Source organism: Saimiri boliviensis, chromosome 1 (genome assembly GCF_048565385.1).
Source record: "Saimiri boliviensis isolate mSaiBol1 chromosome 1, mSaiBol1.pri, whole genome shotgun sequence".
NCBI lineage: Eukaryota > Metazoa > Chordata > Mammalia > Primates > Cebidae > Saimiri > Saimiri boliviensis.
In genome coordinates, this window is record NC_133449.1 from 54,378,863 (window position 1) to 54,450,951 (window position 72,089).

Genomic DNA, 72,089 nt, shown 5'->3' on the forward strand with positions numbered 1-72,089 from the left:
AATTAATGACCCTGCAAACCAAAGCTGATATAGAGTCCATCTCTCTTTATTTTAGAACATTCTCCTCAATATCCCGGTGTTAACTCCAAGCTTTGGCAAACTGCTGGCTTGCCTAAGTTAGGCTCTCAGGGATTGAATGCTTATCTCTTTGATTTAGCTGTAGCCAGTGTTCTAATTCTGATTATAGACTGGCTTCCCTTTTCTTTCCACTATGCCTCTTTTCCACTATCAGCTGTACAATTCCATGAGCAATCAATTGTTCCTCCTATTAGATTTCAACTTACAACTAGTTATGGCTTCCTGTCTGTTCTTTCCCTATATCCAAGGTTACTTTTCAATCTTGACTAAGCTGCTATTCTCAGTTTCCACTGTCCCAGTTCCCTCTACTGGGGCAACCAATACTTGCAAATCATCACATACCCTTAACTCCTGTAGGGTTCAGCAGATCCCAGGCAGAAAGCACATGGAGTGACTAAGCCAGAGGAGTGTCTCCTTCTGAGCACATATTCAGAATAAATGTTGCCTCCAAGCTGAGGTTTGCAAGCCTTTTCTGCAGAAAGATAAGCACTTGTTTCCAAAAAAAAAAAAGCTTATATTTTTGTGCTTATTGAGTCCACCTGTGAATCTATGATGAGAACACCATTACTCAACCCCCAGAGAAAAATTAAGCTGCGTTTGAATTATTCCCAACTGTTCTCTAATCTTAAAACTTAGCTGTTCACTTAGAAGTTAAGAAAGATTGCAATAAGCAGCTGGCAAAACAGTCCTAACGGCAGAGATGGGACATGAAGCACAACTTTGGCTGGCATTTTCAGGATTTTTAAATGCTTGGTTGCAATTGTCACTTCCATAAGGATTTCATGAAGATTAATAATGTAAGAAAAAGGCCATCTTTCAAGTAACTGAACACAGTAACTGTTAGTACATTTTTTCTGGCAAAATTGGAAAGAAGAAATGTTTCTCCTTGTAGGTCCATCCCTAATTTAGTTTCTTTTCTTTAAAAATATGCATTCCTCTACCATTATACCATAGTGTTTATATATACATATAAATACACACACAGACATACACATACACACATGTATACATTCAGATATATATGCATGTATGTATGTATGAATGTTTACTATTTGCTAAGGTTACTTTGATCATAACAAATAACATAGATTAACTGGACTAGCAAATGTACCATAGTAGGCACTCAATAAATATTGCCATTATTACTCCTATGTCCTCAAGTTTCTATAAATAATAATTTAAAAAGGAAAAGGGAGATCAACTTCCAGTGTGAGTGTGAAGACCTTCCTGACCTGCTCTGCAGTGAAACTAGTAAAAACTGTTTTTTACCAAAACTGTTTAAATCCTCTGGAAAATGGTCCCAAGGCCAAAATGCAAATGAATAAACATTTATCCAAAACTATGGACAATGATTCAACAAGAAAGGTGAGAAATCTGTGATATTTTTAGAGGCACTGCTTCCCCCCAACTCAGTAAGGCATATCCTCCACTGCAGACTCTTGTAGCTAAGGACACAAGGTCCTACTCACCCCAGCACCCACATAGAGGGCTCACATCTTGGGGTGAGCATGATGTCAGCATTTCTCATCCTACCACTAGTTACTGGTTGCTGAAGATAAATCGCAGGTTGAGGTCAGGGGCTCCCTTCTTCTGCTCAGCCTTTTCTCATGAAACAGAGGCTCCAACTTGGGGGCAGTACCTGAGACCACTGGTGACCTGACCACTCTTTTCTGGATCATGAGTAGGTGGTTTCATGCCAAGAGATGAAAGACAACAGGGCCCCAGACAGCTGTCCCCCATGAAGAACTGAGCTTCTAAACCAGGAGAATCGCCCAGAGAGAAGCTTGGCAGGTCCTCACTCCCAGCCTTGGAGCCCTGGATCAGAGAATTTGCTGGGAGAGAAATAGGCCATAATATAGATAGCTTCAACTTTTTTCAAAAGAACTGACTTCATTTGGAAGAGAATGAAGAAGTTCAGCCCCCAAATCTTGAAAATATTCTTAAAACCTGTGGAGATGAGGGTGAAAGGCAATTGGAATATGATTCAGGATACCAGCTGTTATAGTTAACTTTATGTGGCAATGTGGCTGGTATCCAAGTATTTGGTCAAATATGTTTGCATATTGCTGTAGAAGTACATTTTAGATGAGGTTAACATTTAATTCAGTAAATTTTGAGAAAAACCTATTCACTTCTATATTGTGGGTGGACCTCATTCAATCTGTTGAAGGCCTTAAGAGAATGCCTGCCTAACCTCTTCTGAGAAAGAGGAGTTCTGCTTGCAGACTGCCTTCAGATTCCAACCACAACATCTATTGTTTTCTAAGTTCCCAGCCTACTGACTGACCCTGCAGATTTTGGACTTGCCATGCTTCACAATTTCATGAACTGATTTCTTGACATAAAATGTCTTAAAATAAATCTCTTTCTTTGTACACTTACGACTGGTTCTATTTCTCCAGAAACCCCTGAATAATACACAGGCTAACCTGTAGCCAGTTAGTTTGCAGGAGAAGACTACGGAATATGTCATCTGGCAGGAGTTCTATTGGGGTAACAACAAAAATAAACAATGATCTCAGAAACTACCACTTCAAAGGAACCAAAATTTGATTAGATTAGTTTATAGAGTAATTTATGCCTCATGGTATTGTTGAAAAAATAGAATAATCAGCAGGCAATTCAGGGAGTTTAACAATTTGTTGTGATCAGAGAAAGAGAAGAACCCAACTAGCGCCAATGTCATCCCTGGGTAATTGTGAGCAAACCAAATGTGTACCTCCTGAAGAACATCAGAACCTGAACACTAGGGGGAGAAGAAAGTCAGAGCACTTCACCAAAGTAATCTAATCAGTCACTAAACAAGTAAACAAGCAAACAATATTGACAAGAAGGAGGTTGACTAGTACCCAGAGCTGCTACAATATATTATCTAAAATGCATACTTCAAAAAAAATCTAAGATATGCATAAAAAGAATAAAAAGAAACTAGAATGTATGACCAAGAGAACAGGGAGAGAGAGAGAGAGAGATTGTCAGATTTATGAGAAAAATAACAATAACAACAACTTTAAAGAAAAACATGATTAAGGAAGTAAAGTATAAGGACAATAATGCATCAACTAGAGAATATCCATAAACATAAATTAATTAAAAATGGAAATATTTGGGATATAACAGTATAATAACTGAAATTTAAAAATCACCAGAGGTTCAAAAGTACAACAATAAATTTGAACTAGCTAAAGAAAGATAGAGTGGACTTAAAAGTGGGTTGATAAGGACTATAAAGTCAAAGAACTGAGAGAGTAAAAAGAATAACGTACATGAAGAAAGTCTTAGAGAAATGTGGGAAACCCAATAAGATATCCCAACATACTTTAAAGGATACTTGAGAAGAAAAGAAATAGGATAAAGGAGCAGAAAAATATTCAAAAAAACCCAAAAATTTTCCAAATGGATTGAAAAACAATAGCCTACATATCCAGGAAGCTAAACAAACATCAAGTAGGATAAATGTACAAAGATCCATAAAAATGACATAGCTCAGCAAAGATGGTGAAAGTGAAAGAAAAGCAGAAAACCTTTAATGCGGCAAGAAAAAAGTGACTCATTACTGGAAAGGCAATCTTAATAGGATTAATAGACTACTTCCAAGTAGAAATAATGGAGGCCAAAAGTGGTGAGATAACATTTAAAGTACTCAAAGAAAAAAAAATCCTGTCAGCCAAGAATTCAATATCTAGGAAAACTATCTTTTAAAAACAAAAGCAAAATAAATATCTCTGATGTTTAATTTTATGTGTCAACTTCACTAGGCTACAAAGTGCCTAAGCATTAAGTTGAACATTATTTCTATGTTTGTCTGTGAGGGATTTTTCTGGATGGATTAACATTTGTATGTGTACACTGAGTAAAGCAGATTGCCTTTTCCATTGTGGCTGGGTCTCATGCAACTTGTTGCAAACTTGAATAAAGGATACGCAAGAAAGAATTCTTTCTTTCTACCTATTTTTGAGTGAAAACATTGGACTTTTCCTGCCTACATACAGAGACTTGCACTGGAAATTATACCATCAGCTTTCCTGGTTCTCAAGCCTTCAAACTTGGACTAGAACTTACCATCAGCACCCCTGCCAACTCCTTGCCATCTGCAAACCTTGGACTTCTTATCTTCTATATTTATGTTAGTCAGTTTTATGTAGCAAATTATGTATGAGTACATTTTATATAATATCGCATAGCATTGTCATCAACTAGTTAATACATAAGCATGTTTTCTGTGTGTTTTTGTTTAAAGGCATCTTATTTAGTATGTCTTGTTGATTAATTGACATTTAATTCATGGTCAGCAGCACTATAACTGTAGCTAAATCAAGCTTATCTAACATATATATTTTCTCATATAAGCATATAGCCTCATGTGTTTAGAAACATTAGATGGCTCTTTCTCAGAAAGCTTGGGACCATTATAAGCAGAGAAATTACAAGTAAAAACACAAAACTGCAAAAAAAATTGACATGAAATAAGCCATGAAAAGGTTGTTTATTTGCAGTATGAAAACCAAAACAAGAAGAAAGAATTTTACCTTGTTTGACTATAGCTTAAATTGTGCATATCAAGTGACTCAAAGTTTCCATTGTTTTATACAGGTGACCACAAAAATCACTGCAAGCATTGACTCAGGGGTGACAAATAGATTTTGGTGAGTAGGTGAATCCACAAATATGTCGTATGTGAATAATGATTATCAACTCTATGTCAATAACATTACATATTAATGGATTAAATAATCTAATTAAAATGTAGAGATTGTCAAACTGAATTTTAAAATTATGATTCAATTATATGTATAATTTAGGTTTAAATATATAAATACATTGAAAGTAAGTGACTGAAAAAATACATTGTGCAAAAAGCAACCACAAAAAAAAAAAACCAGAAATAATTATAATAATATGAGACAAAAAACCAAAAAAATACTGGAAATTTAGTAGAAAATTTTGTAATAGTAAAGAGTCAATTGATCAAGAAAATATAATGATTATAAACATATGTGCTCTAAACAACAGAACATCAAACTGTATAAAGCAAAAACTCAGGTAAATTAAGAGAAAAATAGACTGTTCAACAGTAGTTAGAGAATTGTATCACATATTTTATTAAGGAAAAAAATTATTAAGCAGATGATCAATAAGGAAATAGAAGAGTTGAACAACCACATCACCCAACTAGGTCTAAATATTAATACTTTTATAGTGCACTACACCCAAAACAGCAGAATACACATTCTTCTCCAATGCACCTGGGACGTTTTCAAGATAGATCATAAACAAACATTAATAAATTTGAAAGGAATAAAATTATGCAAAGTATGTTCTCTGACTATAATGAAATAAAATTAAAAATCAATAGCAGGATAAATTTGGAAAACCCACAAATATGTGGAAATTAAACATATTCCTAAATAACCCAAAAGTCAAAGACGACATAAAAAGAAGAATCTCAAAATACTTTGAGATAAGTGTAAGTGAAAATGAAGATACATTATGCTTAAACTTATGGTATGCAACTAAAGCATTGCTTACGGGGAACCTTATAGCTATAAATGCCTTAACTAAGAAAAAAAACTCTCAAATCAAAAATGTATCCTTTCATCTGAAGAAAATAAAGAAAGAAGATAAAAACCTAAAGTGGAAGAAAGAAAATAATAAAAATTAGAGCAGAAATTAATAAAATACAGACTAGACAAATAATCGAAAAACTCAATGAAACTAAAAGCTCGTTTTTAGAAAATATCAAAAGATCGACAAAACTTTAGCCAGATTTATCCATTAAAAAAGACTCAAATTATGACACTCTGAAATGAAAGAGAAGACATTACTACTCACCTTACACAAACAAAAAGTATAAGTGAATATTATGAATAATTTTATGCCAACGAGTTAGATAACTGAGATGAAATGGACTAAATCCTAAAAACACATAAACAACCAAACTGATTTAAGAATAAATGCACAATCTGAATACACCTATATAGAAAATGAAGAGATAGGTGCTGTAATCAAGAATATATCAAAAAAAAAAAAAAAAAAAAAAAGGCCAAGCATGGTGGCTCAAGCCTGTAATCCTAGCACTTTGGGAGGCCGAGGTGGGTGGATCACCTGAGGTCAAGACTTCAAGACCAGCCTGGCCATAATGGTGAAACCCTATCTTAAAAAAAAAAAAAAAAAAAAAAAAAAGAAAGAAAAAGACTATATCTACAAAGAAAAGCACAGGCCCAGATGGTTTCACTTAAATTCTACTATACATTCAAAGAAGAAGTAGTACCAACCCTTTACAAGTTATTTTAAAGGTGTGCAACATATACATAATAAGAATACCAAAGGAAAAGAAGGAAGAGAAGCAATATTTAAAGATATAATGATAAAAATTTTCCAATGTAATGTCAAACAACAAACCACAGATACAGGACATGTAAAGAACACGAAATAGAAAAAATGTCAAAACCAACCAAATAAAACTATAACTAGGCATATCATTTTCAAACCATAGAAACTCAAAGATAAATTGAAAAATTCCTAAAGAAGTCAGAGGGCAAAATAAAATACCTTACCTATTGAGGAGCAAAGATAAGAAATACATGTGACTTCCCAGAAACTTTGCAAACAAGAAGAGTGCAGTGAAATATTTAAAATTTTGAGAGAGAAAAGCTCACCAACCTGTGGAATTATCTTTCAAAAATGAAAGAGAAATAAAAACTTTCTCTGAAAAACAAAAATTGGTAGAATTTGTTGCCAGCCTGTGTGGCAGTGACCTCAGGTAGGAGCCATGGGAAAGACTTAAATGCTAATTATAAGAACTTTGAATGATTTCCTAGCCAGAGTGTGAGGTCCAAGGAGGATTGCTTCTCAGATTCGAAGCTGTGAGAAGAAAAGCCAACTATGTCAATAGAGTATTTGGTAAACTTTTAGGTGAGCAACTTTCTATCTTTGGGACACAGTTTCCCTTACTGTAAAACAGGAGTGAGGAGAAATGGAGTCCAGTCTCCTAGAGCTGGTTCCAGCTGAGCATTCATGGCTCTCAGAGAATTTGTCTCTATTTCTCAGCCATCCTTTGTGGGGTTGAGGAAAATGGTTCCCAGATAGTTCCATAGTGGTTTGTCTTACATCATTTCATCTCTGTCTGTTACCCCCACCCCAGATATCTTGACAGACAGCACCCCAGAGGACATAGATCCAGGAAGAAGTGAGGAAGACTATATTCTGCTTCTTCCCCTAGTCTAGGAGCAGAGGAGACCTGGCCATGTTTGGCCAAACTGTGGAGGGAAAGTGTTGAGGTGAAAGTGGTAAAAACATAGTTAGCACTCAAATATTAGCCCATAACTACTGTAATTGTTAATATATGTATGAATGAATAGATAACACCTTAAAATCGAATAGGAAGAAAAAGAAAACAATATTTTTCTGTGCATCATGGCACAAAAACACAATTATATGACTGTAAGTATTCACCAACTCTCAAAAGAAAACCTGCTGTCGTATGTGATTGAAGTATCCAAGGGAAAAAGAATGTGGGAAACCTGGATAGACTACATCCTTGCTATTACAGGTGCGGTCCATAGACCAGCATCATCAGCATCAGTTGGGAGTAGGTTAGAAATGCAGAATCCCAGGTCCCATTTCAGAATAATAGAATCAGAATTTGCCTGTTAGCAAGATCCCCAGGTAATTCCTATGCAGACTGAAGTTCAGGAAGTCCTGGGGTGATGCACAGCTAAGGCAGTTTATGCCACAGATGCCCAGGAGTGCTGGAAAGGAGGACAATTCCATGATCCTCTAAGAAGGAATACACGTACAACTTTATCAAAGGTTTCAGTCCCCAGCTGGGCATTTGTTTGGGATTCACATTCCATGTTGTTCTAGTATTTTAGGGAAATGATAAACTAACACAACAATCTGCATATTAATAAGATCCCCAGTGAGCTGCATGTTGCTTCAAGTTCAAGAACCATTCAGGGCATAAGGCAAAGGTTGCCAAAAACTGATGGTCTAGGAAAATTATTGGGAAACAAAATGACAAAATTACTGTAATTGTCTATATTTTGGTGGGAAGGTCATATGATTAATAACAGGTAAGCATATTGTTATTTCTGTGAAATAAGAATACAAAAAGTGGGAATATTAATTTAACTGTGCCAATCTGGTTAATACATAAATATTCTGTAATGCCATCTTGGTATTTGCCATCACAAAAAGCAGTGTTATTTTTTTTTTCTTTTTTGTCCCCAATCCCTCAGTTTTATGGAAATAAAGAACCATGTGTTTTACATCCTAAGACTAAGTTCTGTGTCTCAACTCTCCTATCTTGTGATTCTGTTTCCTAATTTAAAAGCAATACTAATGTTCTTTCTTTCTAACATATGTAACTGTGCTAAGTACCAATGTGATAATGTTTGTGAAAATGCTTTGAAGCTGTAAATGCTGGCGATTATTTTTATAACTGCAGACCTAGTCCATTTCCTTTTCCATTGTCCTCATGAAGGAGATCAACTGACATAACTTTCCCTTCCTAAAGAACTCTCTCCATATATACCTGTGTGTGTGTGTTATGTGTATGTGTGTCCACTTGTGTGTGATACATATAAAAGGTAAGATTCTGAAGCTCAAAGTGTTGTTACAGGGTTAGTACTAGTAGCATGCTGCTATTTTTCCTCAGTTCTGAAATCTTCACATTAAGCGTTTTCATTCTACCACATGGTTGGTAATATCTCCCAAACACTGCTGTTTGCAGTTATAATCCCTCCCATTTTACTTTTGCTTCCAGGTCTCCTGCATCTCTGCTCCAACCTGGAATGCACAGTGGGGACTATTTCATTTATGGCACCTTCCTGTTCAAGCCTTTGGATAGTTTCTTTTTCACACCACTTAAAGCTAATTTTGTCATTAGCTTTTCAGAAATACACAGTGGCATTTTAAGTGAAATACAAATTAGAAAACTCTGCTTCCTTTAGTTACTCTTTTCTTCCAAATTTCAAAAATCACTATCAAATTAGCCAAGTCACATTTATCCTTTTAAACTCACAAAGCTGTTGTCATTATTCATCCAAACTCTCCTTTTCCGGCCCCTTCAATGGAAATTACACTTCTTGAGCAACAGTGGCAAAAAATGTATTTAGAGAAAAAAAATTCCATGAAGCACAATAAAAATTATTTTCCTTAATATCGGATAGCTTGCTCTCCTTTGTTGGCTCTTGTAGTTATATGTACAAATCCATGTTGCATCTGCACAGATTCTGGCCTTTAGTCAGCAAGCAAGAGAAGTTGGTTGGTCAACAGATTGATGAAGAAACTCTTCATTTAACTAAAAGTATAATGAGTATCCTCTTTCTTTTTTCCTATTTCTTTTTAAAATCTATCATCTTATTGATTTTTTTACTCCCTGCCAAGCATTCTGCCAAGCACATTAGATGCATTATCTCATTCACCCCCACCTCAATAATCCTAGGAGGTAGTGACCATTACTACAGCTAATTTACCAGAAAGGGAACATATTGGACTACGTTAAGAAGTAGTTAGGTTTCCACACTATGAATTCTATTAAGTCTTAATTAATTTAGTCTTAATTAATTAATGGAATAGATGAGAACATATGCTTTATTTCATCAGGCAAATCTTCCCAGCATAAAATTAACTAGCAATTATTGAGCATTTACAGTGTGCCAGACACTGTGATGTAATTTAAATAATAATTTTATTTAATTCTAATAACTGGATTATGCAGGAACATATTATTAATATTTCTCCTTTGTGGATGAAACAACTGAAGCTAAAAATGTTAAAGGAACAAACCTAAGATTAGAGAGCCTGGAGCAGAACTGGGCTTTGCAATCAGGACTCAGTGCTTAGCCCAGGTGTTTTTTTGTTTTGTTCTGTTTTGTTTTGTTTTGTTTTGTTTTTTGAGACGGAGTTTTGCTCTTGTTACCCAGGCTGGGGTGCAATGGTGCGATCTCGTCTCACCGCAACCTCCGCCTCCTGGGTTCAGGCAATTCTCCCGCCTCAGCCTCCCGAGTAGCTGGGATTACAGGCACGTGCCACTATGCCCAGCTAATTTTTTTGTATTTTTAGTAGAGACGGGGTTTCACCATGTTGACCAGGATGGTCTCGATCTCTTGACCTCGTGATCCACCCTCCTCAACCTCCCAAAGTGCTGGGATTACAGGCTTGAGCCACCGCGCCTGGCTAGCCCAGGTGTTTTAATGCTTCAAACCTACATGAATAACTTGCCACTGAATCAACAACACTGGCAGAAAGTCACCCTCTACTTGCCAGCCTCTCCTGAAACATTCCCTTTGAATGCATCTTTCATCTCTTATGAGAAAAGATCCATGAAGTTGTCACCAGGTCTGTGGCCTGTGTGGCCTATAGGAAAACAGAGCAAATATCTTCTCGGAAAAATTATATTAAATATAGCTTTGTTCATATCTTGTTTTCTTTCTCATTTAGCATTATAGTTTAAGTGCTTTATTATGTTACTACAAACTCTTAATAAGCATAATTTTAATGGTTGCTTAATTTTTTAATTAACCAAATGTATTATCATTTAATTATTATGTATTTCTCTTTTTTGTTGTTGTCATTTTACAAAATGGTGTAATAAGCACCTCTTGACATAGAACTCCCTCCACACTCTGATTGATGACTAATGCATGAGAGAGGTACCTAACAATGGATTTGGAAGGTTAGATACCTCAAATCTCTTGATGCAGATTGCCAATTTACTTTCTAAATGTTCTGTACCGATTTCTACCACCCCATTAGGCTCACCATGCCTTCCTATCAGGTACAGAATTAAGAGAAGTCTTTGCTAATTATATGGATGAAAAACTCCTTCATGTTATAAAACTTTGTATTTGTTTGATTAATCATGAGGTGAAATAATTTTCCCAGTATTTGGCTTATTTTACAACTTCTAGTTGCTGGTTTTTGCGTTGGTGGAATTTTATTGCTTTGACTGTATGTCTTCCTTATTGAGGAATTCAAACGTTTGCCATACTTATTGTACGTATTTTTTCCAGTTGTTTTCTTTGCCTGAAGCAGAAACAAGGAAAGATATTGCTGAAATTAAGGAAGCAGAAGACACCTTCGACAAAGGAGTGAAAGCAGTTTCCAGTGCTGCAAAGAACCCAGCAAGGTAAGGGCTGAGAAAACATTTTTCCCCATATTTTATAATGAATGGTAGCAAAGCTTATATTTTGCTTTAGATGAGGTGGACAATAATTCCTATTGTTCATTCACAAGCAAAGTAAGTGGTTGAGCACTAAATAAAATAATCCATCAAGGATTTATTAAACATTAAATAAATTGTGTTACATATTCAATACCATATGGCTATGAAACTTCAGTCCCTGACCCGTTCTTCTCCCACACACCCCACCCATTATCTTATAGAGAGGTAACTGAGGTTCCAGACACAGGTACAGTGACTCTGGTTCATGTAATAGATACTGTAACCAGGATGGCAAAGTTCGAGTCTCAGCAAAGATACTGTGATCATTTCTCTGACCAAGGCAGTTTGAATGAAAATAGTTTTTGAATTGAAACAACAACAATAATAAATAATGTTAAACCTGGTCTATTAGTCACAGTCCTCTAAAGAAGTAGAACAGACAGATTTTATATGTATATACATAGAGAAATTTGTTTTTCTTTTCTTTTCTTTTTTTTTTTTTTTTTTGAGATGGTGTCTCACTCTATCATCCAGGCTAGAGTGTAATAGTGAGATCTTGGCTCACTACAACCTCCACCACCTGGGTTCAAGCAATTCTCCTGTTTCAGCCTCCTGAGTAGCTGAGACTACAGATGCCTGCCACCATGCTCAGCAACTTTTGTATTTTTAGTAGAGATAGGGTTTCACCATATTGGTCAGGCTGGTCTCAAACTCCTGACCTAAGGTGATCCTCCCACCTCGGCCTCCCAAAGAGCCAGGATTATAGACATGAGCAACTGTGCCCAGCCTGAGAGATTTTCTTTTTTTAAAGAATTGGCTCACAGTACTGTGGAGGTTTGATAGGTCTTGACAGGGTAGGCCTGGCAGGCAGGACACGCAGGGAAGAACTGAAGTTTGAGTCCAAATGTCATCTGCTGACAAAATTCCTTTAGTCAGTCCGTTCTCTTAAGTCCTCAACTAACTGCATGAGGCCCTCTTCCATTATGGAGGATAATGTACTTTATTCAAAGACTGCTTAATCTCATTCAAAAAACACCTACATAGAAACATTCACAGTAATGTTTTACCAAATATCTGGGCATCTCAGTCCAGGCAATTTGACATATAAAATGAGCCAGCACATCTGAAGATTAATCACAATTTAAGTAAGTCTAAAAATTGTGTTAGTTGCAGTTTGTTTTGAATAGGATCTATCTCATTCAGGCATCTCACAACAGCTTTCTCTCTACTTGCCATCCTGCTCCACCTTTTTTTTTGTTACAGTCAATGTCATTCTCCCCTACTCTATGAACTTGACTGTCACCAAGCTTGATGTGTAGACTGTGTAGAAGGAGGGTATGCTGTTTGCCCTGAGCTCTTAGGAACTTATTTTCTGTGAAGATGTAATGATGTTACTATTCCACCTTCCCCTGGGGTTTCTGTGCCTTTTCATTTTGAGTTCAGCAGACACAATGAAATTAAGATGATGGATATGAAATGGAAATTTTCTGGTTCAGATACAATTATACCCTTTTCAGTGGCTTATTTTTTTTTTTTTTTTGTAAATATTCATCTAGCAGCCTCAGGTAGTAGAACTAATGATTACAATTTTGCCTTGGACAAAGGAGGAGACAAATACTGTAATTATATAAAGTACAAATCAAATCACCTAATTAAATGGAGAAAGAAAATCTGCAATAATTATTGAGGTATAGCTCAGTTAACAATGCACAGTAAAAGGACCCATAATTTTAAGAAATACACCACTGCCTGATTTATCAAGAAGTAGGTGTAATAAATAGTACATTTTTTACTTAAAAAATGCAAGCTTCATCTAAAGAAACCTCATATGACTCCTCAGGTGTTGGATTGAAGACGTCCTGTATTTCTTCAGAGACTTCAAAAAAGTTTAAATAAAATTATTTGTTCTTGGTGAAAAGAACATTAATACTTAATTGTAGAAACCTGAATACTTCTTTGTTCATATTCAAACTCCAGGAAGCCTATGTGATCACTGCCAGCCCATGATATCTACATTATGTGCAAATGCTAGGCTCTCAGACCTTTTGTCCATAACATTTTCTTTGGCATCATGGTTGATATATGATCCACCCTAAATGATCCAGTTATTTTCCATTAGGGCTGACTTTGCCTGCCCAAGAAGACTCTAAGTCTATCAGAAGCAGAAAGTTTGCCTTCCTTCTTTCTTTTCTTTTTACATTTCTGTGCCAATTACTTAAAGCAGTAATTATTCTCTCTCTCTCTCTCTCTCTCTCTCTCTCTCTCTCTCTCTCTCTGTGTGTGTGTGTGTGTGTGTGTGTGTGTGTATTCATATAAGTATACTCTGTCCTGTGCCGGGAAAGATTAAAGAGCTCATTCCAGATATTTCTGGGTGCATTTTTGAGCTTCCTTTATGACAGGCATAATTTAATGCATCAGTGAGACTGGATTCCTGCTACATCCAATTATTTGTCACAGAATCTTGATAAAAGACACGACACTTATCCAAAAATCTTATTCAAATACAATTCTGTACTGATAGATCGGATTACATTTTAAATTTCCGATGCCTTTTCATCTTCATTTCAAATCCAGGCAATTTACTTGATTTTATTTATTCTCTATCCCAAAGTCTTCCTGTATGTACTCTGATTTGGCTTGATCTCATTCTCTTTGAATCTATCCCACCTCTTACTCTTCAATGATGCCATCTGACAGCAATCTACCCCTCTTCACTCATAAACTTACTTAGGTCATTCCCATCCCAAAACTAAAGTTACCTTTCCTTCTTTCATTTTTTGATAGCTGACAGTCTCCTACTGCTTATGTTTCCCACACCCTTTCAATTCCCTTCACTTTGGTGTATGTCCCACCGTTTTTAAAAAATTGCTCACTCAGTAGTTTCCAATGGCTTCTTAGTAACTAAATGAAGTGATTATTTTTTGGTTGCTAGCTTCTTTGAATTCTCTGCAACATTATGGGCTGTTTAGAATATTCTCTATTTGAATTTTATCCTCCTATTTGGTGTTCCTTAAACACAGTAATCTCCTGAAACTTTTCCTACACTTTCTTTCACTCCCTTCTCTGTCTTCTTCACCAAATCTTCATTCCATTTTGTAATCCAGTTTTTGTCCTGGTTTCGCAGGACAACTAAACCCCAATCCTTTCTTAACTCATTTCTGCAAATGAAGGTTGCTTTAATCTCTGCAGTTATCAGCTTTTACAGCTTTAAGGTATAATTGAACCACATTATTAGATTTTAATTATGCTCTGCAAAGTCTTAAGAATTTCTTTCAGATTTCTCAGTCACCAACATGTTTTCCTTCTTGATTCCAGCCACAACAACTATACTGTAATCTAGGTTATGTATTGGACACCCACACTAGACTTCCATAACCAGAAAAAGAAGAATCTGAAGGTATAAGCATTTTGGGCAAGTAAGCCCTATGACTGTTAGAATAAAGTAGCTGATGAAGACCATTTCCCAAGATCAAGTTTGATGAGGGAAAATACATTATGAAATGTGATGAAAGAAATGTGCATACCATTTATCAGAATGGTATTGAATATGGAAGTCTATGTTCTCAGTGCCAAGTGAAGGTGGTGCAGGGGCAGGAGGTGGGGGCAGCATCTGGACAAGTGAAAGAGCTTTCCTGTTGAATTCTTCACATGCATCCTTAAGTTCACCTCTAATTCTAAAGGGAAAATTCAGGATGTATTTTCTGGAGTTTGTGTAACTTAGCATTCATGCTTAATTTCATCTCCGGTTCTAAAGGCAAAATTCAGAATGTGTTTTCTGGAGCTGGTGTAAGGATTATATAAGATTATATTTTTAAAGTATTTAACACGATACATGGCACACACAGAACCATTATACATTTATTTGTTTTCAATGCTTTCTTTGTGACATTAAGTGAGGTAGTGTTAACATGTGTTTTCCCTCTGATGGTGGCCTGGCCCCATAGTCACTCTGATATATTAACTCTCTTATTCTTGTTGACTCAATTTGCAAAAGCAAGACATGGCAAATGGGTTCAATAAGCAGGAAGTCCACTGGGAGAGGCATTAGAAAGTTAACTAGCTATTAGGGCTACTCTCTTATATTTCAAAAAGAGGGAGAAAAGTATCACTGTGCTATTCTAATTACAGCTCCTTTGGAAAGTTAGAGAGGTCAAAAGTTGTTCTCTGAAAGCAGCAGATCTGTAGTTTGAGAGCCAATCCTCAAAGTTTCTATCTGGAAAGCAACAAAGATTATACTTCCCCCATTCTAGAGGGACACTTCCTCCCTGCAGTGAAATTCTTTGTTTTATATCACATCATGCTAGCTGGGAAGATAATACTTGTGATTGCTCCTGTATTTATTTCCCCTGCAAATTGCTGCTAGGACACCCTGGTTCCATGCAGTGAATCACTATTTTGTCACACCACAAACATCAGCAGCACCTAGCTGATTCCACTTAAAATAAAAAGAAGGAAAAAAAAAAGGAACAAACCCCAAATCTCAAACCAAGCATTAAATGTCCCTGAAATCCCTGCAGCAAACATGATGTTCTTTCTACATAGGGAAACAGAGCCATGCCTGCAATGCAGCATTGGCTGCTTTCCTGATTTGCTCAGGTTGGTTTTAAAGGAATTTTTGCTGTATTTAAGTGTGAATGACAAAGCATAAGTCCACAGTCACACTTAAGTTCACACCCAGAGCGGCTGTGCCCTTTAGCACCTTCCTTGGGCACTGGCTCTTCAAGGTGTTGGGCACTAAGCTTAAAACCAGTGCCCTAGTCACAAAGGATGCTGTCTGTATTATACTTTCCTTTGCTAAATCATACGATTATTAGTGTAAGATATGGTACAATGTGAAAATTTTTTACCATTTAGTAAGCACTTTCACAGATATTAAGTAGTATGCTACTTAATCCATCCTGTAAAGTAGACAAGGCAAGATCATGGTTTTATTTTCAGATGAAAATATACAGTGACTCAGAGAAGGGAAGCAACCTGTCCACAGACACAATGCTCTGAAAAAATAAAGCTGGAACTCAAAATCAGGGTTCAGGGTTTTTTCTGAAGCTGGAGGTTTTCTCACTAAACCTCTCATTTCTTCTGCAAGAACCTCTGTGCACAAACTGGCTTCTGTAAACAGACTTCTGCCAAATCATGATTCAATGGTTAAACCACTGTAGACATTTCTTTCTTTTGTCTTGAGCATCCAGTATTCTCCTACCACCACACAGACTTGCAGTAACTTACTTCACCTAACGCCGTCTCCTCTGTGCCCTATTTCCTGGAGTGATGAATGAGTCTGTTCAGTACTGTGCTGCTTCTTTTATTTCATTTTATTTTATGGAGATGGAGTCTCACTATGTCACCCAGGCTGAAGTGCAATGGCACAATCTTGGCTCACTGCAACCTCCGTCTCCTGGGTTCAAGCCATTCTCCTGCCTCAGTCTCCCAAGTAGCTGGGATTATAGGCACCTGCCACCATACTCAGCTAATATTTTTTTTTTATTTTTAGTAGAGACAGAGTTTCACAATATTGATCAGGCTGATCTTGAACTCCTGACCTCAGGTGATCCACCTGCCTTGGCTTCCCAAAGAGCTGGGCTTATAGGTGTGAGCCACCATGCTCACCTGGCGCTGTGCTTCTAGGTGAGAGGCTGGACACATGACTGCTAGTGACTTAGTGCATTCACCTCCTGGTGTGTGTATTTCTTTTGGAATAAGAATTAACTCCTAGATGCACATGATTTAACCTTGAGTAGTGGGTATTGGAGGCACCACAGTAGTGCACACAATCTACTTAAGTATGAGGCTGATGTTGGCTCATTTAATAACTTAACACTCCTAGATGAGCATGCTCCCAGATGCTTCCTGTCCCCTGTTTCTTGCTCCTTTGCTCCTCCTCATCACATCAACCTCTCCCAGAACATTGAAGAATGGTCGAAAGGGCACTGAAAACTGATCAAAGACTTAGTCCTGACTCAGCCATTTGTTTGCCTTTTGAATGCAGGGAGTTATTTTCTCTTGAGGCTTCTATTCTTTTTAGTGGCAAAATTAGAAGATTCAACTAAATTAGTGATTTTATAAGCCTTTTTGGACAGAAAACCCCTGTTTTTAAAGGTAATATAATTTAGGTCCTGGATACATAAAACAGATACAGTGTTCTGCTGATGGAAAAGAGAGACACAGAACCCATTTATCGTCCCTTTCAGTATACCCAGAGTCCTTTGAAGCTGCAGTGTTGACCCTTGTGAATCTCCAAAATACAGAAAAAGACCTTGCATATAACCTAGGAGACTCAGAACATCTCGGTCTTTTACAGTTGTTCAAAGTTCCTAAGTGTCCCCCTTCCTTATCTTATTTACCTCTCCATGACATTGCATAGTCCTGGGTATCTTTTCTTATGTTATGGAAACTCTGTCTCTCTCTTTCTCTTTCCCCCTTTTAAAAGAGTGACATGCTGAGAGGGAGGGAGCTGGCTATAACACGGTAGATATGGGAATAAAAGATATTTTCAACTCCTTTTTGTGAATTTGTTTGGCAAATATTTATTAGGTTCATTTTATTATCAGATGGTTTGGTCAAGGACTGAAGAAAGTGCAAGACCCTGTTCATAAGCTCTGGGTCTATGGGAGATAAGACATATGGATCAGTAACAGCAAACCAAGGTATAAATGACAAGGGTCTGTCATTTATACAGACCTAATTATAGATCTGACAGACCATTATCTCATGTCAATTATATCATGTCAATTATAGATATTATATCATGTTATAATATAATGTGATATTATTATATCATATATAATGTGATGTAATATATATTGTGATATAATATGTAATGTGATATATCATATAATATATAATATATATTGTGATATAATATATAATGTGATATAATATATAATGTGATATAATATATATCATATATAATGTGATATATATATCATATATAATGTGATATAATATGTGATATCAGTATATCAAATATAGATATTATATCAATTATAGATATATCTGTCATACATAGATATTATATCATGTCAATTATAGATACTGACAGACCATTATCTCAGCTACAGATAATGTGCTGAGACAGTCTGGTGATGAGAGATGAGAGAGACAGCTGAGAGCAAGGCAGAAATAGAGAGGTTCTCCCTCATTCAGAAGTAGCAAAGTCTGTCTGAACCCTAAATACTTAGAAGACATACAATTTCATGCTAACGACCATTTCTGAATAAGTTATTTCTTAAAGGAGGTGAGCGAAAGGGGGCCATACGTGTTTAGCTTCAATGAGACCGTTTCTCTATTCAAAAATCTTCCCAGCTTATCTGAAATATCTTTCCTTATCTTTAGTCAGAGTCTCATAAAGACTTTCTCCTATTATTTGGATTGGCCATCTCTGTTGATGAAATTTGTCAAGTGGCAGCTAATCTCTCACACAGAGACCTCCTTCATTGCATTACATTCTGAGACAATTACCCCTTCATAGATCCAGACCCATAAGTGGAATTTTACAGTACAAGAATCTGATAGTATTTTAATTAATTCAGCTAAGTCTTTCTATTACAATCAGGAGCAGGAGTTTGTAGGTTGAGTTAGTTTCCTTAATTACAATAATAAGGCTAGATAAAAAATGTGATACAGTAACAAGTTAGTATCCACATGCTTAATTACCTGGGGTTCTGGCAGCATGTAGTGCTCTCTGCTTACTGACTACGGACTCATTAAGGACACTCCTAGATGAAATGCTTATTTCTCAATAGAGGATAAGTTGCTATTTCTAGACACGAGTGAACATAAACTCATGAGACTGGAATAGTTAGTTCTTGTTTTAGAAGAGACTCTAGACCTGTGCTGTGGCCACAAGATATTCTTATCTTCAAGAAATTTTGGAATTTCCCCATTAAAAGGGAGAAAAAAATGCAATAATTTAAATAGCTATCATTTGCAGATTAAATTGCCTGTCCTTGGGACCTCTCCTTTACTTCTATTTGGACAGAGTTTCTCAGCCTCAGCACTATGGACACATTGGGCTAGATAATTCTCTGCATTTGAAAGCTGTCTTGGGCATTGTTGGAAGTTTTTCATGCTGTCATCTTCATATTAGATGCCAGTGTCACCTTCCACAATATGAAATGACTGAAAGTATTTCCAGATATTGCCGGATATCCCCTGGAGGACAAAACTGCTCTTGGCTGAGAACTACTAGAGTAAGGATTAAGTGTGTGACTCTGGGATTAGACTGTCTAGGTTTAAACCCAGACTTCTCCACTTAGGGGAAGTGACCTCGGATACAACACTTAAACTCTCAATTTCCATATATGTAAAATCAGATTATTGTATCTACCACATAGCATTATTGTGAGAGTCAAATGATGCCAGATGCTTAGTAACGATAAGTATAAGCCATCATTCGTATTTTTGGTTTCTTTCAGGTGATTTACATTTTACAGATTTATTTATACAAAGACAAGAATAACTAGCCATACGAAACTGGTCCAGGCAGCTGTCATTTGAGTCTGCAGTGGTTCAGTATCCTTCTAGTGCCATAAAGGAATGGCTCCATCTTGGGGTCATAAATATAATTGCACATTCTGTTTTGGTTGCCTGCTAATTTCTCTATAAATAACCTTCTGTTTGTCCCTTGTCATCTCCACAAAAGGACAATGTCATCTACCACTCAGCCTGTGTTCAAACAACCAACCTAGTACAAGACTGCAAATAAGCAAACAAACAAACAAAAATGCCCAAAAACTCTTGCCTGACTGCCTGTTTTACCACCTTCTGATCTTATATTTACTCCTTTTTTCCTTCCTTCCTTTCTTTCTTCTTTCTTCCCCTCCTCCTTTTTTTCTTTCTGTGCCCATCAAAAACTTCATTTTCCTTGGTTCTGATTCGTAAAGTACAGTGATTCTGAACTGCCTAGAGGGTTTGTTGAATCACATATCAGTTGGCTCACCTCCAGAGTTTCTGATTCAATAGGTATGGGGTGGAAATCAAGAATTTAGAATCTGAATAAGTTTCCAGATAATGCTGGTGCTGCTGATCTGGGCACCACACTTTGAGAATTATTGTCATAGTGTTTACTCCTACACTCTAAAACAGTGGTCTTATTCTTGAGCAAATATCAAAAACCCCTAGAAGGCTTTTAAAGACAGATTGCTGGGTATGTCTCCAGAGTTCCTGATTTACTAGGCTTATGCAATGACAACCACTGCTCTAGAATGGCTCTCAATGTTAACTGCACATTAGCATCACTTGGGGAGCTTAAATTTTTTAAAACTGATCTGCAATTAAACATATTTATTATACTCTGTTTTTATAGGCCTCAGTTCAGAGCAATTAAATAAAAATCTGTTTGTAAGTATTCTCAGGTGATTCCAGTATGTAGCCGTGATCTAGATGCCTTTCAAAAGCAGGTTTCTGAGATTTACAAAATCTCAGAAAGCAATGAGTAAAGCTGAAGGTTTTGTGTGCAGTATATTCACATTATCTTTTGTGTGTAATATCTTGATGTTTTTATGTTGACTCCAAGCATAAAAGGAAATTCAGAGTTTTGGTTATTGATGTGATGAGCAGATACTTGCTCATACCTACCTTGAACTAATAGTATAAAGATTCATAGGCCCGAGGAATGAGGGGACTTTTAGAAGCAGTTTTCATGAAGAAAATTGGGAGACTTTATGATTGCCTGAGGCTAAAGTCAGCAATAGATTTTTAAGAAATCAGATAAATGCATGACAATGAAGGCACTAAAAAAGGTAATACATACATTTTTCCAAGTTATTCCTAGATTTTGGTGGTTAAGGCAGTCTTGGCATTATAATCCCTTTTCCTAGTTTCCTGGCAAGAAGTCTGGAAGGGTACAACTCTAAATAACAGTCCTGATGGTATAATGATTGGGTTTATTGTCCTCAAATAAAAAAGTTATATCTTTTGTTTTCTAACAGATTTTAAATATTTTGCTCCCCTCTCTGCCAGGATTACTTGCCTAGCTGATTAAGAGTAGAAGCCAGTTACGCTGAGTGTTTGCGAGTTGTGGAGCAATGGGTACTCGGGATGTGGTTGAGAGGACGACCAAGAAAATGATGGTGATACTGGGACGAATGGCAAGAAGCCCAGCCAATGCCATCTGATCATGCCACTTGAGCTTTCAGATCAGAAATGAGTTTTGAGCCTTAAGGAGACTAGGAGAGACTTGAAGACAGAGAACGCTGGTGGTTGGGAACCGTGTGTGGCCCTCATGGACTTATCTCAGGGTGGCCACGGTCAGCGGATCCACTCCCAGGTGATGACCTCATGTTTTCTTGGGAACAAAAGCACATTGCTTCAATGGGGATGACAGATCATTCTCCTTTCACTTATAGGGAATGCAGAGAAAGACTCCTTAAAGTGTAAAGCTATCAAAGTTGCACCATTCAGTGTCATATTCAGAATTCTTCCCCCAAGCCCTATCGGATGGGGCCTTGATGTTCTTCCAGATACATTATGCCTCTTCCATGCCATTTCAGGTTCCTCGGAATTGAGTATTACTGGAATTATCCTTAACTTCTTTTCCCCTCCTTTCCTTGGCATTAGTTTTATTACATCTGTATCTTACTCCTCAGATTTTCGTAGAAGATTCTTCTGCAAATTAGTGTGTTGGCAGATACAGTATTCCATTCCCTTCTCTCCTGTTCCTGGCTCCACTCTGGTCAATCTCTGTGCCTGGTGGTTAAGAAGAGAAGTCTTGATTTTTGTGAATCTAATTCAACTTGACTTTTTTTTTTCTTGCCTAGATACAGGCTTTTAACTTCTTGCACAGAAAAATACTGAGGAATCAAATAATAAACATATCAATGAGAATTTTTCTCATGTTCTAAAGACAGTTATATTTTTTCTCTCCTTGTATTGCTCCAAGTGAAGCAATGGTGCTTGGTAATGATGGATTTTGAAAGTGCAATGATTTTCTTATTTGAAATTAGAAGATCAAGAATCAACCCAGCTGCTAATCCTACTTTTCCACATGCAAAAGATAAAGAGAGAATGTACAAATCAAAAGTTCCCAGATCATATTCTCAACAAGTATAAAGTGACCTCAAATTCTTCCTCCATTTAAAGTGAAGATATCTATGAATGTCTTCCAAAATGACTAATTTTCAATTCCACAGTTATTACAGTAAAAAGGAAATGGACATTATGTAAAAGTAAAATAACAAGTACACACACACACACACACACACACACACACATATTTTTAAATAATTTAAAGGGGTGTGATTATACAGTAGTTTTCAAACAGGGTTCCTGAGAACCCTGCTGTTACCAGAGGTGTCTCAGGGTGGAGAGACTTAATGGTGGGTGGGGGGCAGCATTCTAGCTGCTTGGCCACATCATTTCAACAGAATTACCCTGCTTTCTTTGTCTTCATATGTGGGATAATTTAAATAGACTCGCATACTTTCTATAGCTGTATGCTGCAGATTTATACACTTGCTCATAATGGGAGCATGTGTGTTCGTTTCTATGAAAGGTTCTGCATTAGCTGTAACCCTGAGCAATAGGCTGGGATTTCTTAGGGTTTGATAAACTGGCTGAGTTAGGAAGGGTCTGACTGAGATGCCAGCTCCAAAAGAGATGAATGTGGGCAGTGAGAGAGAAAGGGAGCTCTCAGTTGGCAGAAACGACGCATATAACTCCCAGTGACGGGATGCAGGATGAGGAGCTCTTTATGCACCGTAGAATGACCAGCTCCAGCTGGCATTTAAAGTATTTAGTTTCCTGATACTTTATCCTCCTATTTTTCCCCCAACTTTCTATTTCTAAAAAATCTTAATTTACAATTAAACATATTTAATATGACCTCCATGTTCTTATCGATACAAAAATCCATGCGCTAGGGAGAGCAAAAGACTTGCCTAAGGTCACAAATCTAGAGAGGAGATAATGACTCCTTAATTTCTTACCTAGAGTTCTTTCCCTTACTACAGTGATTCAAAACATCTTGAGAGGCTGAAGAGTTTGTATTTCTTGTGTACCTTTGCCTAGAAACCATGTACGTAAATTAGCAGAGCCGCTTTAGATGAAACCAAGTTGGGGAGGGGGCTTTTAACCCTACCACTTTTCTCTCTCCTGCCTCCAGCAGTTGGTCTTGGGTTTCCTGTTGATCACAAATGGAAACTGACAATTCTGGGAATGCTATTAACAGTTGGAGTCCAAAGGCCTCCAGATCTTCCTTTTTATAGTAAATAATATTGGAAGGACTAAATATGCTACACTTTCTACCCTAAGACCCTGCAAGGAAAAATATTAAAAATACATTTTGGCTTTCAAATGTCTTATTGAGTGCAATTAAAATAGTCTGACATTTACTAGTAGCTTAATGGCCTATTAGATAAGTGTTTTATTGCTTAAGCAATTTGAAATTAATTATATGCTGGGTACCTTAAATCCACATGGTCTCTTTTTTTATGATGTTGGTAAGCTTGTCTAAACATTCTTCTATAGAAAAAAGAAACCAAAAAATCTAATTAAATGTTATGTGAATTAAAAGCATGACTAAATGTCTATTTCCATAAAAATAGAAGTGATATTGTATAAGATATTTCAGTTAATTTCATATAACTAACAATTATTAGTTAATTTTATATAATTAATGGAAATATACAATATCACTTTGATTTTTATGGAAATAGTTAAACCACAATTACTCCCTCAAGTTAACTTAAGAGATATACATTCTTCCTGTTCCCAAATGAATATCTTTCCATTGCATAACACACTTAAATTTTTAATGCACTTTTATATAATTATCTAATTTAATATAATGTCAATTACAGCAAAACTATTATTAGGCCTTTTTAACAAAAAAGAAAAACTGAAGTTTACAAAAGTTAAAAACTTGCAAAGATCACAAAAAAATCATAAATTAAAAAGTCAAAGCTAGAATGATGGTTTTAATTTCCAGTCTTTTAGCTCTCCCTACTATCTCATAGGCACAAGACACATTAGGTATTGCAAGAACTAACCTCCTTTACAGGGTAGAAGGAAACTGTTGGAAACTGCCTTCTACAGGACTGCTCTGCACTTGCTATTTCCCACGTTACTGGGGAGAGGGCCTTAATTCTGTGTCTTTAAGACACAAGTTTTAAAAATAATTTCAATGCTGAATACACACACACACACACACACACACACACACACACACACACACACTGGCATAATTCTGAGTCTTGAAAAAGGATGGAAAATTTCTATTTCAGCAGGTACTCAGAGCTGTTTGTCCTCTTAAGTCTAGGTCAATCAACCCAGTGAAAACTCACTTTTCACAAGTATTGAGAAACTGCAGTGTGCTCAGACAAGTGTTTGAAAAAAATAACAGAAAAAATGTAAAAGCAAATATTTTTATGACTATAGAATCCATGCACCAACACTTTATTTTAGAGCACACATATCGTAGTGAATGTTATCCTGGGACCTAGAATCATCAGGCCACATTCCTTTTCTCCTACTCCCACTGATACCTAAATGCAAGCAAAACAGAGGTTTTGAAGGGTTGGGTAGTGGATTCAGTGGGAAAGGAATTTAATGATTAGTTAGAATATGAATTTTAGCACTTATTTAAAAACATGCTTTTCATATAAGATATAATTCTTTCTCTCGAAGTAAATAAAATTCTGTTAGAGAAATTGATCATGAACGTACAAACCTTGAAATACAGGCTACAATCAGCATAATCCGTGTTTCAGCGGACTGGGAACAACTAACTGCAGGAACTTAGTGATGTAGGAAACAGTGAGGGTTAGGAACTATCTGGGGGATCTTTAGAGAAGCCTTGCTGTGTTTTGAATGCATTCTTAATTTCAAGCCTAGTATCTTTGCCGGTCCTCTGATCCAGGCTCTTACTGAGATACTATTTTTGAAGATTCTCTAGCATTAGGCTTTAAGGTAAATCAGACTCATTGTTTTTTCTCACCTTAGGCTTATTATCATTTACAGCAAAATCATTTGCTTGTTTGTGATGTGAATTATTCATTGATATAACTACACCACACGCTGATACTGGGGAGAAAGCATTGAAATAATCCAAGATAAAATGAGGAGTGGTGAGAGACTGTGGGGAACAGGAAGATTTACTTGCACTGCATTAAGGACATTTTCAGAAAAGTTTGACAATTCACTAGTTCACTTATTCCACAGGGGGGAAAAATCCACGCATCGATTATTCTTTCTCCTTATTCTCCAACTTATGAAGGCCATTATGAGAAGAAATAAGAGAAATCAAGTTATCACAGACAGGCTTATCAACCTAAGGCAGTTTGGGTTCTACAGAGTTAAAACATTGCTCTTGTTTATACAGGAAATATTTATTCGAACAGTCTTTGAGAAAATGGGTAACTCCAGAGTCTCACTAGAATTATCACAGCTTGTTTTGTTGTTTTCTTTGGCTTTAGTTCTTTAAAGTAGGCTGTCCTGATTTAATTCACCTGGTGATTAAAGTGTCCTCTCTCAATATTTTTCTCTTCTGTTTACTTCATTGTACAACACTGTCTTGGGAAAACAAGTGTTGGTGTTGGTGTTGGTAGTTTAAGATAACTCAAGAACAATTACTGTATGCTTCAAAGAAGGAAAATTCTCTCCAGTCCACCTACCTTTCTAACTGGAAATTTGCTAAGCATTCATGGCATTCTCTTGACTGGTTTAGAAAACATACTGGAAATACTCAAAATGCAGACGTGAGATTGTAGCTGTGAAGTGAAGAGGATATTGTGCAATACTTGGGAAGGAGCAGTAGACCCAGTGATTCAAGAATCAAATCCATGCCTGTGAAGGATTTGATACATCCAGCCTTACTGTGGCCCCCATTCTGAGCTTTGTACAAGGGCCTGTTGAGTCTACTAAGATTATGCTTATATGCCAGACCTGTTGTTGTTGTGATAGTCTTCAATAGCCGCATTCCATGGCATAGGACTATGAGTAGAGAAATGGAAAGTTTGAATTTGGAATCAATAGAGCAAATCACAGGACGGATAGAATGAAAGTAACCAACTTGGGGTCCAAGAGTAGAAAAGTAGCTGGCAACAGGCAAGTGGTTTGAGGATGGTGGTAAAGATTCCAGAACTTTTGAGCAAATAATGATTGAAAGCCTATAGTTGACAAGCAATAGATGACCAATTCTGATGTGGTTTCAAAGCTGAATAAGTGGAAGTAACAGTCAGAACAGATAAAAAGACACTCGAAGGGAAGGAGGACACCCTTGCAGGATGTTGAAGGCCTGATGGAGATTCTGTTAGTGAGTAGGTGAGATACCAAAGTGATAGGAATTTTCTAATATGTGATTTTTTAATCTGGCAAAGTGCTTCTCCTTATAATTCTTTATTCAGTCTTTGGGCACAACTTGGACAGTTCTCAACCAGTGAGGTTCCCCTTCTCTCCAAGGCATAGCAAACCGCCTTTTCACAGTATCTTATGGGTTTCATTGTACCATTCTTATCTCGTCCATTTCTCTCATGGACAGTTTGCTTATGATGAAATTACTAATTTCACATGAAATATTTTTTAAAATGGCTATGACATTTCTGCAGTGGTGTTTCACTACAGAGAATCCTCTATAATGATGAAACTCAGGACCATGTGTGTGCTAATATGAAGAAGTTGAAATGTTCGTAGTAAACATTTTCCTGGATTGTGTAATCTGAAAACTCTAGTAGCCCACTACATCCAGCAGAGCCTGGTTATATTTTTATTATTCTGCTGGAGTCATGCAATACAGCTGTTCATGGAGAATCTAAGCAAACACCCTTCAATCCCCCAATCTTTGAACCAAGACTATTTATTCTTAATTCCTCAGCTTCAGACAATAGAGTTTGATATGTTTCCTCACAATTTTATGAAGCAATAAATGCCATCACCTGCATCTATCAGAAGGCAGCATCCACTAGAAGGTGAGGCTGGGAACCAAATCGTTTTTTTTTTTGGAAAATGATAGGAAATATATTATCGGTACATACAGCTCAGTTGCAGATTCTATCACATCTGAAGTTCTAAAACATGAAGCTGTCTGTTCTTTACAGAACTGCAGGAGAAGGAATGGAGGCATGCCAAAGGGCAGTGTCTTAATTTTTAAGTGTGTTTGGTTGAAAAGCTTTTCCTTTGCCTGGGGCTTTGCTAGGGAACAGCTAAGACTCTCTGAGGATATGAACAAAAGCTCTGCCAAACAGAGCCAGTGAAAATAAGGGTAGGGAGGGACTCCAAGGCTTACCTTAGTCAAGCCTTAGGAGGACTCACAGGATCAAGAGGTCTAAAATAGGAGGCAGAAAATGGAACAAAAACAAAAGTTTGGGGCAAATTAGAGAAACTTCTTTAGTTGTCTATGTGATGGAATTTTGTCTGATTTAAGCCTCTGCATAATCGTGGTTATTGGTACATTTGATAATCAATCCCATCTTTAGCCTACTGGTAAGTATAATTAATGTAGTCTATGTCTACTTAAGAATGAAGCTCAGAATTCTCTTTAAATATTGAAATACTGGAGGTTTGGGTAAAAAGGGGGAATTTGGTTTTGTTTCATAGCAATGCTATAAACTTAAATTGAGTATGAAATTATCAATTAGTTAATTAAAGTGCATTGGTGTAAGTGAATGATTTGGCAGTTAAGAGCTTGGGATTTGGATTCGTAATGTAATGCCTCAGTTCAAACCCTGTATTTTCAACTTCCTAGCTATGTGACTTTGGGCAATTTACTTATCTCTCTAATAGTTTGTTTCCCCATATTTAAAATGAAAACAATAGTACCTGAGTTACAATTTTGCTTTTAAAATTAAATGATGTAAGGTAGTTAAAGCACTTAGCACATTATCTGACATGTCATTAATGCTTTATAAATATATTATTATTAGTAACTGGTTAAATAATTTCTCAGTCAATCGATTTAATAGTGAATTATAGAAAGCACTCCAAATATCTAAGCATTAAACTAGGCAACTGCCAGGGCTATGTGTCTGTGAAGACAGTCTACAAAGCAATTATGAATTAACTACAGAAGTATGTAACACTCATAATCAACAAGACTGTTGCTTCTTATTTCCAGCTACCTAGCTCTGTGTTTTCAAAAACAGTGCTCTTTGTAATTGATTAAACTCTAAATATCTAGAAGAAAAGGACAGTGTTTTGCAACTCCAGTGCTCAAATTCAGTGTGTGACTTAAAAAGTGCTTGAAAATCTGTCAGGAAGTGAGTAGAGAAGGTGATGAAAATACCCATTATAGTGTCCTGCTCCACCTATATCACTGGAAAAGCATACAGCAAATCTATTAACCTATCTATGCCTAGTGTTCCATTATTGGAACGGCAAGTTTATGGGAGTTATGTATATCCTACTGCTCAAGGTCATCACCAAAGTCTGATTTTTCACACAAAAAAATTTTCAACCTCTGGAATAAATGGGTGAATACTTCCTTAACTACATCTTCTACAACTAGATGGTGGAAGACAAATAAATGGCTTACATCTACCCTGAAAACTCAGAAAAATTGGGGAAATCTTTCTGTACATTGTGGTGACTCCAAGTACCTTTTCAATAAATATATGAACAAACAAAGAGGATTACATGAGTTTTCTAATTCCCAGTGTGAGCCTTGAAAGTCACGTAACCAAATCAACCCAGGTCACATCAGGAACTCTACTTATCTCTTTCCCACTTTTTCTTCTGGTGGCCTTTGCAGTTTTCCACAGCTTTGTCTACTGCTGGATACAACATATGCAGAAAGATTTCTTCCATCTTCTGAGCTACAAATAGGTCACGGTATATGCTGTTTACTTGTCTTCCACCATTTATTTAAAGAATATATAATTAAAGAATATTGAATTTGCTCTTTGGTGGTCCAGAGGTGTAGGCTGGGAAAGACACTATAAATTTGGAGTTGCATTGGTTTCTTTACCTCTGACATCATGGTCCATTGCACACGATGCATCTTTCCTGGATTCCCTGTCTAGCTCATAGTCTCCTTCGTAGATTAGAAATTCCACCATAAATCCTATTTGACTAGAACGATGGCTAGAACTTGGCCATTGCTTCCAAGAGTTCGGGTTCTCTCTAACTTGTTTCCTCTACATCCCCTGAAACATTGCTGTGAATAGACCGCTTTACAGAGTTACATTGCTGATATCCCCTGAACTGTAAGGAATCTTGTGGGCCAAAGCTTCTTGCCATTGCCTTTACCTGTTTGTCAATTTTGGAGTTTAAATATCATCCTATATTAGATGGTCTATTCAGGATAGTTTCCTTCCCCTGTGTGTGGATGTGTTGTAATTGAATAGTATCAGTTATATATTAGGGGCTTATGCATGCATGCTTCCTGCTCCCTATGTATGCATGCTTCCTGCTCCCTAGTGTTATACAGATTAGTGCCTGGCATGTCCTCGAAGTTTAACACATTCCTGTTTCCTTACCTCTTGTGCGAGTAAAGTTGTAGTAGACCAGTTCCTGGGATATACTAGGTGCTTCCTAAATACTGTTTTCTCTTCTTGTATGTCAATAAGTCTGTACCAAAATAGAACCTAGTATACACTGAATGTTCAATACATACTTCTATCCTTTCACATACGTATCAATAATGACATACTAGAATATTGCCTGGCGTATCACTGCTCCATTCAGGCTTGTATTTTTACTGTATGTATTCTAGAATCGCATCTTACATACAGGCTTCCAATGGATGTTTGCTTCTTTCCCTAGGTGTGAGTAGGTTATGGTAGAGTAATACCTGAAATACACTAAATGCTTAATACACGCTCAATTCCTTTCCTAATGTGAGAATAAAGTTGTACTAAAATAGACCCTGCAATAAATACATTTGTTATTTAAGTCCAGTTTCCTCCTTTACATGAAGTGTGAGTAGTGTTGTACTCTAAGAGTGCCTGGCAATAATATTGTGTGCTGCAAGCATGCTCATTTTCTTTATTTACATATGAGCAAAAATGCTTAAGAAAATTTCCATGCATATATTTTGTACTCCATATGTGTCCTTTCTATTCTCACACAGGTGAGTAAGGTTGTACAAAATTATTATCTTGTACATGCACTGTTCTTAATGAATGCTTGCTTCCTGTTGGCAATGTGTAATGTTGTACCTGTCATGTTCTAAGCATATAATGCAATAATCTCTTCTTCTTGTGTGAGCAAAGTCCTACTAGAATAGTGCCCAGCATAAGCTAGTTGTGAAATGTATGCACGAATTTTTCATTCTATGTAAGAGTAAAGTTGTACCAGAAAACTGGCTGGCATTTAATAAGTGATTGTTTCCTTTTCTTCTAATACTGCACTAAAACAGTGCTAGACAACACCAGATGCTCCATGCATGCCTGTTTTCTTCACCTATGAGTGAGTAAATTGTGCTAGAAGATTGCCTGACAAACATTAGGCACTTAACACACATTTTTATTATTCCACGGGTTTATGAATGATGTACTAGAAAGTACCTGGAATATACCCCACACTTAATACATATTCATTCCCTTTTCCTAGATGACAGCAAACATTAACTAGACTAATACTTGGCATATAGGAGTACTCATTGCAGTCCTGTTCCTTTCCGCTATGTGTAGATAAAGTTATACTAGAAGAGACCCTGGGACATACTGGTAGTTCAATATATAACTGCTTCGTTCTCATTATATGTGAGTAATGTTGCAAGGATAATATCTGGTCTATACAAAGGATTATATATATATATATATTATATATATATATATAATATATATATATATATATATTTTTAATTGCACTTTAGGTTCTGGGGTACATGTGCAGAGCATGCAGGATTGTTGCATAGGGTCATACATGGCAATGTGGTTTGCTGCCTCCATCCCTCCATCACCTATATCTGGCATTTCTCCTCATGTTATCCCTTCCCAACCTCTCTACCCCCAGCTGTCCCTCCCCTATTCCCCCCTAACAGACTCCTCCCTGTGTCCATGTGTTCTCATTGTTCAACACCCACCTATGAGTGAAAACATGCGGTTTTTTTTCTGTTCTTGTGTTAAATTTGCTGAGAATGATGGTTTCCAGATTCATCCATGTCCCTACAAAGAACACAAACTCATCATTTTTTATGGCTGCATAGTATTGCATGGTGTATATGTGCCACATTTTCCCTTGTCCAGTCTATCAGTGATGGGCATTTGGGTTGGTTCTAGGTGTTTGCTATTGTAAACAGTATTGCAATGAACATGCCTGTGCATGTGTCTTTGTAATAGAATGATTTATGGTCCTTTGGGTTTATACCCAGTAATGAGGTTGCTGTGTCAAATGGAATTTCTATTTCTAGGTCCTTGAGGAATTGCCACACTGTCTTCCACAATGGTTGAACTAATTTACACTCCCACCAACAGTGTGAAAGTGTTTTAAACATGCTTATTGCTCTTTTTCTGTAGGAATTGTACTAGAATGTGCATTGTACTGCTTGCTTCATCATGCTCGTTTCCTTTCCACATGTGTGAGTAACGCTGTGAGGTATGTTTGTTTCCCCCACACTATGTGTTATGAGTAAGGGCACACTAAACTAGAATGGACTTCATAGAAGTTCAATCTATACTTGTTTCCTTTTCCATATATATGTATAAGTTTGTATTAGAATAGTATGCGGCATATCCTAGGTGATCAAAGTATTTATGCTTTCTCCCTCTCCATGTGAGTAAGTTGGTATTGGTATAGCACCTGGCATAGGGACTTAATGTATGCTGGTTCCCTTTCTCAGTCACATTGTCCTAAAATTGTTCTTGGCCAAATACTTGGTGTTCAATTCAATCTCATTTCCTTCCCGTATGGGTGAGTAACATTGTTCTAGAATAGAATCTGTCAGACACCAGAGACTCAATGAAAGTTTGTTTCTTTTCCCTATGTGTGAGTGTTATTGTCCCAAAGCAGTACTTAGCATTCTCATTTTCTTACTGTTATTGATTCTAGTTTTATTTCACTGTGGTGATACTTGAAATGATTTTAATCTTCTTAAATTTATTGACTTGTTTTGTGACATATTATGTAATATATCCTGGAGAATGTTCTCTGTGCACTTGAGAACAGTGTGTAGTTTTCAGCTGTTGGGTGGAAAGTTCTGTGTAGTTCTGTTAGGTCCTTTTAATTTATAGTGTTGTTCAATTCAGGGGTGTGTGTGTGTGTGTGTGTGTGTGTGTGTGTGTGTGTATGTGTGTGTTTTAGTTGGTTTCAGTTTAATGGTTTATCCATTATTGAAAGTGAATTATTTTAGTCTCTTACGATTACAGAATTGCTGTCAATGTCTCCTTTGAGATCTGTGAATATTTGCTTTAAATATTTAGATGCTGTAATGTAGGGTATGTATATTTTTATAATTGTTGTATTTTCCTGTTGAGTTGACTCTTTTATCATTATTGGATGACCTTCTTTGTCTCTAGATCTGGCATATACTAAGCTCTAAAAGCATACAAATTTCCTTTATTGTATGTCAGGAATGGTAGTGCCTAGCATTTATTAGTTGCTCAATGGATCTTCATTTTCTCCTCCTATGAGCAAGGAAGTCTCTACTTGAGCAATATCTGGTATATACTAGTCACTCCATGCATGCTTGTTTTCTTCCCTGATGTGTGACCAAGAGTGTGCTAAAATAGAACCTGACCTAAGTGAAGCACACAATGTATGCTTGCTTCCTTCCTGACATGGATTTGTAAAGTTATACTGGAATAATAGCTGGCATAAATTAAGCTCTAAATGCATGCTCATTTTCTTTCTCTACATGTATGCATCTATGTATTTTATAGCAAACAAGTGCCTGACATACATAAGTGCTGGATGCACCCTCATTTTTTCTAGGAGTGAGTAATTCTGTGCTAGAGTAGTACCTGGAATGCACTAGGTAATAAATACATGCTTGCTTCTTTCCCCTATGTATGGATAACATGATTCTAAAATAATACCTGAAATATATTAGGTGCTTAGTCATAATCTTTTCTTTCCCCATATATGTTGGTATGTTTGTACTAGCATAGTATCTGGCCTATGCATGTTGTTTCTTTGCACTTGTATGTGAATAATGTACTAGAATCATGCCTGATGTGTGTTAGGTACTCAACTCATGCTTGCTTTTTTCTGCTACATTTTTAAAACGTTGTGTTCAGATAATACCTGAAATATATAAACTTCACTGTATGTGTATTTCTTTTCACTTATGTGTGAGTGATGTTAGCATAGGCGTTGTGCCAGACAATTCCTATTTGTCAATGTGTAAGTAATGTATTAGAATAGTGCTTGCCATATGCTAGTGCTGCCTCCATCCTGGTTTCCTTCCCTCATGTTTTAGCAAAGTTGTAACTACAATAGTGCCTGGCATACAACAGAAGCTAAATACATGCTTGTTTCTTTCTCTGTACTTGTGAGTAATGTTGTAGTAAAATAGGTCTTGGCATATAATATGTGCTGCAAGCAGGCTGGTTTCTTTCCCTTAAATGTGATAAAATTGCTTTGCGTATGGTAGATGCTCCATGCATGCTCATGTGCTTCCCCTTATGTGAGAGTAATTTTGTATTAGTCTTAGTAGAAGACCTGACATATACTTAGTGCATGCTTGCTTTCTGTCATTTAGGTGTGTGTGATGTGCTCAGAGAATGCCTGCCATGCAAGGCATCTGCATTTTTAGAGTAATGTACTAAAATAGTGCCTGGTATACTGTAGTTGTCCCATGCATGCCTGCTCATATGTGTCCCCTATATGTAAGGATGCTCATATTAAAATATTACCTGGCTTATACAAGGTGCATAATAAATTCTTGTTTTCTCTGTGTACAAATAATGTTGTTTCAGACATATGCTGGGGATTCCTATGTAATATTGTCTCATTATCTGTATGTAATAATATGCTAGAATAATGCTTGGTCTCTCCTAGGTGCTCAATGTCTGCTTGTGTTCTTTAGTCCATAGAAGATTGAAGTAGTACTAGAAGTACTACTGCAGAAGTAGTACTAGAAGTACTAGAAGTACTGCAGAAGTAGTACTAGAAGTACTACTGCAGAAGTACAGAAGTAGTACTGCCTGGCCTACACAGAGCATTAATGCACGCTTGTTTCTTTTTATACTTTGTAGGTAATGTATTGGAATCATGTTTGGTAATACTAGGTGTAAACAAGTATGCACAAAGTAACGAGTATGTTTCAGGCACTATTTTAGTCCATCCACATAAAAGAAAGGAATCAGGCATGAATTGATTTCTGAGGGTATATCCATCTTATTCTATTGCAACTTTATTAACATAAGAAAGAGTGAAGCATGAGTCGAGTGAGTAGTGCATGGTAGATGCTATTCTTTTACAACCTTTCTCTTATGTAGTCGGAATCACATAGCCATACATTGACAGACTTGTGTAATGCCAGTCACTATTCTTATAAAAACTTCCTCGCACATAGTGCAAATAAATGAATGAATTGAGTGTGAGGCAGTGTCATAGTACAATATTAATCACACTTTAAGAAAGAAAACAAAGTGCTTTAAACATCTAGGATATGCCAAACACTATTCTAGTACAATGTTACTTCCATAAAAGGAAAAACAAATGAGCATATCTTAAGTTCCTAGAATATGCAAGGTACTATTTTTGTATAATGTGTGTATAATATTCACACATGGGGAGAAGAAAACATGCATGCAATGAGAATCTAGTATGTGCTAAGTATGATTCTCCCATATCCTTACTCTCACATCGAGATTGGGAATGAATATACATTAAGTAAATGTCAGCTACAGTTCCTGTAAAACAATACTAACAAGTCAACTGAAGAATACATATACTCATTGAGCTCTTGTACTTTTCCCAATAATAGTACAAACTTTTTCATACACAGGAGAAGGAATATGCATGTGTGTTCAAGACATCCTTGTAAAATTTCTTTCCTATGTGTGAATAAAGTTGTATTTAAAAAGTGGAGGGCTAGAGTATACCTGGTGTGTAGTATGCAGTCAATTTATGCCCATTTCTTTAGGAGTAGTGTGGGGGATGGGGAGTTGGGGAGAGAGAGCACAGGGAGAAATGCCAGATATAGGTGATGGGGAGGAGGCAGTAAATCACACTGCTATGTGTGTACCTATGCAACAATCTTGCATGTTCTTCACATGTACCTCAAAACCTAAAATGCAATTAAAAAAAAAAAAAAAAGAAAAGGGAAAAAAAAAAAAAAGAAAATGGAAAAAAAAAAAAAAAAAAGAAGTGCCTGCATGGTGGCTCATGCCTGTAATCCCAACGCTTTGAGGGGCAAAGGCAGGCGGATTGCTTGAGCCCAGGAGTTCAAGATCAGCCTGAACATAGTGAGACCCTGTCTCTACATAAAACAAAAATTTTAAAAATTATCCAGGTGTGGTGATGCACACCTATAGTCTCAGCCACTTAGAAGGCTGAAGAGGGAGGGTCTCTTGAGCCCAGGAGGTTAAGGTTGCAGTGAACCGTGATCACACCATTGCATTCCAGTTTGAGCAACAGAGTGAGATGCTGTCTCAAAAAATAAATTAATAAAATACAATAATTAAAAAGGGGAAAATATTATAGGCACTTAATGAATATTTGTTTCCTACTCTATGTGTAGGTAGGGTTTTTCTGGAATAGTGATTGGCATAATATTAGATGCTTCATGCATACTCATTTCCTCCTTCCATTATGAGTAGCTGTGTACTAGTATCATATTGCTCAGTGCATGCTTACTACTTTTCTTCTAAATGTGAGGAATATTATTAGAATATTGCCTGAGAATACTAATTACTTCATGAGATTTCCTTTCTTTCTCTATTAGTGAGTAATCTTGTACTAATGTAGTCTCTGGCATATAGTAGGCACTCAGGGTATGTTTACTAGCTTACCTCTGTATGTTTTAGTAATGTACCAGAAGATTTCCTAGCTCATAGTAGGTGATAAAGGGAACTTTTCTTCCTTCCTCCGTGTATGAGTAACGTTATCTGGAGTAGTACCTGGTGTATAGTATGCAGTCAATGTATGCCCATTTCTTTAGGAGTAGTATAAAAATTGTGCCTGCGAAATATGGGAACTCAATACCTGCCCATTTCTTCCCTCATCTGTGAGTAATGGTATTAGAACAATACCTAATATATGTTAGGTGCTCAATTCATGCTTATTTTATCCACTTATGTGTGATTTATGTTTTAAGGCTACTTGTTAGCATATACTAGGTGCTCAATGAATGCTTGTCTATTTCCTTCTTTGTATAAGTGCTGTACTAGAATTTATATGTCAGGCAATCAATTCATGTTTTTCCTTCTTTCTCTATGGGAGTAATGTACTAGAGTTGTTTCTGACCGATGCAAGGTGACCAATACATGCTTATTTAATGTTTCTTTTGTACGAGCGATATAGTTCTGACTTACATGCCTTAGAAGTGTTGACAAAGGAAAAATTTACTACCAAAATATGTCCATAGATTTGAGACAACTATAGGTAAATTATATAATCAGATAGATGTCTAATACGTTGGAGCGTGAGCTTTGACGGAACTTTGAAGTTGGATATAACTGACATTGCTGAAAAAAATGGAGAATTATTTAGATAGGAAACCATAAGCCTATGAAAAATTGAATTGGAGTACAGTAAGGATCACTGAATGCTGAGTGTGGAAACCCGGTGTCAAGACTTGTTCTGCTGCTATGTAATACTGAAGATGTGGTGTTACCACCCGGGTTGTCAATAATCTTATTTTTCTGTAACCCAAATACCGAAGGGTGTCTTGGGCTTGTGGATGTAAATGAAGTCACATTAGTATACACAAGTACTTTTTGTGTTATTGTTCTTTGTCCTTGCCTGCTTATTCAGAATCCTTACTTTATAAAATGAATCTACTTAATTCTTTCTGAAAGTTCATAGTAATACCTCTTTAAGGACTGGTGTGTGTGTGCTCTATGATCTCTCACACCAGGTCATATCAATCTCCAGACCTTATCTGCCTGCCCATCATGTGGATTATTCCAGGGAATACTTCTCAGTCCACACATGTACACACACATACAACTATATCAACATATGTAATTGTGATAAGAATAGATAGCAGGACATATGACCTCGTACATTTTTAAGTGTATAGCATTTTTAGCACCAGCACAATGTTGTACAGCATATTTCTAGAATGTATTCATCTTGCATTACTGACACTTTATACTCATGGCTGGCCTAGTACACTTTTAAATAGTCTCTTCCACGTGAGAGTCAAATTGAATTCTTCATAAAAATGGTAACTTTGAATGTGAATCTTTTCTCTTCCCTCAGGTACTGCATCAAACTCTGCTTTCTAGCATGCTTGGTTCTTAAGGAAACAGATAAAGTATAATCAAATAATAATTTAACTATAGTCTTTGTGATTGGCAAACTAAAAAAAATCGACCCTGTGGTTATAAACTCTCTCATTGGAGTGAGGCTGATGATCATTCATTCAAAATATAATAAATAAATACTGGAATTTACACAAAATAAGCCAGAGACCAGGAATTTAGTAGTAAATGACATCCTCTCTATCTCTGCTTTTATGGATAATTATAGATCAGTGGAGGTAACAGATATTGTAATAAACAAACATAATTCAATATATAATTTTTTCTGAAGATAGCAGTGTGACAAGGCTTTTTCAGAAATGTTTCAGTTAAAATATTAGGAAGAGGACAAAGAATAATAAACTGGTATAAGAGGGAGCTAAATGATGCGTACACATGGGCACAGAGTGTGGAATAATATGAACTTGGGAGGGTGGTGTGGGTGTGAAGGATGAGAAATTACTTAATGGGTACAATGTATATTATTCAGGTGATGCCTACACTAAAAGCCCAGACTTTGCCACAATGCAATATGTCCATGTAACAAAACTACACTTGTACCCCTTAAATTTATACAAATCATAAAATGAATAATAAACTAGAATATACATTAACACATATATTTCACTTTCACTGCTAATCACTGTTGCATTACCATGACTAGAACAAGAACATATTTTGTATACACACACACACACACACACAGAATGAATGAATGTAAGGATGGATGGTGCTCAGATGAGAAATGGAATAAAAGATTTAAAACTATAGAGATAATGGAAACAAATATTTATTGAGTTGCACACTGTTTTTGAGCATCTGCCTGCTCATCAGTAGAAGGTGAATGGTAATGTTCCCCTTATGGGATTGGTCTTGTGATTAGATTATATACTCAAAACACTTAGTGCTCTGTTAGTGCTCACTGTTAAGGAAGGAACTCTAAATCATGAGAATAAAAGTAAGTTACAGAGGGTAAGAGAGTCGATCTGTCTTGATTCAGATGTCACTGGGTTTGAGTCATAGCATCCCAGTGACTTGATAGAAGCATCTCTCACTCAGGGAAGCCAGGACAACTTGGAAACCTCATGAAAATCCACGGTGCAGCTTAATGCTTTTCCAAGCATCACGAGTATGTGTCCTCCATGGGGGTATAACAGATGTGATGCTCCATCTGAAATTGGCTTAAGACGTGAGTTTAGGACAGTTGAGTTTGGGGGTTATCTTCTGAGCTTGAAAGGATTTAGCAAATCTCTCTGCGTAAAATTCTAAGACTATCTTTGTTTTCAGAAAATGTCATAGATTCTTAGCTGAAGTACTGAGCTTAGGAATTAGAACAGCTTGGCTATGTCCAGACTTTGCTTCTGAGCAAAAACAGAGATGCCAACAAGTAATTTTTTACTGGGTATCTTTTTTATATATTGTATAAAGATAAAATGTAGAAAAAAAATAGAAAAATGGACACTCAAGGTTGGAGAATTTATCCTTTCCCCACTGTTATGTAACTGTCAGAATGAAATGAGGTAGACGTTTTTCTCCTAAGAAAATGCTAAAGTTATAGACAAGAGGATGATGCTTCTGTTCTTGTATGGAAGATAAGGTAGTATTTGCTGATTATGCTGATGTGAAAAGATAATTTGATTTGCAAATTTGAATAAATGGTCAGTCAAATCCTGAAATTATTTTTGCTAAGTAACCTTCTGTTTAACTTTCTCTCTGAAATAAGTTGGGATATAAATAAAATAAGAGTGATCCAGGATTATTAAAACATATATGGATATACACCTTATATAACTTGCAGCTTGATTTCCTCCTGAGCCCTTGAACAGGAAACATTTAGTATTGACTGTTTTGGAGTTGTTTTTAAATGAAAATCAGATAATATGTTATATTTTGATTTAAATCTTCCATTTTTCTCACTCAGCAGTATGTCCTGAACAATTTCTGTGCCTACACATACAGATCAATATATTTCTGACAGCTGTCTGAGATGGCATAAACCTACATCATTTAGCACTCCTTTTGTTGAACATTATGCTATCTCCGATTATTCCATAAAACAATGACCATAAACATACAAATACCCTGATACTTTTGCTTAAGTATCTACATATATTTCCAGAAATGAAATTGCTCAAAGGATATGTGCATTTACTTTGCATTTTATTTTGTTTTGTGTTGTTTTTGAGCAGTCTGATAGTTACAGAATCGTTGCAAGTACAATACAAAGAAGTGAGCCAATGCAACTGTCCTATACCTCTGAACCCATCAGTGTGTGTTTTCTACAAATAAGTGTATTTTCCTACACAGTCACATTAAAACTATCAAAATCAGGTTATTAACATTGAATCATTGCTACCACCTAATACTCAAACCTTATTCAGGTTCCTATAAGTGTCCCAGTCAATGGGACTTTTAGCAGGATTCATTTTAGAATTATATATTGTGTTTAGTTGTCATGCCTTTTATTCTTCATTCTAAAATCATTCTTATTTTCCTTGACTTTCTAGGTCTTGACACTTTTGAAGTGTGCAAAACAATTAATTTTTAGAATTTCCCTCAAATTTGGTGTGTCTAATGTCTCCTCAAGAGTAAATTCATGCTATAATCTGCAGGAATAGCACAGAAGTGCATTGCATCTGTTCAGGAAGTACACAAATTTAATTTGGGTATTGCTGATGATGTTCACTTTAATCATTTGATTAATGTAGCATTTTCCAAGCCTTTCCATTGTAAGGTTACTACTTTTTCCTCTTGGTAATTAGGAAGTATTTTATGGGGAAGTTCTTAAAACTATATAAACATCTTACTTCCCATTAAACTTTAGTTTAATTCTTCATTCACTTAATTATATCTGTGACACAAGTAAACATTCATTATATTTTACTTGCAATTTTTTTGGAGCAGTAGTGAGATTGCTCCAAAATAAATCCATGGTTTCCTATTTGACTCAATGGGTTATAATATATTACTGTCTTCGAGCTATTTATTACCTACTGGGTCAGTAAGATGTTCCAGATCATCTTATACTTACCTACGCCAGCCTTAGAATCAGTCACTTCTCCAAATATTTTCAATTTCTTTTTAGTAGAAATTGGTATTTAGAAGTGAAAATCTGGGTGCTAGATGTGTCTATCACTATTGGGATGTCACTAACTTCAGCTCCGATGCAGCATTATAGGACTTGTTCAAATTTTCTCCCTTTTCATCTGTGCAAGTCCCTTCTCCAACTGTGAAAGACCTGGTTCTCATTTTCTTTAAACACTTATTTGACCAAGCCCCCTATATGTAACTCATCTCCTGTTACTGCTGCCACCTGCTTTCTTGCATGGGACACACTTCTCATTTTGCTGGGACTCTGAATTCCATTACCTGTAAAGAACTTAAGCTAATTTAGGTTCTAAGTAGATGATCAGAGCTCATTGGGAGTTAATGTTGGTCATTTTGAGTTTTGGTAGCCACATGGAGTAGATATTTGAACTTAAGAAATAAATACTAAGATGATATCTGTGAGGCAAAAAATGAAACAATAACAAAACAAATTTCTTAAGAGATGCAATGAAAGAATAATGAGAAATACAGATAATTTCTAATTTAGCAATGAATAGAAGAAGACAAATTTGAGTAGGAATAGCCCACTAGAAATTGTTATTTGCCTCCATCATATCAGTCTTATGAAGCTCAAAATACTCAGCAGGAACACGATGACTTCATTTCGTGGAATTTCTCAGTTGTTTTAAAACAGCCAGAACTGATAAAGTGAAATCTAGTTCCAAGGATATATTGACTGAGAAGTTGTCATTCACTCTGAAATTATCAATGAGAAAGAGCACTTCATTCTGTTGGGTTGTGCTCACAACTATCCTTGGACTCAAGCATATTCTTATTTAACTTTCTAATTTCCTCTACTTGACCTGACACTCTTAGTATGTACATAAGAGTATTAGGACCTCAGATCTTGTCTGTGGATTTTAATTTTACAAATGGAACTATTTCCCCAGTAAAGACATTGATTTTTCAAATGCCTTATCACTTCACTTATATTGGTTTCTTACATGCATTTTCATATTCCTTTACATGTGGAGCTCAAAAAGTACCTAACAATTTTCTCTCTTGCGTCTTGTTTGGGAAAAAATTAGATACTTTAGAAGTCTAAACTCATTATTTTAGGCATCAAAATTGCCAAGGGCATTAAAAAATCACATCATACATTTATATATGGATAGCCTGATATGCAACATTTGTTAGATTTAATATTTATTGAGCACCTATTATGTTCTAGACAATATTCCAAGGGTCACAGGAGGAAGAATTATGCAGTTATATAATATATCAAGTATACATAAGACATGGCAAGAATTGAATTAGGTATGCATCCTGTCCTCTAGGAGATTACAGGAAACCATGATTTTAACCAAAGGTAAAGGACCAAGATAAAAGGATTGTGAGATATATATGATTTAAAAATAAACAAAGATGGGGGACGTGAGATATCTGGTTCCATGCTCGGGACTGGGATAGGTTAGGGGGATTAGAGAAGCAATAAATTTTGAAAGAGGAAGATCAGAATGATATCTGTAGTATATTGAGAGAATTTTGCATGTTTATTTCAAATGTCCCTACCCTTCTGAAACATTAAAAGTTAAGCATAGGTCCCACAGAAGATTTTATGTTTGGGAGCAACAGAAGAAAGAGGAAAAGTAGACATGGCACTGGGAGCCTGTCCCTTTATTTCTGAAAGTGGCACTACTCTAGGTCTTGTCTGTTCTGTTCAACGTTACGTCACCACCATCTTGAAGAGTGTATGAAATGTTGCAGAAGATCAATAAATATTTGCGGAGTTAAAGAGCAATCCTAGTACATAAAAACCTTATGATTGAGTTGTCTTTTCTCAGACTGGGTAAGACTTAAAGGAAATATGCTGCTAATGTTTCTTCACATCTTGGGCAAACAGGGGAATCACAGGAACAAATGATATGTAGAGGACACATTTTTCTTTCAATTATTTGTTTTTGGCTAGTTCTTCATCTACTTTTCATTGATTTATATACTATAAAAGTCTGCTCTTTGTCTACTTTTCATTGATTTACAAACTAGAGCACTAGAACAATCTTTTTATTTTTCTTAAAAATAATTGTGGATGAAATCCCCCTATGCCAAATATTAATGTTTTTTGTATCTCTTTTCCCATAAGAGATTGTGAGGAGGTGGGATTCAGTCAAATTTCATGACTCTATAGTTCTCTATAAGCCAACCTGACTTTCTGAAACTTATGTATTAATCTTATATTTGAATTTCTACAAAACCGTGCTGAGCATTTCAGTGTAATTTTGTTTCAATGGCTTAAACTAACAGTAAGAGAATGAGACAAAAATGACAGGGGGTAAAGATTGGTCATTGCTAATAGAAAGTACTATTGTCTAGAACAAGAACTATATAGCATATTCAATATTAATGCAAAGATTGAGTTCTTTTTTGTTCAAGATTTGTCTAGTGGAATTATGCTAAATCTATCAGCAGTCACACCACATTATATTTGTATTGAGTGTTGTATTTCACGGTACTGTTACATATACATTATCTTTACCTGATAATCTAATAGAAAAAATAGGTGAGAGAAACAAGTAGACCCTAGTTTATAAATGAGGAAGGTGAGATTTAGGGAGAATAGAGCCCAACTTCTCAGACCTGGTATGGAGCAGAATTGGGACAGTAACCAGGTTTTGCCACCTGGATTAGTACATTTCCAAAACCATTACACTAGTGCTGCCTTTTAAAATTAGCATTCTATTTGTCAAGGTGGGAAAAATGTTGCTAGGGTAATGATGAGAAATAAATGAATCTTGCCTAATAGCTATGCTCATGCTCTGGTCTGGCCTTCAAGTGGCTAAGAAGAAGAAACAGAGAAAGATGGCATCAAGCAGATGAGTTCAAAATCAAAGTCTCCTTCCTTCCTGTAGACAGTGAGAGTTACTGCTGCTGCCCCAGGAAAAAGCCAGACTGTTATTCCGTATTTGTGGAAAAAAGCTACTGACATGAAAGGGTGCTGCTCGTTCCGTTCATAGTCCTCTAATTTCAACCTAATGATAATAGAGAAGTGGCCACAGATGAAAATGAGATTACTTTTTACATAAAATTAGATTAAGGGGTCCTGCTTCTCTCTTTGAAGTATTTCTTAAAAAAGGCAGTTTCCTATTGAGGTTATTACAAATTATTGCTTTTAATGGATCTTGCAACATAAAGTGCACTGTGCTTGAACTCCAAACTTGTGTCATGCCTTGGTGAGTGTTTTATGAATTGTAAAATTGAAAAGTAAGTTAAGATACAGAAGTGGCTGCTGGCTCCTCCATCTGATAAATCTTATTTGGGATTAGTATGCAATATCCCTTTTAAGACCTATTTCATTTATTTTTTATGAAGTTTAACTGAATACCAATAAAAGAGAAGAAATTCTACCCATGCATCTTTGCTTATTCCTTGTTAACTGTACTACTTACCTGTTCAAATTTTCTCTCTCTATTCAAAATGAACCACGTTTTCTGCAAATGTTAGCATCTGATTTAACTGTGTTGTCTAGTTTACAGGTATTGCACAGGACGGATAACATGCTTGGAGATATATACATTTTAAAGTAGGTATTAACCAGGGAGGATGAACATACAGAATGGCAGAGTGAAGACATTGATTTAACTCACTTCCCCTCTAAAAAAACATGAAAACAAAATACAAGCAAAACAACTAAAACCAGTCATTTCAGAACTCTAGCAATTAACCAAAGCCACAGAATAAATGGAAAATCATGTATCCATGAAAAACTACTGAACTCTTTTAAGACAGTAGGAGCTGCAATGTTTGAATTTAGGAACATTCTCATCTTCTCTTCCTCCTTTCTCAATTTTCTGGTGTAGTATGCAAAAGCCAGAAGCACTGCAGACAATGAAAAGATCAGACCGCTCTTGGAGATCCATTAAAAACATCATCCCCAGTGCAAAGTCAATATTTTGTCTGGACTTTGAGCTACCCGGGAAATTTCTCTTCTCAAATAGCTGAATCATTCAGAGGGTGGCTCAGTGGGAGGTGGAGCAATCTGATGCCAGAATTGTTACAAACAACTTTGTAACAAAAAATACAAGAGAAGAGAAAGGAAAATATGTTCATCATGCCCGGGTTTTTTCTTTTTTCTTTTTCTTTTTTTAAAATAGCCAACATAAAATGTCCCTGAGTGAGGCCATATTTTGAACTTGGTAGAGGACTTTAGAGAAGCGATTTATATGTATAAATATTAAAATGTATTCAAAGAATTGTAGAAAATGATGTAAGTAGAATTAAAGGAAAAGGTTAAAATAATACTGGTTATGGCAACCGCATAGGTAATATAAAAGACAGTATAAATATAATTGTGTTTGCAATTCTTTCTTTCTCTAACCTGTTTTAAAAGACAACGGCATAACTATAAATATGAAAGTGTTGATGGGCATACAGTGTAAAAAGATATCATTTGTACTAAAGAAGGAGAGGGAATAGGGATAGTTTAGAATATTTTTTTTGTATATTACTGAAATTAGCATTAACAAAGTAGATTGTTTTAATTTGAAATTAGCATTAACAAAGTAGATTTTTTTTTTCTTTTTTTTTTTTTTTGAGACAGAGTTTCGCTCTTGTTACCCAGGCTGGAGTGCAGTGGCGCGATCTCGGCTCACCGCAACCTCCGCCTCCTGGGTTCAGGCAATTCTCCTGCCTCAGCCTCCTGAGTAGCTGGGATTACAGGCACGTGCCACCATGCCCAGCTAATTTTTTTTTTTTTTTTTGTATTTTTAGTAGAGATGGGGTTTCACCATGTTGACCAGGATGGTCTTGATCTCTCAACCTCGTGATCCACCCGCCTCGGCCTCCCAAAGTGCTGGGATTACAAGCTTGAGCCACCGTGCGTGGCCCAAAGTAGATTGTTTTAATTTAAGGTGCTAATTGTCATCTCTAGAACAAGCACTACAAAAATAACTTATAGTGAAACAACAAAGGAATAAAAAAGGTAAGCTAGATAATATATGTTTAACAAAAGAAGTTGGGAATCAAGGAATCAAGAAGTTAGAGAAAAGCAATCACGAGACATAAAGAAAATAAATAACAAAAGGACAGACATAAATCCAACCTCATCAGCAATTACATTAAATGTAAGTGGGTTAAAGATCTCACTCAAAAGAGAAATGTAGGCAGAATGAATGTGTTGACTACAAGATGCATTCTTAAGATTGAAGTATACAAAGATATTGAAAGGAAAAACTGTTTAGGTTTACATGGAAATGGCAACCAAAAGAGAACTAACATGGATGTTCTAAAATCAGACAAAATAGACTTTGAGACAAAATTGTTACTAGAGGAAAAAAAAGGAGGACATTTTGTGATGATAAAAGGTTTAAGACATCAGGAAGATATAAGAATTATAAATATATATCACCTATCAGTAGAGTCCCAGAACATATGAAGCAAATTCTGACAGAATTAAAAGGAGAGATAGACAATTTACAAATAATAATTGGGATCTTAAATACATGAATTTTGGTAATCAATAGAATAATAAGGGGGAAAATTAATAAGAAAATAGAAGATTTGAACAACACTATACTATAAAACAATCAGACATGATAGGCATTTGTAGAATACTCCACTCAACAGAAGAATATACATTTTTCTCAAGATCATATTAAACATTCTACAGTATAGATTTTATGTTAGGTCATACAATAAGCTTTAATAAACTAAAAAAAATTTGAAATACAAGATATGTTCTTTAAACAAAATGGAATTAAATTAGAAATCAACACTAGCAGAAAATTTGAGGAATTCACTCGTGTGGAAATTTAACAACACTTTTCTAAATAATTAATGTGGCAAAGGAGAATTCAAAGGAAATTAAAAAACACTTTGAAAATAATGGAAATAAAACACAGTATCTTAAAACACATAGGATCCTGCTAAAGCAGTGTTTAAAGAAAAGTTAATCACTATAAGTGGCCATAATTTTTTTTTTTTTTTTTTTTTTTTTTTTATTTAGAAAATCTTAATTCAATAACCCGAATTTCTACTTTAAGAATCTGAAGAAAGAAGAGCAAACTAAACCCAAAGCAAGAAGCAAGAAGAAAAGAATAATAATTACCACAGAAATTAATAGAATAGAGAATAGAAAAAATAATAGAGCAAATCAATGAAACAAACAGATTATTCTTTGGGAAGATCAACACAATTGTCAAATTTGGCTGAGTTGGCTAAGAAGAAAAGATAGAAGATTTAAATTACTAAAGTCAGGAGTGAAAGAGAGAACATAACAACTGACCTGACAGATAAAAAGTGAGTAATAGGCCGGGCACAGTGGCTCAAGCCTGTAATCCCAGCACTTTGGGAGACCAAGGCGGATGGATCACGAGGTCAAGAGATCGAGACCATCCTGGTCAACATGGTGAAACCCCGTCTCTACTAAAAATACAAAAAATTAGCTGGGCATGATGGCGTGTGCCTGTAATCCCAGCTACTCAGGAGGCTGAGGCAGGAGAATTGCTTGAACCCAGGAGGCGGAGGTTGCTGTGAGCCGAGATCGTGCCATTGCACTCTAGCCTGGGTAACAAGAGTGAAACTCCATCTCAAAAAAAAAAAAAAAAAAAAAAAGTGAGTAATAAGGAAATATACAACAACTCTATGCCAAGAAATTGGGTAATTCAGACAGGATAGGCACATTTTTAGAAAGACAAAATCTACTGAAATGGACTCAGCAAGACATATATAATCTAAATAATCCTATGAAAGTTGTGGTTGAATTAATAATAATGATAAATATGGCCAAAAAGAAGAGCCAAGTCCATATGGCTTTATTGGTAAATACTATCAAATATTTAAAGAATAATTAATAACAACATTTCACAAACACTTCCTAAGAATATGAGAAGAAAGAGAATTTCCAACTTATCTGTGACATTAGTATTATCTTGGTAACAAAATCAGTATAAAAACAATAATACATTCCAAAAATTATACATACATGTATATATATATATTTATGTTCTTCATGAATATAAGTGCAGAAGACCTCAACAAAATACTAGTAAACTGGATTTAGCAATATATAAAAAGGATTATACATGACCATCAAGGGAGATTTACTACAGAAATACAAGGTTGGTTTAACAACCAAAAAACAATCAGGGTTACACACCATGGTTTTCCATGAGTTCTGAAACAAATTGTCACAAATTTAGTGGCTTAAAATAACATAAATTTGTTATTTTACAGTTCTGGTGTCAGAAGCTCAAAATCAATCCCACTGAACTGAAGTCAAGGTTTCTGTAAGTTTCTTTTTTGACTAGAGGTGTTAGCACTAGGAAAAATATCCCAGTCACGTAGCACCAAAGTATCTTACCAGCAGCAAATAAATACAATTTACAGGAACCTCAATTTTTGCCTCCTCAGAAGAAAGAATTTGATTGAGGGGCATATGGAGACATAAGGCAGAGGGAGAGATCAAGTCAAGTTTTAGAGCAGGAGAGAAAGTTTATTAAAAAATATTAGAACAGGAACCAAAGGACGCAAACTATGCTTGGAAGAGGACCAAGCATGTGATTTGAGAGATGCAAGGGCACTCTGACCTTCAACTTGGGGTTTTACACCTTGGCGTGATTTCAGGGTATTGCATCCCTTCTCCCCTGATTCTTCCCTTATGGTGGGCTGTCCACACACGCAGCGGCCTGTCAGCACTTGGGAGGGGCCACATACCCTGTGTGTTTACTGGAGTTGTGCACATGCTTATGTGAGGCATTTTTTCTTTTTTTAACCAGTTCACTTAGCTAGAGAAAGATCATATACTAGTTATACTCTGCCATTTTGCCTCTAAGTGTGTGTGCTTGAGCCCACTTACCCAACTCATCTTATTCAGAAGCCGATCACTAGTTTCAGGTTTTTCTACCTACTGAGTGACTGCACTTCCAAAGTGCTGGCTGCAACCAACTATTATTTTTACAGAGACAGCTTAAGAGCTTCCTGACCATCACCTGATGGTTGCCTGACATTCCTGGTGGTGGCGGAGGGCCCTCTTCTGTCCTGCTCATGTCTGACTAGCTACCCAGTGTAACAGAGGCTCTAGGGGAAAATCTTTTTTCTTGTCTTTTCCAGTTTCTGGAGGCTGTCTTTATTTCTTAGCTCATGGTCCCATATCACGCTGCTTTTTCTTATCCTGTTTCCATTTTCACATCACATTCTACAACCTTGGACATTCTTGCCTTCCCATTATGAAGACACTTGTGATTACACTGGACCTACCTAGAAAATTCGGGATAATCTTCTCATCTAAAAATCCTCAACTATAATTAAATCTGCAAAGACCTTTTACCATGTAAGGTAACATATTCACAAAGTCTAGGAATCAGGACATAGGCATCTTTGGAATGCCTATGTAACAGATAGAATGCATAATGTAACATATAGAATAATGGCCAAAGGCCATTATTCTACATGTTACAGTATGCCCTCTGTCCTCCAAAGGTTTCTGCCATCTGACTTGCCAAATATATTCTCCCCTTCACAACATCCTCAAAGGTCTCAACCCACTGAATTTCTGCTCAAAGACCAAAATCTTATCTAAATATCTTCCACTCTAACATCCAGAATTTCAATGTCTAAATTGTCTAAATCAGTTATGGGCTATACTCTAGGTATCATCAACCTTGGGGCAAAATTTCTATGTGAACCTGGGAAAGTAGACACATTATTTTTTCTTGAAATAAAATAGTGGACAGACTTAAGGTACCACTTATAGACATTTTAAAAGGGTTAAAGTGGAAGTAAAAACTTGTCACTTGTTCAAAAATTATTTTGAAATACAGAAGGGCAAATTCCCTTAGGTTTTAAGGTCTGGGAATAACCTTGGGAATAATCCTCTGTGGCTCAAAATTTCAGTCTCTGAATTGTCTTTTCTTTCCCTACGAAGGGCAGCACTTGCTGACAGCTGAGTAGTTTTATGTCTGTTTACTGACTGTAGAATTTTAGAGGTCTGATAATCCTTCTTTTGTTTCATCCTCACTCTGACTCTTTAATTCTAATCTCACAGTGTTTCTGCTGGAAGTAAAATTTTAAATACCAGTAGATCTTCCATGCATGGCACGAGGATTTGCTCAATTAGACAAAAAATTTTTCCACAGATTTCTCCTGGAGAGTTCCAGCTCTGTTTCTGGCTTCTGCTGATATACCTAGAGGGATTTATGAGTTAAGTGCTTAATCTCTGTGTGACTGAATACTTTGATATGTATATCCTTCCAGTGCACTGATAAATTTGTCCAGGCATAACCATGCTCTCTAGATTGTGCATTTTTGACAGTGAATCTCTTAATTTTAGCATCTTTTGCAAAATGAATAGCCTAATAATTTCTTAAATTATCAAGTCCTGGTTCCATTTTGCTTACCAGGTCTTCCCTCAATTTCTTTCTTTCCTCTTACATTTTACTATAAGGGCAAGAAGAAACCACAGCACATCTTTAACAATTTGCTTGGAAATCCCCTCAGCTACATATCGAAGTTAACAAGTTATACTTTTTACAGAAATCCTCTTACCTCCAGTTTCCATGAATATGCTTCTTGTATTTTTGTGAGCACATAATAGCAGCAGGTTTAATGTCTGTATTTTTTTTAACCAGTGGTTAATAACAATTTAAATATTCTCTAATATGTACTCTTCACTTTCTTTTGCTGTATTCTTCACTTTCTTTTGAACTCTGATGGGCAGAATAATTGACATTCATATTTCTATGAATAATCTGTTTTAGGAAATCTGGTTTTTCTCTATTATGTTTCTCAAAATTCTTTTAGCCTCTCCCCATTACTCAATCTCAAAGCCACTTCCAGATTTTTAGGCATTTGTGACAACATCACTAGGCAATTGGTAAACCTAATGGTGGAATACAGGATAAAAACCATATGATCATCTCCATATATACAGAAAAAGCATTTAAGAATAAAACCTCATATCATTTTATAATAAACACCTGTAACATATTAGAAACAGAAGAAAACTTATTCAACCTGATAAAAGATATCTGTAAGAAAAATCTACTTCTGACATCAAACTTAATTGAATCCTTTTCCCCCAAATTAGGAATAAGACAAAGATCTCTGCTCTTACAACTTTTATTTAACATTACACTAGAGAATCTAGCCAGGGAAATTGGGCAAGAAAAGGGAAGCAAAAGTATCCAGAGGGAAAAGACAAAGTAAAACTATCTTTATTTGCAGATGACATAGTCTTTCATACTGAAAATCATTAAAAAATCATCTGAAAAACTTATTTTAACTAATATGAGTGTAGGAATGTGGCAGGATACAAAATCTATATACAAAATTCTATTGTATTTCTACATATTAGCAGTGAATAATCCAAAATAGGTAATTACAGTTAAATAGGAGAAATATTTTTAAAATGTGTCCAGAACAGTTAAATGTAGAGACAAAGTAGATATCTGAGGCCAGGGGTAGGGAAAAAGGATGGGTGGAGGTGGGGAGAGAATTGAAGAATTACTTCTAGTAATTACGAGTATTCTTTTTTTGTGTGATGAAAATGTTCTAAAATATATTCTGGTGATACTTACACGACTCTGTGAACATATTAAGAATGCTTGGGTTACTTACTTTAAATGGATGAACTATATGATAAGTGAATTATATCTTAAGATAGTTGTTTAAAACAAACAAAAATGAAATTAGTGAAAACATTCTACTTGTAACAACAACAAAGAAAACAACATATTTAAAATTAAATTTAACAAATTATGTTAATATGTTATAACTGAAAACATGTTTAAAAAAATAAAGAAGTTGACATAAATAAAAATGCTATTTTGGATTATGGATTGGAAGACTCAACATTGTTAAGATGGCAATAATGACAAAATTGATCTTCTGATACAAAACAATTCCTACCAAAAACTTTAACTAGTTTTTTTCTAGTGATTGATAGGCTGATTCTAAAATTCATATGGAACTGTAAGTGTTCCAGAATAATTAAAGTCATCTTGAAGAAGACCAAAGTTAGAAGACTCACACTTTCAATTTCAAAACTTATTAAGAGCTGGCATAGTCAAGACACTCTGGTATTGGTATGAAGGTAGACATGTAGATTACTAGAATAGAACTGAGAGTCCAGAATAAACTTTTAAATATCCGGTCAAATGATTTTCAGTAAGTGTGCTGAAGATAATTCATGGGGGCGACTGGATATCCTCACACAAAAGAATGCCTTTGGATCCCCACAGCATATTATACACATAAAGTAACACAAAGTTGGTCATACCCACAGAATAAAACAAAACATTTTAAAACAAGCCCAGAATAAATTAAGAATTGTTGCAACTTAACAGAAAAAAGACAAATAATTTCAAAAGAATAATTTGAATAGCACTTTTTTTCTCAAAAGATATGCAAATAGGGGTCTCCATGTTTGGATCCCCTTCTTCTCTCTCTCTCTCTGTTTTTCTTTCTTTCTCTCTTTCTCTCACATAAAGCTCTCTTCTTTTTTCTCTTTCTCCACCTGAAATAAAATAACTTCTGCAAAAAATACATTTATATGCAAATAGATAATAGACATTTCAAAAGATACTGAATATCTTTAGTCACTAGGAAGATACAAATTTAAATTTAATGATATCACAATGTGATATCACTTTACAGTTACTTGGATGACAAGAATATGGAGAAATTGGATCCCTCATGCTTTGCTGGTGAGAATATAAAATAGTGCAGCCACTTTAGAAATCAACCTAACAGCTCTTCAGATGGCTAAATACAGAGTTACTGTATGATCCAATAATACCACTCTTAGGTACAAATGAAAAAGAAATGAAGGGATATGTCCACATACAAACTTGTCTGAAGCAGAATTATTCATAATAATCAAAAAGGAGAAAAAGACTAAATATTCATCAACTGATGATTACATTAATAAAAGTGGCGTAACCAACCATAAAATGGAATATTATTCGGTGAAGAAAAAGAATAAGATAGAAGAACATGTTGTAACATTAAAACATGAAGTGGAACTTACAACTACTTTTAGGAAAAAGAGTATAGATTAATACATTTGTGATACTGGAAATGATTGTATCCATTGCACAAGTATATATGAAGTTCAATTGGATTTGGTTGCAGAGGGTTATCTATTGAGATACAAACCACTGATCACTCAATACAGCTACTTTAATTTACATTTGATAAATCTTTAAACATACAATTAGTGTGTAGATTATTTTGGAAAATATTTAGACATTTTAAGCACACACACACACACACACAGTCACATATTAAAGATAGAGCTAAAGACTGTCTCCTTTATATATATTGCCCCCATTCTGCATGATGTATATGATGCAATATTATGCAGAAGTACATATACTGCTAAATGATTGTTCTGATGTCATATTGTGTATATCCTTTTGCAAGTTTTGCTTAATTCAGAGACACTGCTTCTATATCTCTTTTTATAGAGTATATTTTTAAATAATAATTTTAATAAGATTGAAACAGTGTAAGAGTTGGAATTTTTGTTTATCTTTAATGTGAAACATGAGGCATTCATTTAAATCTGAAAGCTAAAGTTAGTTTATTTGGTCATTTGGGTATATTAGACAGGCTTATGATTCATTTGTCAGCACTGGTTTTATTTTGTCTGGTGCTTTATTCATATATTCTATTGACTAATTCAATAGGAAAAAACCTAAGAATGGTTTTCTGCTCTGTAATAATGAGTTCCATCAAAAGATCAAGCTTCTTGAAGCTGTTCAGGTTTCAGGAAGTCTATAACCCCTTGGAAATTGTACATAACCTTTTAAATATTTTGTATGCTTGTGTGTGCGAGTGTGTAATTTTTATCAAAATCAGTATTTATATTTTTTACAAGTTCTGAAAGCAATCTCAGATTCACAAAAGCTTAAGACCCATTAACCTAGTGTCTACCTTTAACATTTAGTTTAAATTAATATCTCAATTATGTTTAACTGGGGAATTATGTATTTGTTTACTCTCAGCCAACATGATATTTGTTTAATTACTATAGATTTGTTTAGAAATAAATCTTGATGTCTGGTAGTGCAAATTCTCTCATCTTGTTTTTCTTCATGAAAATTGCCCTATCCTTAATGCTTTGGTTTTTCATATAAATTTTAAAATGAGTTTGCCTATACAGGATCTTTTTTTGGTTCCATATAAAATTTAAAGCTGTTTTTTTCTAATTCTGTGGAGAAAGTCAATGGTAGCTTGACGGGGATAGCACTGAATCTATAAATGACTTTGGGCGGTATGGTCATTTTTACAATATTTATTCTTCCTATCCATGAGCATGGAAGGTTTTTCCATTTGTTTGTATTTTCTCTTTTTTCCTTGAGCAGTGATTTGTTGTCCTCCTTGAAGAGATCCTTCACATCCTTTACAAGTTGTGTTATTTTATTATCTTTGTAGCAATTGTGAATGAGAGTTCACTCATAATTTGGTTTCCTGTCTATTATTAGTGTATAGAAATGCTTGTGAATTTTGCACATTGACTTTGTATCCTGAGTCTTTGCTGAAGTTTCTTATCAACTTAAGAAGATTTTTGGCTGAGACGATGGGTTTTTCCAATCATGTCATCTGAAAACAGAGACAATTTGATTTCCTCTCTTCCTACTTGAATACCCTTTATTTCTTTCTCTTGCCTGATTGCCCTGGCCAGAACTTCCAATACTATGTTGAATAGGAGTGGTGAGAGATGCCATCCTTGTCTTATGCCAGTTTTCAAAGGGAATGCTCTAGCTTTTGCACATTCAGTATGATATTGGCTGTGGATTTGTCACAAATAGCTCTTATTATTTTGAGATACATCCCATCAGTACCTGGTTTATTGAGAGTTTTTAATATGAAGGGGTTTTAATTTTATCAAAGGCCTTTTCTGAATCTATTGACAAAAATTAACTCAAGATTGATTAAATACTTAAATGTAAGACCTAAAACCATAAAAACCCTAGAAGAAAACCTAGCCAGTGCCATTTAGAATATAGGGATGGGCAAAGATTTTATGACTAAAACACCAAAAGCAATGGCAACAAAAGCCAAAATAGACAAAGGAGACCTAATTAAAGTAAAGAGCTTCTGCACAGTAAAAGAAACTATCATAAGAGTGTACAGACAACCTACAGAATGGGAGAAAATTTTTGCAATCTGTCTATCTGACAAAGGACTAAATATCCAGAATCTAAAAAAATCTTAAACAAATTCACAAGAATAAAACAAACCCCATCAAAAAGTGGGTGAAGGATATGAACAGACACTTCTCAAAAGAAGATATATATGTGGCCAACAAACATGGAAAAAACATCACTGGTCATTAGAGAAATGCAAATCAAAACCACAGTGAAATACCATCTCATGACAGTTAGAATTGTGATCATTAGTAAGTTAGGAAACAAAAGATGCTGGAGAGGATGTTGAGAAATAAGAATGCTTTTATACTGTTGGTGAGAATGTAAACTAGTTCAACTCATTGAAGACAGTGTGACAATTCCTGAAGGATATAGAACCAGAAATATCATTTGACCCAGCAATCCCGTTACTGGGTATGTACACAAAGCATTATAAATCATTCAACTATAAAGACACATGATTTATTGCAGCACTATTCACAATAGCAAAGACTTGGAACCAATCCAAATGCCCATCAATGATAGACTGGATAAAGAAAATGTGGCACATATACACCATGGAATACAGCCAATATGCAGCCATAAAAAAGGATGAGTTCATGTCCTTTGCAGGGACATGGATAAAGCTGGAAGCCATCATTCTCAGCAAACTGACACAAGAACAGAAAACCAAACACCGCATGTTCTCACTCATAATGGGAGTTGAACAATGAGAACACATGGACACAGAGAGAGGAACATCACACACTCGAGCCTGTCAGGGGGTGGGAGGATAGGGGAGGGATAGCACTAGGAGAAATACCTAATGTAGATGACGGGTTGATGGGTGCAGCAAACCACCATGGTACATGTATACCTATGTTACAAACCTGCGCATTCTGTACTTGTATCCCAGAACTTAAAGAAAAGCAAAAAAATGAGTTTGCCAATTTACATACATAAGCTTGCTGAAGTTTTGAATGGAATTGCATTAAATTTGTAGACCAATTGGCTAAATTTAATAGCTCTACAATATTGAGTTTTCCAATCCATGTAACTTGGTATAAACTGTCATCTTGATAGATTTTCTTTAATTTCATTCAAAAATGCTCTGTTCTTTTTGTTGTTGTTGTTGATACAGGGGTCTTATCTATCTCATACTTATTTGTCAGAATTATTTTTTGGTGGCTTAATTTTTTTAAATTTATGTTCTACTTCTTTGTTTGCATTCAGTGATAAAATTGAGGTGTATGTGTAATATTTAAACATTGATTTCATCTTGATCTAGCTCCTATTACCAAAAGTTAAATTTTCAGTTCAATAATAATATCATTGGCATAGAAAATGTGTATATGTCTATGTGTGTGTGTGTGTGTGTGTGTGTGTGTGTGTGTGTGTATGTGAGAGAGAGAATGTGTATGTGTATGTGCATTTGGCTAAAAATGAGACTATATCTTCAATGACTTACTTTTATTTTCAGATAAAAATTTATCATTTGTTTGGTGATTCACATTGTAAAAAATCAACAATCTTAGGTTCCCTAACTAGAATGAAGCAATTCCCTTTGCCAACCCACGTACTTAATGAATCATTTACTGCAGTGCTTTTGGACAATTCAGATTTCTCTCTAATAAACACTGTTTAAAACAATATTAAACAGGTGAGGAAATAGTGATCTAGGTTTTTTCACATTTATATCATCCAGTTTGTATGTTGCTGTGTACCAATTAAAAGGACATAGGCTTTGTTCACACTTTTCTTACCTGATTAAATTGAACACTAATCTTTATATATATTGGTTTGAATGCTTTTCCATGTTTTAATTTTGCAGCTAAGTTTGTGCCAAATTATAATATTTAATTTCATTCTGATTGACATTAGTTGCTTTAAAAATATCCCTATGATCACACTGTGCCAAGTACCTTTCTACCTTGTCCTTCCATGGGACTAAGTGAACTCACGGTAACAATGTTTATATAGGTTTTTATTTCTCTGCTAAGAACCTAGCAACCAATTTTTGATCCAGTTAAAATCATGTTATCCAAGCTTATTAAATTTAATTTTCTTAATTAGAATCCATGGAAGTACAAAATCACATCCTAACACCTAATTATAAGGCATACTTTAATAATTATGAGATCTTGTTTCTTAAATACTGTCTTTTGTTAGAGAATAATACATATATATAATATATGTAATATGATATGTGATCTGATCCAATAATAGAGAAAATAATTAAATAATGTGGATTGAGATTAATGGAATAATTTTGAGGACGGGCGTAATAGACTAAAAGGTGTTTCCTTGTGTCTGCAATAGTTGTGCACATACTTCAGATTAGTTAAACATTGTTGGCTGAACCTCAAGAAGCTAGAAGAGCAAGAAGAAACCAAACTAAAAGTTTGAGTTTTAAGGAACTCAAATAGAATAAAATAGACTAAAAAAAAAAAAAAAAACAACAAAGAAACATCAAAACAAAAAAATTTTTTTAAAGGTAAAAAAATAAACTACTAGGAGACTAACCAAGAAAAAAAAGAAAAAGCCAAATAGACAAATACAGAAACAAAAAAGGAGCCATTACAATTGATACCACGGCAATACAAAAGACTATCAGAGATTACGTTGAACAACTATATGCTACCAAACTGAAAAATCCAGAGGAAATTGATAAATTCCTGGACATATACAAATCTGCTAAGATTGAACCATGAACAAAGCAAAAAACCTAAAGGGACCAATAATAAGTAGCAGGATTATATCAGTAATAGAAATTCGCTCAACAAAGAAATGACCAGGAATGGATTGCTTTACTACCAAATTCTATCAAACATAAATCAAAGCTAACACCAGTCTCCTAAAACTATTCCAAAAAATTGATTGAGAGGAAATTCTCCCTGATTCTGAGGCCAACATTACCCTGATACAAAAACTAGCTAAGGAGACAATAAAAAAAGAAAACTATAGTACAGTATATTTGATGATGATGAATGCAAAAATCCTTGATAAAATACTAGCAAAACAAAGATAAAAGTCCTAGAAAACAAAGCCACTCTATCCTAGATTGATAATTTCTGTGGACCGTTATTTTTTTCAAGATAAAAAAAAAGGGTAAAAATATTTATGATACATTATAGCACCAAGTAAATGAACTTTTATACATAATGGAACACATACTGGATAGTTGAAAAGGAATATACTTTGTAGTCAGGACATAAGTGTTCAGCTACATATTTGCTGTTTCTAAGACTACCCAAGGACTATGGAAAAGTCTGACTATGGAAAAGAAAACAATCCCTGTAATAATTCTTAAGCATGTGGCTTACTGAAGTCTGAAGTATAAAAACCAACCTCGACTCATATAGGAAACAAATAAAACTCTCTTCTTGTCCTTGTTTATATTATCACAAGTCACCTACAAACAAATGGACTTTTATAATGTTGCAGAGCAGTTTGTCAGGGGGTTATGGCCAGAGAGAATACAAAGACATTATATTTAAGGGTCCACTTTCTCTTTCTTTCTCACGCTTTTCTAAAGCTCTGAGAAATAAGTTATTTGGAATTTCTGGAATCAGGCCATGTATGACACACATTGCTCCGGAATGATGAACATTTTTCAAGCGCTTTTGTGTTCTGAGATTCTAAAAGCCCAAGTAGATTTTTCCCAGGCCTGCCCTATATTCTGCATTTTTACTTCTCGTGTTGTTATTTTGAACAAAGGAGACATGTTTCCCATAGTTCTATGCTATTGTTATATAGGGCATTCTTAAAACAACGAAGGGTCATGGTGATAAGAACATGGCATCAAAGTCAAAATAAGTGTACCCTATCATTGGCAAAATAAGGGCCTCCTAAAGAAGTTCACACCTTAATCCCTGGAACTTATAATAACTATATTCTATTACACAGCAAATAAGTCATTTTCTATGGATTTGGTTTTCATGGTAATAACACTTGCCTTAATCAGAGCAAGAGTTCCTATTCGTACTCTGATGGGACCTTCTACTTCTCACCAGATATGGACCAGTTGTTCTGTTAATATCTCAATATCCAGTTGGATGGAATAAATGTGGCTTCTGTTGTCCTTTCAGGCACAGGGATGATGTTCTCATCTCATCTTCCTTCACAGCCTTCTATAAGCTGCTTTGTAAACTTAATAAACTTCTTTTCCTCTTCCCAGGGTAGTGAGTGAACTCATTTTTCTGGCCCTTATTTCATAGGGAGCCAATTCTTTGCCCTATTGTCTTGGTGCAGTTATTTTTAATGCAGCAACCTTTTTGACATGTCCTGGAGGCCTTATGTGGTGTTTCTAAACAGCATTGAGAAGTTCATCCTCTAGATGTTATAACAGCATCCCTCTTGGTTTCAATAAAATCATGAATGAGTCTCTTAGATTGAACCTCTATTTTATTGCCACCACTTGAAGTTTTTTTGTTCGCATAGGGGTTTATAGATTGTAATTTAGCTGTGTGTGTTTAACTTTCACTGTTTTTTGTTTTTGGTTTTGGTTTTGAGACAGAGTCTCATTCTGTCATCAAGGCTGGAGTGCAGAGTGCAGTGACACGAGCTTGGCTTACTGGTACCTCTACCTTCTGGGTTCAAGCAATTCTCCTGGCTCGGCCTACTGAGTAGCTAGAACTACAGGTGCCCACCACCAGGCCAAGCTAATTTTTGTATTTTTAGTAGAAACTTGTATATTTTAGTAGAGACATAGTTTTACCATGTCGGCCACGCTGGTCTTGAATTCCTGACCTCAAGTAATCCACCTACCTCAGCCTCCCGCAGTGCTGGGATTACAGGTATGAGCCACCGCACCTGGCCAATTTTTCTTTCTTTATATACTTACTCTATCAGCTTTTTTTCTATTTTTGATTTCAAAAATTGTTTAACTTTTAAAGCTTTTTAATCCTAAAACTTTGAAAAACAAAGACACAAACACACATATTGGCCTATACCTACGCACAGTTAGAATCATCAGTATCACTGTCTTCCACCTTATTTTATTCCACTAGAAGCTCTTCAGGGGTGATAACATGCATGGAGCTGTCATTTCTTATGATAGCAATGCCTGCTTCTTGAATACCTCCTGAAAGACCAACTTGCGTCCATTTTCCAGTCAATATTTTTTTTATAAGTAGAAGGTTTATACTCTCAAATAATGATAAAAGTATATTGTAGTAAATACATAAACCAGTAACATAGTTGCTTATTATCATTATCAATTATTATATGCCATACTGACACAGGAGTTAAGAAGAAATTACCTAGTAAGTAAGATAGTAAGAGTATAGGAATCTTCAGTAAGGCATTTCTTTTTAACTAAAAACAGTTCCAAATCAGTTTCTAACAAAGAGCAGCCTGTAAAGTCTAGCTGCAGACCTAGACGAGCAGGCTGGGAGCTTGTAGGGGTGAATGATGGCAGGAACTAGGGACTAGACATGTTTAAGATGGCGGCTCCATCTTTCCTTCTCTGCCAGCCATGAGTGTAGTAAGGAGCAGACAAGATGGCAGGGATCAACTGGAAAGCTCGTTTGCATAATAAAACTAGGGTGGGGTGGCCAGCCTTCACTGTGTACTATGTAAATGTCATATTTGATCAAACCAATCTGTGAGCCCTATGTAAATCAGACACCACCTCCTCAAACCCGACTATAAAATCTAGCACATTTGCTGCCGATCCTTTCTACTCGGAGATCCCTTTCTCTATAGAGAGCTGTTTCACTTTTTCTTCTCTTCTGCCTGTTTAACCTCTGTTCCTAAACTCTGTGTGTGTCCACGTCCTAAAGTTTCCTAGTGCATGATGATGAACCCCAGGATATATACCCTAGACAATGTAGCCGCTTCAGTACAAAATTGAATGTGCTATACTTTTATATGACCGGCAGGGCAGTAGATTTGTTTGTATCAGCATCACTAGAAACACATGAGTAATACATTGAACTACAATCTTATGATGGGTTCATTACTAGGTGATAGGAATTTTTCATGTACATTATAATCATATGAGACTACCATGGTATTTGCAGTCCAACATTGACTGAAACTTCACTATGCAGCACATGACTCTGTGTGTGTGTGTAAAAAGAGAGAAAGAGAAAAGGAGAAAGAAGTTTATTATAAGGGATTGGCTTGTGTAATTATAGAGGCTGAAAAGTCCCTAGAGCTACAGACGGCAAGCTAGAGACTCAGGAGTCCTGCTGTGTAGCTGCAGTTTGAGTACAAAGAGCTGAAAACGAGGAGAGACAATGGAGTAAACTCCAGTCCAAAAAGCTGGCAGGCTCAAGACCCAATAAGAGCTAAAGTTTCCTTTTGAGTTTGAGGGCAGAAGACAAATTCTCTGCTTAAGTAGTCAGGGAGAAAGAGTTCTCTTTTGCTCAGCCTTTAAATCCTGTTCAGTACTTTGATTGGATGAAACCCACCCACATTAGGGAAGGCAATTTGTTAAACTCAGTCTACAAATTCAAATGTTGATATTGGCTGTATGTGGTGGCTCACACCCATAATCTCAGTGCTTTGGGAGGCCAAGGCAGGTGGATCACTTGAGGTCAGGAGTTCCAGACCAGCCTGGCCAACATGGTGAAAATCCATCTCTACTACAAATACAAACTTTAGCCAGGCGTGGTGACATGTGCCTGTAGTTCTAGCTACTCAGGAGGCTGAGTCACAAGAATCAGTTGAGCCTCAGAGGTGGAGGTTGCAGTCAGCTGAGATCATGCCAGTGCACTCCAGCCTTGGGAACACAGTGAGACTGTATCTCAACAAACAAACAAACAAACAACAAAAACAACAAAATGTTGATCTCATCCAGAAACAGCCTACAGACATACTCAGAACAATGAACAACTATTTCAGCACCTTGTGGCCTAGTCAAGTTGACACATAAAATTGGCCATCACTAGGACCATGTGCATTTTATTTCTAGTGAGGTTTGTTTTCATGTGCAACTTACTGGTCTCTGATCTCCTAAACCTAGTGATAACTAATTATGTAAAACATTTACTGGGGAGGAATGAGGAAGAAAGTCTCCAAATGGCAAAGAACGTTTATTTTGTGCTAGCATCCACTCTGTCCTAGAATAATGACTTTTGCCAACAGAAAGCCAATAATCTCTTTCTTCAGCTGCATCCAAACATGTGTATCCTACTTTATGTCATCAACATACTTTGGAAAGCACATTTTGTACAGTGAGATATAACTTTTCAAAACCTCTTGACTTCATCTGTATCCTTGAGTCATAGATAATCTTGGGGATAAAATCTTCCTTCCACAGTATTTGTGAACAATATAGCAATCTCTAGACTATCCTAATTCATGATGTTCTGACAGGCAGAATTTTTTTCACCTACTTTAGCCATGCTTGATATTCTGATAATCACTACTACCAGCCCTTTGACTCTAAAGTAAATTCCAGCAAAGCTTTTTCATCAAAATAGAATATAAATATTACTTATAACTTATTAAAGTTTTTATATTCCTATACCAACAACATTAATAATAAATGGCTTAACATATTACCCTTCTCAGAGGATGTTTGCACTTTATGTGTCTTAGCTCAGGCTATGATTACAAACACTGGGAGTTTAACAACAAAAATATATTTGTCACTTCTGGAGGCTGGAAAGTCCACGATTAAGGTACCAGCAGATTTGGTGTCTTTAGAAAGCCCTCCTTCTGGTTTGCAGATAGTATACAGCCTTCTTGCTATATCCTCACATAGTAGAGAGAGAAATAGAGTGGGCTGTGGTCTCTTCCTCTTCTTACAAGGGCATTAATGCCATCATGGAGGCTCTACTCTCATGATCTCTTCTAAACCTATCTTCCCGGAGCCCTGCCTCTCAATATCAACACACTGGGAATCAGTGTGTTGATACTGAGTTTTGGTAGGTTACATATGAATTTTGGTAGGTTAAAAATATCCAGTCCATAGCAATGTGAGTCTTCAAAATTTAGTCCATTATTTCCCAGAGCATGTTCTTAGAAGTATAAAGCAATATTTGTAAAATTAGGTTTCCTAGTCAAAACTTTTAGAAAACACTGCAGAGTATATATCCTCTTGGAAATTCAAAAAGTATATGCATTTACTAAGTGCCCTAAGAAAACTTGTAATTAACAGGTTAATACAATGTCTATTATCTTGATTGTAGTGATGGTATTATCAGTGTATTCATATCCAACTTACTAAATTGTATCGATGAAATATGTTTAGTTTTTTTGTATATCAATTATACCTCAATAAAGCTCTGTTTTTAAATTGAAAAAGTTAATCCAGCTTTTCTCAGACTTTTTGAACACAAACTTTTAAATCTATTTTTAAAAGTATTGGTTCCATTATATGGAATCAATTGCCCTTATAGGGCAATCACAACTAATATTAATCAAGCTTTTACTTATATTAATTGAACTTATATTAATTAATTAAACTTTTACTAATATTAAGCTTTTCATATGCTAGACACTATATGAAGTGTTTTATATGTTTTCTGAGTTTATTATTGTAATTATCTGAGATACTGTTAATATCATCATTTTTTTGATGAGGAAACTGAGGCTCAGAGAGTTTCAGTTACTTTCCCAAGGCCAGTCAGAGTAAGAAGTAGAAGAGCAGGGTTTGAGCCGCAGTTAGTCTTCCTTTGCTGTTGTAGTGATTTTCTCCAACTTAGTCGTTTGGTGAAACCATTTTTTATGTTACATTTTTGCAGGTCAGAAGTCTGACACATCTCACAAGGCTAAGATTCAGTTGTTAACAATGCTGCATTCTGGAGGATCTAGGGGAGGTTCTGTATACTGCTCATTGGGGTACTGGTAGAATTTAGATCCATGCATTTGTAGGACTGAAGTCTCCAGCTCCTTACTGGCTCTCCATTGGGTCTCCTTTAATTCTCAGAGGTCTTTCTCAGGTCCTCGGTCCCTACACAACCAGCACCAATTCTCATGAAGCCATCTCTCTTGCCTAGCTTTATGCTTCTTTATTCTATTTTTAAGGACTCACATGATTAAAGTGGGCTTACCCAGAGAATTCAGGATAACCTTTAATCATATCAGCAATGTCTTGTTTACTGTATAATAGAATACAGTCATTATAAGTTTCATAAGTTGTTTTATTCCACTGTTACTCTGCAAAATCAATTATTTTATAATATTTGGACATTTATTTATTTAGTTGGATGCCACTATATTTATGGGAGGCATTTAGGGATTTATGAGTGACTTTGTAATTAGAGCCTTCTACTACTGAAAACAACTTAGTCACAGCCACAGGTGAATATTCGATGTGAAATAAATGACATTTCTCTTTAGATGATTCCAACTTGGTTATAAATATTACACAAATTTGGTGAGTAATATATAAATACTTCATTTGGTACTTGCACCTTGCTTCTAATTCTCTTTAAAATGATTTTACCCACAGTGGGATTTTCAGAGTTTATCATAAGTATTGCTAGTCCCTTTGACGATCTTGCATTCCAGAAACTTGGAGATTGGCATTCAAAAATAGCAGAATAGCTCATTCACTTATAGCAGCAGAATTTCCTGTGAAACACTTAGATGTTTAGCATATAGTATTTACATTCTGTCATTTGTAATGGGTTTCCCAGGTAGATTTGTGTGTTCTGTTTATTATTCTGCTTTGTTATTCCTCTCTAACATCAGGCTTAAGAAGGTATTTCACAGGATTATGTTGGACTTTTTTGTAGAGAGAGTAGTAAAGCTTGGTACTATTTAAATGTGATCCTATCAGAGGTTAAATAATAAATCTCAAAGTTTTTCTGTTGTCAGGTTTTCTTTTCCGTTATTGTGTTTGTTTTAGTTCTCACAGTGATTAATAAAATTAGTGCACACTGAAGCACTTGGCACTTAGTTTTAGATGGCAGTTATGGATACAGCAAGCTGGGTCAATCTAAGATGCGTATTAGAAAGGTGAGCATCATTATACAGCGCTCCTGATGTGGTAGGATTGAGTTGGTTTTAAAATATCAATATCGGTACAGCGTTGAGGTCAGCCCTTTTAGTTTTTTCTTTTGCAATTTATTAATTTTCTTCACAACGCTAATTGTAATTTTAATTATGTATTTAGTTGTTCTTTATATTTTATTTGATGGATTCTAGAATAGGACTAACTCCATGAGAGCAATGAAAATAATGTACCTGATAGATTTCTTGTCAAAAAGTACTGTTGAATAAAATCTGTCGAAGGATTTAATGAACAAATAAGAAATAAGGGGCCATGAGGAGAGTCCAGGTTAACCCAGGCAAAAAGAAAGTCACTAAAAAGGTTGTAACAGAAGTTTATTTTATAAAGACCTCTAAGGCCAAGCTTTAAAGGTACATTCTTTGAAATTTTCTAAGAAATAGTACCATATAGACTATTTCAGAACAAACATGGGAGGATATGCAGCAATTGGTCCAGGTGTGATGACTCATGCCTGTAATCTCAGCACTTTGGGAGGCTGAGGTGGGTGGATCACTTGAGGTCAGGAGTTTGAGACCAGCATGGCCAACATAGTGAATGCCTGTTTGTACTAAAAACACAAACATTAGACAGTTATTCTCACTTGAACACAAGAGGCAGAGGTTGTAGTGAGTAGAGATTGTGCCACTGCACTTCAGTCTGAGTGACAGACCGAGATGAAATGCACCAGTTAATAGAACCCTGTGGTTAGTAGCGTAGATTATGACTCAAAAGGACCAGAGTCGATGATGTGTTGTATCTACCATTATCAATTTTGCCATAACAATAGGCAAAATAGTTAGTGTCTATAAAACTAATTTTAGTCATCTATAAAATAAAGATAATAATGAAGCCTGCTACATAAAATTGTTGTGAGAACGGAGTATAAAATTTTACACAATGAACATGAGGGTAGGAAGAGAACAGCTAGTAACCATTTACAATATTTACAATTTGTCCCAGTATGGAACACATAAACATTTATCATATATAAGCTATTAGTATCATTTTAAGTGAATAAACTATAATACTAAAATCTAGCAAGGCGTGTGTTTCATCAGTGTGCAAGTATCTTTAAGAAATGGCCAACCAGATCTATTAGTGCCAAGGACTACACAAGAATGCACAATGGCTTAATAGTCAATCTATTAGCTCATTATTAGATTCCATAAGAAATCATCTTGATAACAGAATACTTAAAGTGTATTTAAAAATAAACTTCCACAGCTATTTTTTTTTAAAGTTTTCAAAAATTAAAAACATTGGGAATCTTCTCTGTCATTTAATGAGTAAATTAAGTCTATAGTCTTCATTCATCCATGTATTCATTTATATGACAAATATTTATTTAGTACCAATTATGGTAGGCATATTGGGTATTGTGAAATGTCGAATAATGACCCCTAAAAATATCCAGATTCTGATCCCTGGAATTTGTAAATCTATTACCTGAAATTACAAAGAAGAATTAAGGTTGCAGATGGAATTAAGGTTACTAGTCAACTGACCTTAAAATAGAGGAGATTTTCCTGAAATATTTGAGTGGTCTGATCTAATCATAAGGGTCCTTAAAGGTAGATGAAAAAGGGAAAAAATAGAGGTTAGCGTGAGAAGAATTCAACCCGTATCACTGGCTTTCAAGATTTAGGAATGGGGCCACATGCCAAGGAACATCTAAGGCCTCTAGCAGCTGGAAAAGATAAGAAAACCAATTCTCCCAAAAGCCTACAGAAAGCAGCACAGCCCTGCGGACACTTTGATTTTAGCCCAGTGACACCTACATCAGACACCAGGCAAAATTTAAAATAATACATCTATATTGTTTTGTGCACTGTGTGTCACAATTTGTTATAGCATCAGTAGAAAACTAAAACAGGTATAACAATAGATTTAAAAAAGTGTGAATCCTGCTTTCATAGAGCTGAGGGTCTGGTAGAAGAGTAACTTATTGAATAATAATGGATCTTCATATAAAGCAGTTACCGTGTGAAGTACTATGAAGGAGTATAAGCTTTGAGATGTTTATTTATATATGAAAAGAGTCGTGCTATGTTCTAAAGTCAGTATAAAAGGCTGAAATCACCATTGTCATGATTAACTCTGAGTAGCTCTTAAATTGCACTTGAGGTTGGCTGTACATGGTTTTGGCTAACTCTTAGATGCACTAAAGCATGATAATCACTGGGGCAAATCAACAGAGCAAAAGAAAAGCCTATATGCGGAGTTATCAAGGGTGTCCTCGTTTTAGAAAACAATGATGTGTCTCACAGTGATGGGGGTAGGAGATGTGTAGAATAATAAAGCATTTCTGCTTCCCTTCAAGGTTTACTCTGTCTTACTTTGACATTAGGTTTTCAAAATTTCGTGAGTATTGAAATGCTAGAAATGTTACATCGTGTTCATAAATAAAAAATTCCCCACTATTTTTAATTCTTTTTTTTTTTTCTTTGACACGGCCTCTTGCTCTGTCACCAGTCTGCAGTGCAGTTGCGGGATTTCCTTTCACTGCATCCTCCGCCTCTCAGGTGTAAGGGATTCCCCTGCCTCAGTCTCCAAGTAGCTGGGACTACAAGCATGAGCCACCACGCCCAGCTAATTTTATGTATTTTTTAGTAGAGACAGGGTTTTCATGTTGGCCAGGATGATCTCAATCTCCTGACCTCGTGTTCTGCCTCCCTTGTGATCCTTCCAAATTGTGGGGATTACAGACATGAACTATGGCACCCGGCCCACTAATTTTAATTATTTTAAGCTTGTTCCAGACATTCTGATCCACGTAATATACTGTAAAGATACACTGTAATCATTAGATGTTTGAGAATAAAAAAAACCATTATCAGATATTCTATACTTAGAAATGCAAAGAAAATCAACTGAAACCACTAAACTTACCAAAAGATTTTCAGTAATGTTGTTACATATAAGATGAAACAAATAGCTTTCTCTTAGAAGTTACAGTACAAAAGAACTATATATGAGAAAATAAACAAATCATAAAGTACCCAGAAAGACCCTAACTAGGTATTGCATAGAAGCTTTACAAAGATAAAAGATTTTTTTAAAGGCATGGGGAAAAGTCCTTTGGATTAATTAATAACATTTTAAAGAGTGTCAGCAGCATCGTTGGGTCAATGGGAGGACTATTGAGTAGCTGTAGCTTATATAAGAACCTAGTATGGTTTCAGAAACCTTCCAAGCTAATGAGAGATGAAAGTATATGCATTGGAATATCACTGGATGCTCACTGCATATATATAGTTAACCAAAATATATGTCAAACATGCCAAAGTACAAAACATTTTAAATTAAATATATATAGTTATGCATATATATATATAATACATGTATATGCATATATGTAGTTAACCAAAATATATGTCAGACATGCCAAAGTACAAAACATTTTAAATTAAATATATACAGTTATGCATATATATAATACATGTATATGCATATATATAGTTAACCAAAATATATGTCAGATATGGCTACAAAACATTTTAAATTGAATATATATAGTTATGCATATATATAATACATGTATATGCATATATATAGTTAACCAAAATATATGTCAGATATGTCAAAGTACAAAACATTTTAAATTGAATATATATAGTTATGCATATATATAATACATGTATATGCATATATATAGTTAACCAAAATATATGTCAGATATGTCAAAGTACAAAACATTTTAAATTGAATATATATAGTTATGCATATATATATAATACATGTATATGCATATATATAGTTAACCAATATATATGTAATATGTCAACGTTTAAAACATTTTTAATTAAAATCTTATTGCTATACAGGATATAAAAAATTTAGATGACTATTTAATTGAAAATGGGGAAACAGATAAGCAAGAAAAAAATGGAAGATCAATAGATTTGACATTACAAAAATGTAAAATGTCCAAATGTCAAACATCTTGCAAATATTTAGAGATCTACTATAAACTGAGAGATTTATTATAAACAGATTAAAATTTGAAGCAGACATTGCTGATATAAAGTTAATTGCCTTATAAAGAACTTAAAAAAAGCAATGAGAAAATGTTTTAATTAAAAAAAGTTATGAATGTGTTTCACCTCTCTCTACAAGTCAGATATTGTCCTTGTAGATTAAGAAATAGGAATACATATTTTTTTTACTTATTACTTTAGAAATGGTCATGTATTAAATATGAATATTGAAAACTATTAATTTTATAATGAGATGCTGCTGCTTCTGGGAATATTGATATATATATATATATATATACATTTTCTGAAAAACAATTAACAATGTATATTAAGTACCTAAATATTTATATATTTTATTTTAATAATCTCCCTTTACAACTCTACCTTAGTGAAATAATTACAGGTCCTGACAGGAAAAATTTCTGTCTTAAGCTTTTAACTGCAAAATGTTTCACTTCAGTTTTTTGCATCATAAAACAAACTTTTATTCAGCATTTAGCACATCAAGACACTTAACATATATTTTTAAATTAAAAAATTAATGACTTCTTTTTAAATAGCAAAAATGGAAATAGGCCTAAATATCAGAAGAGAAAAACATACACACAATTACACAAAGCTATGTAAAATGTTATATACAGTTATAAAGCTTTAAATAAGGTAAACATGGTAATCAGACTTCAAGGTGGCTTCAGTGATCCCAGCCCTCCTGTATTCATACATTTGTGTAGTGTAATGTCCTCTCTTTGAATGTGGATTGCTCTTAGTGCCTTGTTTCTACTAGATCACATAAGATGGAAATGACGGTATGTAACTTGAAGACTGGGTCACACAAGGCAGCATAACCCCCTTACCCCTTGGCCATTTCCATTCACTCACTCTGAAAGAAGCCATCTTGAAAGCAGCTCTGTGGATAAGCCCATGGGCAAGAAACTGAAGTTTCCAGTCAACAGACAGGTAAATGAGCTTGGAATATGATCCTCCAGTCTCAGCTACGTGTTCAGAGCCAGCAGCCCACTGGACAACTTGACTACAACTTCCTGAGAGACCCTGAGCTAGAACCACCCACCTGATGCCTCCTAATGGCTGATGCTCAGAAACTGTGTGATCTAATAAATACTTGTTGTTTTTAAGTCCTGGAGTAATTTGTTATGCACAAGTAGATAACTAATAGAGGAAGGTCCAAAAGAAATATTGCACAGTCATTAAACTGGTACTCACAAAGACTATTTAATGGCACAACAGCATTCATAGGAGATAGTGTCAAGAGGAAGAAAAAGTCAAATAAAACATCATGTAAAATTTAAAGAACAGTATGATCCCAAGATAAAGTATGTTTTAGGAAGCATAAAGCATCCATAAAGCACACACAAGAGACCGAGAAAAAGTGAGTGAGTGTGAATATCATTCTAGATCTCATTATAAGAGTTGGCAGGAAGTTGATTATAGAGGTGTTTTAACATATTTAGGAGCTTCATCTTCATTCTAAAAATAATAAGAATTCCTGAGAAATAAAAAAAGAGAAGCCTCTGACATTTGAAAGCTGGTCTGGCACTCAGAGCATAGCCGAATTATTATCCTACTTAGCATAAACAACTTCACAGAATACCATCTTAAGACAAGGTTACTCAGAGACCATGATGAAATGATACAAAACACTTCATAATCTTGTCTAAGCACAGGCAAAACCATGGTCACTCTGCCACCCACAAAATACCAAACATCCCCTCCTTGGCCAAAATATGTGGCTGCTATCTCTTCACCAATTAGTTTTACCTTCACGGTAGGTAAGATACATTGAGATGTTTAATCATAGAATTGCCCCTGCTTTCTGACAGTATCCAATCTAGCACCAATTCCTGCTTTCTTAGACTGATCCTAAATCATCCAATCAAATTCCAGATCCTATAACAGGTTCTTTCTAATACCCAATCACTTAGATACCCTATGGTTTCCCATGGTGTGTGTTCTCCCTCACTGCAATGCTTAATCAATTCAACTTGTTTAAATGCAGGTGTATTTCTGGTGGTCTTTGGCTGGAGATCATTGATATCACTAAGTGTTTTTAAGCATATTTGCATAAATTTTAACCGGATTTCATTGAGAGAGCTGATAAAGTAGAAATTAAGTGCAATAGAGTAACTTAAAACTCCTGTATAGGCCAATATCGATTGATATCATTTTTCTCAGGTCGCTTCTCTTCCTTTTCTTCAATGCTCTCCATGGGCAGTTCTTAACATTTCTGACCTCACTTTCCTTTCCGTTGTTACCTCCACACATATTCTGAAAGCACTACATGTAATTTTAAATCTCAGAATATGAGCAAAATTAAGTTCATGAATCCATAGAAACTGTGGGAGATTTATCCTTTACATCAATTGTTTTAGTCTATGTTCCCTAAAGTAAGACCCTGATATGAGAATTCATGTGCCAGATATTTATTAAAGAATTGCCTTTAAGAGAAATATTTAAGACAATGAAAAGAAAAGGGTCGGGCATGGTGGCTCATGCCTGTAATCCTAGAACTTTGGGGAGCCGAAATGGGTAGATTGCCTAAAGTCAGGAGTTTGAGACCAGCCTGGACAATATGTTGAAACCTCGTCTCTACTAAGGATACAAAAATTAACTGGGCATGGTGGTGAATGCCTGTAGTCCCAGCTACTTGGGAGGCTGAGTCAGGAGAATTACTTGAACCCAGGAGGTAGAGGTTGCAGTGAGCCAAGATCATGCCACCACACTCCAGCCTGGGTGATAAAGCAAGACTCTGTCTCTGAAAAAAAAAAAAAAAAAAAAAAAAAAAAAAAGGAAGAGATGAAGTTAAGCAAGAATGAAATTACAGACAAAATCCCAGCATGATCCTGGTCCACTGGGAAGTGTAAATTACACCTCAGAATCTTTATTCACTTGAGGAAAGGATCTGGATTATATACTCTACCTCAATTAGTCAATAGCTAATGGCTGCTCTAAAGGCATATAACTTTGAAGGCAATTCCAGTTCCAATAGCCAGGAGTATCCATATTAAGGAGTCACAAATAGAAGTAGTGTGAAGCAAGAACAAGTAGTCAGAGGTGTCACAAAAATGGTCGTAAGTATCCAAGGGGACATCTGGGTAGAGCATCTCCATTGTCTAATCCTGCTCTCCCTGACTCTATTTCCTGTTTCTGAATTGACCTTCCCAAGAATGATAACCATGGAAGTATCTATTGTCTTTGAAGGAAAATCTACAGAGACATTGTATGAACCTACAACTCCTACCAAACAATCTTAAAGAGAGGGCCTTAGTCTCTTTCCTGATAGTCATTTTAATTTACTTTTCCTAAAATTCTTCATTTCAATTATCTTCCAATGAGAAGCATCAGATGCAAAATTCAGATTTCCCTGCAATAAGTTCAATTTGGTCCCCTTTTAACAGACAAAATGCTCAAGAAAGTATGGGACCAGTCTCACCATATGCC